Source organism: Strongylocentrotus purpuratus, unplaced genomic scaffold (genome assembly GCF_000002235.5).
Source record: "Strongylocentrotus purpuratus isolate Spur 01 unplaced genomic scaffold, Spur_5.0 spur5_scaffold_1, whole genome shotgun sequence".
Classification (NCBI taxonomy): Eukaryota; Metazoa; Echinodermata; class Echinoidea; order Camarodonta; family Strongylocentrotidae; genus Strongylocentrotus; species Strongylocentrotus purpuratus.
This window is the reverse complement of record NW_022145594.1, coordinates 49462474-49534562: the sequence shown is the minus strand read 5'-3', so window position 1 is coordinate 49534562 and position 72089 is coordinate 49462474. Positions and strand designations below refer to the sequence as shown.

General features: G+C 37.2%; 3 protein-coding genes across 4 annotated transcripts; 2 read left to right on the top strand and 1 right to left on the bottom strand.

The window, feature by feature from the left end:
* Positions 1–20614: 20614 nt before the first annotated feature.
* Positions 20615–25619, top strand: LOC105437020. The gene is made up of 2 exons (XM_011663160.2): positions 20615–20834; positions 23059–25619. The coding sequence occupies exons 1-2, from the start codon at positions 20686–20688 to the stop codon at positions 23732–23734; spliced, it is 825 nt and encodes a 274-aa protein (XP_011661462.2). The 5' UTR covers positions 20615–20685; the 3' UTR covers positions 23735–25619.
* Positions 25620–40807: 15188 nt separating this feature from the next.
* LOC115921513 lies at positions 40808–43309 on the bottom strand. Its single transcript, XM_030979009.1, has 4 exons — positions 43224–43309; positions 42532–42683; positions 41588–41662; positions 40808–41010 (listed from the first exon to the last, which is right to left on the bottom strand). The coding sequence occupies exons 1-4, from the start codon at positions 43292–43294 to the stop codon at positions 40985–40987; spliced, it is 324 nt and encodes a 107-aa protein (XP_030834869.1). The 5' UTR covers positions 43295–43309; the 3' UTR covers positions 40808–40984.
* Positions 43310–45814: 2505 nt separating this feature from the next.
* LOC591370 (protein UBASH3A homolog) lies at positions 45815–71062 on the top strand. Of its 2 annotated transcripts, XM_030978421.1 has the most exons (12): positions 45815–45972; positions 52829–52882; positions 54554–54740; positions 56711–56909; positions 57527–57696; positions 58421–58629; positions 59600–59771; positions 60858–60996; positions 61730–61852; positions 63664–63756; positions 64830–65078; positions 66039–71062. In XM_030978421.1, exons 1-12 carry the CDS (start codon positions 45854–45856, stop codon positions 66275–66277), a joined length of 1953 nt encoding a protein of 650 aa, XP_030834281.1. In that variant the 5' UTR covers positions 45815–45853; the 3' UTR covers positions 66278–71062. The 2 variants fall into 2 exon arrangements, with proteins under 2 accessions (XP_030834281.1, XP_030834282.1); XM_030978422.1 differs by lacking the exon at positions 52829–52882.
* The last annotated feature ends 1027 nt before the right edge of the window (positions 71063–72089 follow it).

Genomic DNA, 72089 nt, shown 5'->3' with positions numbered 1-72089 from the left:
GTTCAATTTGATGCGTCATTTGTGGACAACTCTCTATGCCTTTTGTACTTCAAATTTCATGTTTTTCCTTCTTTCTTGTGATTGAGATAATCTACTCCCCTGAAAGCAAGGTATAGAATGCAAATTGCTATTCTACTTCACATGTTATGAAGTCGGATCAAGAACACAAATAAATACGAAGAAAACGAAAGATATGAATGTGCGAAACTTGCATTCACTATATTTCCGGGATCTTCCAATTGGCTAAATCGGTTTGTCGGACAAAGTATGAGTACCGCCCCCGGGATGAATGTACCTGGGAGAAATATATAAAGTATTTCGTTCGTTCGTACGAAGAATATCAAGGAATATATCATCTTAATATGAAGGTCCTTATTTAGCCAACTGATTGTCTCATCATCGAGCTCTCGAAGTCTAGAAGCACCGTGAGGGGATTTGTAGATAGGACAAGCATCGATGACGTGATCCAAAGTTTGGATCTCTCCACATGCACAGTTTGGCGATGGATCAGCTTCAATTTTATCCATTTATGCAGGAAATATTGTGTACGGCCAACTTCAGTTATGATATGATTGAGGTTGACCCAGGCTTCTCTTGAGAGGTCACTGTCACTACATAAAGTACAGAGCCATCTATACACAGAGTTTGGCCAACCCGGTTCAAGTTGGACACAATATGGCGACTACTGCTTTGTTGGGCAAGGCGCAAGCCCAAAACAAAAGAATATACGCCATGCTGTGACCCAGTGAAACCATGTTGGCCAAACTTTGTATTATTTCTTAATATTTCGGGATTCATTTCAAACTGTCGCCATTATGTATTGCCCTTCAATGATGGTCAGGGCCGTGTACTCGAAGGATCTGAATATTTAATACATCGAAAGTAGTGCTCTAAAATACGCAATATACATCCTAAATTATTCATAGTGATTGATGCCAGCATGCCCTGACGTGCTATGCACCGAGCTATTGATTCCTGCCATGTTGTTTAGCGCATAATAGGAAGGCTTTAAAGACACACTGTGCTGTAATATTGGGGCCGATAAATATTTCAGGTAATGTAACATAATGAGCCCAAAATTTGAAGCAAGATGATCAATGCTGTTGAGTGTGGCTGAATTTTTAAGCACTTTATCATGTTAATTAGAAATCGAATTAGTCAGCTTTTAAAGGTAACCCGACCACAAAAATGCAAATTGTAACATCCCCTAGTACCCTGTGCTACCATGACAATGATGCATCAAAGTAGACTACCCTGTCAAATATATTCTGTTCAGGTTTAGTCAATATTGAATTAAACAGACACATTTTCACCATGCTTATTGATGAGGGTCTAAAGCACATAATTGTTTTTAAATGCTATTTGTGACCTTTTTTTATACTATTTATTGACCTGGGAAGCTGAGAGCGGAGATATTCGTTTACATTTGAGTCTATCCAGAAAGACCTGACATCAAGCATAATTTATCACAAACTAAAACATTTGAAATATTATGTCGACGTATCCTACCCTCTGTGCAGAAAGAAAATTAATGAAATGCAGACAGCAATCCTTTACGGCAAATTTTAGTACACGTGATGTAATGTAAGATAAGACAAACACACGAATTTCTTTTTAATTGGGGATAGTGTTGCGTTTGTCTACTAGTCTAAAAGTACACACTACCCATTACATAGCACGTGGCAGTTTTAATTGGTATCGGATTGGCTCTTATTAGCAACTTTTAAAAAGCCACATTTCCTCCTTTGTCTGTGTTTCTCTTACTTGGAATCTTAATCCCTCGCTTTGCTAAACGATTTCTCCTCTAAAGCATGTCTGTTATAACTATTCCAACCTCTGTCTCATTTTTCTATCTCTCTCTCTCCCTCTCCTTATATCACACGCCCACAAACATAGACACACACACACACATACACTTCCTCTGTTTTATTTTGTTTTGTATTTCATTTACATTTGATGTCATATTAACAAGTCAGATACATTTCATGTTCTCTTTGTTTTCTTTTGTTTTGTGTGTGTGTGTGTGTGTGTGCACTGGCGGATCCAGGGAGGGGGGCCCGGGGGCCCGGCCCCCTCCCCTTGGGAAAAAACGTGTAAAATCATGTGATTTTTAGCTTTTTGGGGGGATGGGCCTCCCCCCCCCCCCCCCCCTCTGGCGATGAAGGGGGGGGGGTGCAAAATTGTCTCTCTCTCTCTCTCTCTCTCTCTCACAAATCCACACACTCACACGCACTCTCTGTAACCTGTTAAAATACCCGACAGAGGGCTTTGACTTTAGATCCATTCAAGAGGGCAATACTGAGAGTGCGTGCGTGTGTGCGTGCGTGTGTGCGCGAGTGCGTGTGCGCGGGTGTGTGTGTGTGTGGTGGTGTGTGTAAGTGTGTGTTTGTGTGCCTAACCAGAGGTATGTTTAGTGCTTTTCCTTTATATTGATCCACTTCGCTCAATATTACACCCTGAGGTGTCATAAAAAAACTCGACCCCACTCTCCTCATATTTTTTTTATTGCTTCATTTCTTATCGTTTTGAGCACTTTCAAAATCACTAGGCAACCACCAGATGTGACGTAAACCTTCTTTGTGTTTGGTCTCTCTCATTGTTCGTACGGCCAGGAGTATTTCCAAAGCCTGGCTATCTCTTGGACGGACAATAATAATGGTTGCAAATAGAAAATTATGCCGATTTCCTCGAGATTCCGCCGAAGCCTAGAAATCTGCTTTTTGTATGTAGGTCGAACACTAAACGGGCAATAACAGGTAGAATTAATGAAAAATAGTGCTACAGGGGATTCGCCTAGCAATCTTATTGCAGGTCAATCTCTCAAAGAAAATGCCAAACAAAGATAAATTTTGCCGAGAAATTAAATTTCTATAACGTCCTTGTCTGTTTGGAATAAGAAAATTTTAGTCACCGAAACAAAATTCGAAAGTGACAATGGACATTGAAAAATAGTTTGTTGTGAAAAAAGATACTTGAAGCATAGAAAGGTGCTTTTGTGAGGACTGTGAGATGTATGCCTGACCTAGATAAAGTACAAATCTTAATCGAAAGTAGTTTCTTATGGAAAATGCCGTTTATAAGTCACATTATCAAGCTATTTTGACAACCTTCCATCCGTTTCAATATAATTTGAGAATATGCCTGATCGTGAAAACAGTATCCACCTTTTTAATTTCGTTCTGACTTACAGGTTAAGCTATATGATATGTGAAATTACTATGTATGCTGAAGAAAAGACAGTTGAACATCATTTATATAAAAGAAAAGTAATTAAATCAAATCTAGCGACAGATCTTAATTATTAGTTAGGTGTTTTATAACGTTCTACTTTCTCAGAAGGAAAAAGAACTGAAACCAAAAGGGGAAGGAAAGATAGAATAAATGTTTGTTCTGTTTCTCAATGGTTATCATTATTGTTTTTCATGTTTTCAAATACTTCACAGATTGATATAATATTGAGCTAGTCTTTGGAGTCGAGCGCCTACAAATCGAAAATAGCATTCTGAGTACGTCATCTGCATGTATTCAACCATTTTAACAGAAATCTACTGATTTTAACGAGACGCTAGAAACTCGTTACACGAGTACCAAATGCTTTCTTTCGCACGCTATGCAAACATAGATTTAGATTTATGATAATTTATGAGCGAATGAGGGAATGTTGTTGTTTCACGGTCTCGTGTGAAAAATGCATCAAAAATATGCTTATAACATATATGCATAGATACTGCTGTTGCTGCTGCTGCTACTAATTTTACTATTATTGCTACTTATACTACTACTACTACTACTACTACTAATACTATGCTACTACTACTACTACTACTACTACTATGCTACTACTACTACTACTACTACTACTATGCTACTACTACTACTACTACTACTAATACTATGCTACTACTACTACTACTATTACTATTACTATTACTAATACTACTACTACTAATTCTACTATTATTGCTACTTCTACTACTACTACTACTACTACTACTACTACTATGCTACTACTACTACTACTATTACTATTACTATTACTAATACTACTACTACTAATTCTACTATTATTGCTACTTCTACTACTACTAATACTTCTACTACTGTTACTGCTACTACTAATACTACTACTATTATTACTACTACTTCTACTACCATACTACTATCAATAATGATAATACTTCTACAATTCCTAGTTTACTTATACTACTCCTACAACTAATACAATTATTTTTTTATCTTTTCCTTTTTATCCTTCACCTAGAAATAGTTTATCGAGCTAATTAAAACTATCCATTTCAATTTATATTATTGGCATTGCATTTGTTCGAAATGCATATAATACCATGGTATTAAATTGCTATTTTCGAATTCCTTAACAACAAATATATATAATGATTCAAGCACGACCAATCGTCAAATGACAAGTTCATTTCATTATCCACTGCATTATCATACAATAGCATTCAGAGCTGGAAAATATAACAGAACATTTGATTAACCTAATGAAAAATATGCATCGTTTCTTTCATAATGCTTTCCTCTTCATATGAAGAATTAATCATAAAAACGACATATTGATAGCTGCAATAATAGTATTATTAGTGTTACGAGCACTTTGTAGAATGATATTAAATTGCTATCACATTTAGACATTTGAAGTAGTGTCATATATATATATCATACTTAGTCGTAAAACCTCGTGCCCAGGAATATTACTGACAGAATAAGAAATATATGATGTGGGATATAATTTAATGGTCTTCAATTAATTGGTCTCCTTCGGGAATATGTATCCACTATAACGCGTATGCCGGTACTATATATCATAATTTAGACATTTTTCTTAGTATCATTGCTTTTTTAGAAAGAAAAAAAAATATCAGCCCAAAGAGGGAGTAAAAAAATATAAAAAAAGACTTCCGACCGACCGACCCGTGTCTTGGCACTTATAGGGCAATACAACATCTTTTTTTTTTAGGCATTAGATATAGACAAATTAAAATAGTTTTGTTGTTATTGGGGGGGGGGGGTGTTTATTTGTGTTTGCCTTCAAGTTAAAGTAAAAGAAAGTCATTTAACTTAGAGAAAACTAATGATTCCGATGACGGGGATAGTAAACTGCCACCTATCAGAAAGAAAAAGAAAATCATGTACATTATCAGTATACACATGTACATAATTACGTGGTAATCACAAACATGGCTTTAACAAATATAACTGCGCATTTTTCAAGCTCGGCTGTGCAGTGTAGCTCTCTCTCGTATGAATGCATGCAACATGAGTGAGTTATAGATTTCACAAATAGGACGATACTTCATGATATAGGACGCGGGTCACACTGTTATAATATCAGTTGACATTTCTAATGAAAAGAATGTCAACATGACCCAGGGCCACGGCCATTATAAGGCATGAAAGACGGTCAAGCCCAAGGCGACAAGATAGTTGAATAAAGTGTCCTACCTTCTCATCATAACTGAAATAATTATATTGACGGGTATAGAGGGCGGGGCTTGTGAGTCGCCTTAGTGATACGGCCAGTCTTCGTCTTTCCTTTTTATTATTTACATAATACATTGTGAGCGATCACGTGCATTAAATTGATATGACGATTTCTGTCAGGATATCTCCTGTTTTAATGATGGTTTTATTGTACCATATCTGTTTTGTAGATGCGACGTCCATGATGAAATATGACAATGTTTCAATGAAATGTATGAAATGAACATGACTGAAATATATATGGAACGTAATATATAAAACATATGAAATATATAAAGTATGCGATCACGTGCATTAAATTGATATGACGATTTCTGTCAGGATATCTCCTGTTTTAATGATGGTTTTATTGTACTATATATGTTTTGTAGATGTGACGTCCATGATGAAATATGACAATGTTTCAATGAAATGTATGAAATGAATATGATTGAAATATATATGGAGTAGTAGTAGTAGTAATAGTAGTAGTAGTAGTTGTTGTTGTTATTATAGTAGTTGTATTATTATTTATAAGTAGTAGTAGTAGTAGTAGTAGTAGTAGTAGTGGTACTATCATTATCATTATCGTCCTCATTATTAAAAACGTCCATGACGATTCACGAAGAGTCTCTATTTGTAGACTATAATGCTCAAATATAATCAAAGTGATGGCATTAGATAATCAAGCTGCATTTGATGCGCTATATATTAAAGATATACGATAGAATAGCATCGGCTAACATGCGAGAGGGACTGATCCACGAATAGTACCTGTCTTTAACTCAATTAGTCCAACCAAGCCAAGATTGATCAAATATGAACAGCATGGAATTGACATTGGATTGGTGTGTTACCATGGTAACTAATTCCCATAGCAACGGCAAAGCGATGAGGGATATATCCCTCAATAGATGTGACTTAGAATAGAGATCTCCCGGGTGAATATTATTTAAGAATAGATGAGATAGATTGTGATGCGATCGCATGAGAGAGAGAGAGAGAGGAGGGGGAGAGAGAGAGAGAGGGAGAGAGAAAGAGAGAGAGAAAGAGAAAGGAGGGGGAGAGAGAGTGAACAGAGAGATAGAGAGGGAGAGAGAGAGAGAGAGAGAGAGTGAAAAGTGTGATAGAGAGAAAAAGAGAGAAAGAGAAAGGAAGGAGAGAGAGAAAGAGAGTGAAAGAGATAGAGAGGGGAAGAGAGATAGAAAGACAAGAGAAAGAAGGGGGAAAAAGAGGGAGAGAGGTCCAGGGAACGGCGACACAAATGAAGAGATAAAGAGAAGGAAAGTATAGAAAAGGAGATTCTCCTAAAATAGAAAGAAAGGAAATTGTCATTGAGGATTAGGTAAACAATTATATAGATAATCGAAAAGAAAAGAAATGTGTGTATGATATACATTTTGAGAATTCATGGCAGAAACCGAAAATTCGTGAAGAGAAATGAAGGAAAAGGTCCTCACGGAAAGTCCGAAGGTTAGCTGAGGCTCTAATTTCTTGATACATTATACAACATCATTAGCAACCTATACCGAAGCACAAATCACGTGATCGTCGTGAAGACGACGAGCAAAATGGTTTATCGGCTCGCATTTCAGTGAAACATTCTGCTTTGGGGGAAACATGGTGAAAAACTGACCCTGAGGTAAACAACAAAATTAGAAGAATGACAAGGGAGAGGAAAATGGAGAAAGTGAAATCTCAAAGAGAAGAAGGAATTGAGACAGGCAGACCCCCCCCCCCTTCCCAATTTGTAAAGAGATCACTTTCCGTACAGAGCATCATTCATGTCTTACAACCAAAATAAATGTTCACCGTTTCCCCCTATACGGAGGTTGTTTCTGATCGAAAAGTGTCGTATATTTCGAAACGATTTCGTAACAATGGATCATTAAATTTAATGCCCGTATTTTGATCATTAGAGACGTTTATCCACGATTGAGGTAGGCCTTTGTTATATTTATACTTTTTAATGAGGTATAATTCTATTTATAAAATAATTATCGTCGCTTTGTTTCGTTAAAACATGGCGAAAGTTAGATTTTTTTAATTGTGTGAGATGGGGGGGGGGGGGGGGGGCGCACCGTACGAACTCAAATTATCCAAACAAGGACCAAGCTTTTATTTCCTACGGGTAAAATTGTAACCATCTTTAATATCAAATGCCATGATATTACGTTTACCAAATAGATTGAAAATAACGATTAAAATTTTGTCAGCTGGTCTAAAGGCTTTTTTTTGCCTACTCCCCCCCCCCCCCCCATCCCTTTCAAAAAATCATTGGAATATCACTCGTTTAAAGTAAAGTAGTAGTCTTAATAATAGTAAACGTTGAAATTGGATAAATGTTTACAATGGTTTCCCGCCCGGAAACTAGAGTTTGATGTTTATAAAAACAGTCGATATTTCGTAAATTTTAGATTCTAATAATTATAGCAATGTTCGCCCTTGAGGCCCCTTGAGGGCAGCATGTAAATACGCAATCAAAACCTGATATATCTTGTATCTGTGAAAGCTTTTAAGTATTGTTCTGGTGTATCCATTCATTAGAAACGTATACGTATAAGCCTTAAATCTCCCTGTCTGTACGTGGCCAGACGCACATGGACGTAACTCCTATTGCCTCATTTATCGTATGATCTTACATGCTCACGTCATTGTTGTCTTGGAAAAAAAATATAGAGGTTGACTTAAATTAATAAATAATAACTTTAATTCTTAACTTGCTTTCTTATTTACTAACTAACAGATGTACCCTCTCTAACCTACTATCGATACATCAATATAAGGCAATACCAATAGCCTTGTGGATCCCCTATAGAAGATAGCGAACATGACATTGACGTATTCAGTGATCCAAACATGGTTTCTATGGGACACGGAATAGGGTATTTAAATTTCCCTTGAGTTGATTTTCCCAAAAAAAGTTGCAAACTTGCAATCATGTCGTACTTACTCATTTACTTACTTATCTACTAACTTACCTATCTCTCTCTCTCTCTCTCTCTCTCTCTCTCTCTTTTTCTCTCTCTCTATCTTTCCTTCTTTCTTAATTCCACATCGTTGTAATTAAATACAATCGTTCTTCTGTATATAGACTCCACATGGTTGAAAAGGAGTAAATTATTGATAATACTTAAAGTGTGAATTGCTTGTTGAATTGATTACAACAATTGCAAAATCCTTTTTTTACAGCAACAACCACAAAAAGAGCTTTATTCTTAAACATTTTAGATTGAATATGATATGGTTTGATTTACCCACCCCCCCCCCCCCACCGCAAAAAGGAGGGTTTTTTTTTATTATCTAAAGATAAACCTTGAATCCTCAGCTCTTTCATTTTGCAATATTATTGTATTCGGTTCAATTCAGCAACACCTTCAAGAAATTCCATGCAAATTTTGGCCTACCACAATCTGTACATCTTTCTATTAATTTCATGCTTTCGCATGGAAGCCCCCCAAAATATAAGCTCAGTAGTTATTGTTCCTGTTGTTGTCGTTGCTGCTGTTGTTTGGTGTTGTTGTTGATTAGCGTGAGTCAGTCATCATAGTGTTAGTGGCAATCCGTAGTGACAGTGGACAGCCTTATGAATGACTTTTTCTCCACTGGTTAATGCGACCAGTTAGCACTGATAAGACATCAGAGATACTCTCAGTGTCGGTCAGGTTTATTGTGACGCGATGGCTTCCTAATTCACGTGTAATAGACTACCCTATCATTGCCAACTGCCCGACACACCATACGTCACTTCAAGAAAGCACACGATGAACGAAGACTTTCTACAACGTTAACGCTCTTTGGAACGTGATAAGAAAACGTTGCTGGGCTATCCAAACGTTTAAATGCTCTTCGGCACGCGATAAGAACGTACTTTCTGGGCTATCCAAACATTTAAACGCTCTTCGGAAGGTGATAAGAACGTTTTCGCTGGCCTATCCGAACGTTTAAACGCTCTTCGGAACGTGATAAGAACGTTTTAGCTGGCCTATCCGAACGTTTAAACGCTCTTCGGAACGTGATAAGAACGTTTTAGCTGGCCTATCCGAACGTTTAAACGCTCTTCAGAACGTGATAAAAACGTTTTAGCTGGCCTATCCGAACGTTTCGGCAGTCTTTAGAAATTTTGAATAATTCAACAGAAATTTGGATTGTCAGGACTCCCCAAAGAACGTTCTACAAACGTTGAATCGCTCTTCGGAACGTGGTAAGAATGTTTTAGCTGGCTTATCCAAATGTTTCAGCAGTCTTAGGACACTTCGAAAACGTCAACAGGACTTTGGATTGTCAAGACTCCCCAAAGGACGTTCTTCAAACATTGAAACGCTCTTGGAACGTTCTGCGAAAGTCATAACAACGCTGTATTTGCTGGGCTCCCCAGACGTTTAAACGGTCTTAAACGGTCTTTAAACGGTGTGTTTATGAACGACATATGAGCGCTGTGTGTTTGCTGGGCTGTAGATTGAGGGTGTGGGTATGTGTCTTACAAAGGCAACCTTCCCCTACAAAAAAGAGAGAGGGAAAAAGAGAAGAAGGGATATTCTTGAAATTGGCATATCTGTTTTTTTGTCTTTTACTTCTTAAAATGTAATGTTTTAAAATATGTATAGGGGACCTATTATGTGTGAGAGGGGAGAAAAGGCAAGGAGAGATAGATAGAGAGTGAGTAAGAGAAAGAAAAAGAGAGGGAGAGAGAGAGAGAGAGTAAGAAGGAGACCGATATTTAAACCAAAAGTAGATCAGGATATTTATAAGCAGTTGACCGGAAACCGCTGAAATCATGATGTGCGTTTTGTAATAAAATAGAGAAATCCAAGTCATAAATCATCATTAAAAATATCACGATGGAATGACGAATCCATACCTCATTAAGAAAATGATTTCGTTGCCTATTAAAGGTAGCATATTAATCTCTTGAGGTGATGTCTTTCTTCCTGTTCCCCTAATTATCAAGATTTGTTGAGAGATAAAATGACACGCAGATTGATGATTTTTTTGTTGTTGAATATATCGGAAGGGCAAAGGAAATTACATCGTCTTTTTCTACAAAACATCCTGTAATAAACTTTGAGCATGTATATTACATAATAATCGTGCATTTGATTTTCTTTCTTTCAAATACAATAATATAATAATAATAATAATAATAATAATCTTTTAGTCCACTCCAAATTTTATTAAACCGAAACGGAAATTCTTTTTGCCCAATTGATCGTGAGCCCGGCAGCCACTGAGCAGCGCCAGATCGACGTTGCTCTGTTCCTTATTGTTGAACGCCAAACAAGGTAGCAGCAACTCCCATCTTTTAACGTCTTTTGGCATGACGCGGCCGGGGTTCGAACCCACGACCTCCCGGTTGTGAGGCGGACGCTCTACTGATTGAGCTAACAATGCAGATGATTTTTTTTTAAACGTTTCAGAAGACATAATTACAAAAAAACACTCCCTGTCGGAGCTGCAATCAAACCAAATCATAATGGAATCCATTGCAAAGTAGAATTGAATATGTTTTTAATAATTTTTACTTCTGTCCATGAAATGATTGTGGGCTTAAGCTTTGTTCTTGATGTACAAATTATATATCTTCGTAGAGTCTACTAATCCATCTGAAAAGGCATATAGATTTACCAATAATTAGTGCCACTCCGAAAAAAGGATCCCTAATTTGCCCCCCCCCCCCCCCCAACAAAATGCATATATTTCCAATCCCGTACATTTAGAGAGTCGAAATTCATTTCGTAAGGGTGAATTTTCTCAAGGAATTACATTCAACAACTGAATTAAAGATTCGCCTTGTAAATTTGATGTGGTGTTTTTTTTTTAAAGGGTGCTACTTGAATTAGGAAATGTGTTGAATACTTTTAGATGTAAGCTTTAATATGGCACATTCTCAAGAAACATAAATCGGGAAAAATCAATCTTTACATACTTTGAAAAAAATATGGACTTTGGTAAGGATGTGAATGATTAAGTTGTTAACTGAACATCGTCCGACTCATTCACTTCGTTTTACTAGTTCTCTTCCTCTCGCTCACACTTGTTTGTCTCACCCCCCCCCCCCTCCCCGCCCCCCGTTACTAAACGAAGCAATATTCTATCTATCTATCTATCTATCAGGCTATAGTTCATCCAGACGTTGGACAAAGCCCTCCTCATAACATTTCCATTCTCTTCTGTCTCTAGCTGTCCTAGTCCAAACGGCCAAAGCAATATTATTGTATTCTAAATAGTACATCCATATGTACATCCATATGACCAGCATAGCGTTCGATTACTAAAAAAGAAATCATTCTTAGTTTAGGTTGCCAATCTGGATCTTGATCTACGATAAAGCCTCGAGAAGCTTGAAACGGTATCTATTTATAAATGTTCACTATTATTATTATTATTATTATTTAACATAGATTATAGGTTTAAACATTTGTATTTCTAAAGACGACAGTTTACGCTATTTACGTATATCACACGGTCTATATTCATGGCAGCCTTGATTTATATTATCATGGAATATCCTCTATAAAACAGTTATATAGTTGCTCCTCGATTAAATTATTTATATTTCTAGAAATCTTCAACTTCGAAGAGCAGTCTCAATACCTCTCTTTTATAATTAGTACCTAGACAATCACGCGTTTCTACTACAGCACAGCATTGATTTGCATTATCATGTTTATTAAGCAAATGAAAGGGAATTTACAAATGGCGTAAATACGTCATGAACTTGCAATGCCCAAGGCCCTGTTTCTTAAAACTTCTAATCAATTACAAATTTTAAATGTCTATGAAAACTTTGCTCTCAGCCAATCAAATACCACCATTTCAGTAGTTTTTGCAAGTTGTTATTCATAACGAGCTTTTTTTTTTTAAACATGGCCAAGATTCTCCCACTGAAAGAGTTACGGTCAACTGCACTTTTTTATTTTATTTTTTTGCTTCTTCTTTTTTTCTTACTGAGTCTTATCTTATCATTTGTGAGCCTCAGTCATATTTCATGTAGGCGTATTTTAATACAAAACCGTCTTTTATCCAAATTTGATTTGCCTTACCATGTTTATTGAGCAAATGGACGGAAATTTATAAATGGCGCAAATTTGTCATTAATTTGCAACGTCCAGATCCTCCCACTAGCAATTATAACTGTTAAAGGTCAGACGGCATCTATCTGATCTTTTGTATTTCTTTTATTTCTTACGGACTCTTATTTTTTCTCTTGTAAGCCTCGGACATGTTTCCATGTAATTCAGTCTAATAGGTTAACGTGCTATTTCTGGATGTTGCAAACAAGGAAACCTTGAATGATATAAATTATGAAAACACCTTGGAAGTATGCACACGCTGGCTGAGATAATGGGACTGTGATTTGAAACGTACTAATTAAAATTGAAGGAGGCGGTGGCAACCACATCATAGCAATTTGGAAATGATATCGATTCGAATAAGACATTAGTAAACCTCTGAGACCGGAAAGAGCATTTACAAGGAAATATGTGAGGGAAGAAAGAAAAAAGTTGCTTTTAAAATCCGGGGGAAATGAAAGAAAGAGAGGGAGAGAAAGAGAAAGAGAGAATACCGCAAAAAAGACAGAGAGGGTGTGTTAAAACTATATATTTTTAAAGAAATGTTTATTATGTGCCTTGTTGCAAATAATATCATCCCCTATTAGTATTATGAATAATTGTATTTCAGTTGTCAGAAAGAAAATTCCATACATAACTAGTTGTTAGAGAGGACAAGGCATAATGTTTGTCCTACCTAGCAACAACTAAACACCTTTATAAACAATGTCACAATACATGATGCATTACCCTAGAATGCACAAAAAAAATACAAGGATTTTGCATAAAATGGACATACAATACTACAATAAAATAATGTAAGTGGATGCTGAGTAGGCCTTTTCAGCCGTTAATCTCTAATAGTATGTGCACATATTGTGTAATGTTTCGATTATTGTACTTCTTTTTATACAAAAATAAATTCAAGTCATGTACAACATATTTCATAAGATGGTCAGACAGACGATTTCAGGAAATACCTCAACCCGTTTTATTTCCGACTGTACGATCATTGCGGTTTTCCCGCCATTTTCCAAGGCGCCAATAAACCACTTCTCGCTGATTGAGCACACGACGGCCAAGAGGAGTGCTACATCACATGAAATGCCACAAACAGATTGAATTATATTCAATTATACCCGGAATTGAGAGGTATTTCTCTGATGGGGTTGACCTACATACAATTTCATAATTACACCGGGTAGACATATTAGATGGAATATATAGGGCAGACGCAATGTGGCTAAATTCAAATGATACTCCGGGTAGTTACATTGATGTAACTGGATACCAACGCTATGATAATGTTTTGTATTTTATTACGCTTATATGCATTATGTCTGTATGGTATGGTCATCTCTTTCTCTCTTTCTCCCTCTCTTTTTCTCTCTATCTCTCTCTCTCTCTCTCTCTCTCTCTCTCTTTCCTTATCTCTCTCCCCCCTCTCTCTCTCTCTCTATCTATCTATCTTTTCCCTCTCCTCTCTTTCTCTCTCTCTCTCTTTCCCCTCCTATCTTTCGCTCTCTCGCCCCCCCCCCTCTCTCTCTCTCTCTCTCTGACTCTATGTCTCTCTGCCTGTATCTCTCTTTCTCTCCTTTTCCCTCTTCTCTTCTCTTCTCTTCATTTTACCCTCTCCTCTCTCACGTGTATGCGGCCTACATGTTTCTGTTTATTTCTCCGACTATGTGCTAATCTTTTTTCTTACTTGGTTCTCTCTCTCTCTTTCTCTCTCTCTCTCTCTCTCTCTCTCCCTCTCTCTCACACATCTCACACACACACACTCTCACTCACTCTCTCTCTCTCTCTCAAATTATGCGAGTAACATGGTTGATAATGTGTCGGTTGACATTACGAAGCATGCAAACATTTATATATTAAGAGATTTAATTTGATATAAAAAGCTGTTTAAAAAAAATCAAGTTAATCACATCAAGTTAATCACATTAGAAACAAAACATCTCTTTATTCAGGTCAAGTTCAAATCTAGTAATGAAATTACTATTCATGAACAACAAATTAATTGAAGGTCATTTGGAAACTATTTTGATCAACGAACTTATAAATAAATGACGAAATGCTAAAAAGTTATAAATACTTTTAAGATTTAATTTGATAATGGAAGATATACTGACGATTAAATTTTGATTGCAGGATCGAAAGAGCTCGTCCAAATGCTCAAATAAAATGTTATTACAAAATTTAACAACAGTGTTATACCTAGATTGCACACAAACAAACAAGTTCGTTGAAATGAGAAAAAAATAATATCAAGAGTAGTTCCTACTACTTCTATTCTTTTAACTACTACTACTACTACTATTACTACTACAACTACTTCTACTACTGCTACTTCTACTACTGCTACTTCTACTATCACTACTACTACTACTACTACTACTACTACTACTACTACTAATACTACTACTACTATTACTACTACTACTACTGCTACTTTTACTACTGCTACTACTAGTACTAATACTACTACTACTTCTACTACTACTACTACTACTACTACTACTACTGCTACTACTAATATACTACTATTAATTTTATTGCTACTTATACGAATACTTTAACTACAACTTATTATTACTACTGATAATGATAATGATAATAGTGATATTGTTTTACAGTAATGGTGATGATGATATTGATAACATGAATTCACAGTGTTTACATTTTCGTAGCTTGACTTACATTTCGTTTGGTTTACCTTGATCACTTTGATAGCTCGAGTATGAACACCCTTTTCCTGTATTTGAATACCATATTCTTCATAGAATCTGAAAATGTCACCTATAAAAGGTTAGCCATGTATTACAGGATAAAAATAATCATATGTGGTTTGTATTTTTCCATCTTATAATCATACCCTTCACGATTCATCTATCTGATTAAGATTAAACGAACACATTAATGTTGTATCCACAGTGACGCGGAGACGTCAGAATAGGGAGCGCTGTACTTTTCTACTCCATATTTGCAGCTCTGTCTATCGTTGTTAGTAACCAACTAAATTAATAAATACACGAACTTTCTTGATTTGCATAGAGAATGCAGATGAAGAGATAACAATGGGTTTTTCGTCGACTATATGGCCCCTTTTTAAGTCACATTTAGTGGAGGTATTCTTATCTGTTTTTTAAGACTCATAAGCTAACACTCTTCCTATGTTGATCTGTATAAACTGTTCTTTACTTTTAAGATTTTTATTTTGATGCAGGTCACTTTATAATAAATTTATGTTGATTTTTGTACTCGGGGTAGTGTTTTTGATATCAAGTTCGAATATTGCGACTTTCAAACAATAGTTTTCATGAAATGCATTATTTATTACTTTTTTCTCATATCTTGGATATTTTGTTACCAAGTCAATATATATAATGCGATATGAATTGAGAGAATATGTGAGTGTGTGTGTGTGTGTGTGTGTATGTATGTGCGTGCGTGTGAGTGTGTGGGCGCGTAAGGGTGTTTTGGTGTAGGTGTGTGTGATGTGATCGTAGACACATTAGGGTGTTTTGGTGTGGGTATGTGTGTTTTTAAGTACACGCGCGCGTGTGTGCGTGTGTGTGAGCACATGAGAATGCTTGGTGTGGGTGTGCGTGTGTGTGTGTGTGTGTGTGTGTGTGTTCTACATAATTCTGTTCGACCATCGACCGTATTTATGAGTAAGCCTACCTACAGTATTTACAGAGTGGGTTGTCAATCAATAAGGGTGTGGCCGACCACTTCCACTTCAACGGTAGATTATTGTGGTCATATTAATTTACTGGTATCGTGAAACGGGGTTATTACATTATAAAGTGGTATCATTACCCTCGTATATTGGTTTAATATAATTCTATTCGGGGTGTGGTCCTCACTCAAAGCAGATCAATTAAGTAGAATGACGAGGCCACCGACGAAAAAAGGCAATCGTGGACATATTCCTGGGAACCGTTTCACAAAGCCTTTTTTTCAATGACACAAATCAGTGGCAAATCTGCTGATAACCATGCAATCAGAAGTAAGGATTTCACTAGCGAATAACAAAAACTGTTATTTGTCACTGATGACAAGTTTTATAATGAAAATGATGATGTGAAACATGAAAGAAGATTTTTGTTCAGTCTTGTGGTTTTTGTTGTTTTATTTGTTTGTTGATTCGTTACGAATTTTGACCGAACTATCAAGTTGATTCTTTTCTACTTTAAATTCGTGAAATGTACTTTATAGTTCTATGGTGTATTCCTTTCTTTTGCCAATCTCCTTTCTTTATCTTAACTTCACGATCGCAGAGACTTGCATAAAGTCCACCCAAAGGCAATAACAGCACCCTGTTTCTTGATAACGTGACATTTAAAAACTTACACCCACAAGTATTCAACAAAGGCCTCTATTCAACCAGTCCACCTTTCATCTTTGAGTTACGAAAAACACAAAAACCATCATTGGGCTATGAATAATTTAGTATTGTAAAGATCGAATTGTCCTTAGCTGACGCACAATGTTATTGATTGATTATTGCATCGTGTTCGTTTTATAAAGTTCCTCACCCTTTAAAAATATATATACTTCCCTGCACATTGAATTAAAATGACGTGGTTGAAATTAATCTCTCTCTCTCTGAAATGTCTAATTAAGCTAATTTGCTGGTTCATTTTTTATGAGAGTGTTAAATCCCCCCCCCCCCCGTAGCGACAAATTATGTATTGTTTTTATAACCTATGGCAAATGCTTTCCCAAAAATGTACCTGAGGCAATTGTGATAGCTTTGCCCATTACCTTTCTGAAATATGCAATGATTACAGAAATTAAGGTTACCCGAGCAAGGCTCTAAAGGCAATATAAAATGTACATCACCCGTGAGTTCACATTTTTAAAGTAGGATGTAGGATAGTCTTCTTTTTTTGCAGATAGGGAAGGGCTTTTCCATGATAATTAAGTATTTATATATTGATTAGCAGTTCAATTATTTATGGCTTAGTTGACGTTGGTTGTCATGGAAATGCTTTATTGTTTTCACACTAGCAAATTTATTATTGGGAATAAGGGTGTGGTCGTTTGTGGATTAACTATTGGCTTATTGCAGTTGCAAGCGATCATAACCCACGTAAAGGTGTCAACGTTTATCAGAAAAACAAACTCTACTTTGGGTGTGACTTCGATGTTACGAAGAATCAATAAAGATACAGAAAACTTATGACATGTAAAAGGCAGTATCTTGTAGCCTAATTGTGATCATCATCTTCAAGCAAAGAGGGCACTAGTCTTGTAAGATGAATGAAACCCGACCGAGTATGACCCTTATAAAGCATTTGTTGTTAACGTTTTAGCCCTCCATAGGCTATATTATCGAGTCAAACAAAACATTTTACAATTCAATGATATTAAGTCTTTCTTTAACTCACACTTTTTTTTAAATCGTGCACATTTCTCTCCTTGTTGTTTATACAAACAAATGTTGAAGTGACTGCCATTTACTTTTTAAAATGTTATACATACCAGATATTGAATGAATATATCTCTCGTCTTCATAATATTGAATAATTGTCTTCTTCAAAGAACTCAAATTTGAAAAATAATTATTAAGCTTTGGTACGAATAGTTGATGCTTAATCAAAGTCACCATGCAATTTAAAAGCATCGTTTCTATTGCCTTCAAAATCAAAAATTACATTTTCTAAATTAAACTCTATCTGTACTCGAGAACCTTCATGTATCCATTTCACTGTTTTATTCCAGATTGATGCACTGATTTCACAATTATAAAAGAAATGTTAAGTTGCCGTGCTTTACCCGCATGTCTCTATCCTTCTCTCGTTCTTTTTCTTTTCATTTTTTTTCTCGATACTGATCACCAAAACGAAGGTCTATCTCGTGCCTATTAGGGCATATCATCGTCCTTTACATTACCCTAGCATTACCTCACTAATAATCCATTAGACCGATGAGATATTAAAGCACTCGCAATTAATTACGATGTCAATTAAGGCTCATGTCTTTCACCATCCTAAGCGAGAGTTTTACGACTGACTTGCAGAGTAGTTATGAATATTTCATGGGAGTATTATAGATGGCTGCCGTCTGCCTTACCCGTCCATGCTCTAAGGTCTAGTGTGCGAGTAATCATATATTGTACTTGCCGCGAATTGCGAGAATATATTTATAATATGCGTTTAAATGACATGTACGGTAGTGGCAGAAACATTACGTGTTATTGGAAACATTCAACATTAGAGTAATGCAAGAAATCTCGGGAGAAATCATGTTTTGTATTGTATTGTATTTATTAAACTTCATTGATGTACATCAATAATCTGTTTATGTTATAAACATATAAATCAATTTACAATGTAATGTAACAAATCAATATTCTGTTTGTAAATATATATACCGTATAAACCAATTTACAATGCAGTGTTTATAGCAAAACAGAAGGAAATTATATTCAGCAGAAACACTCTTTTTTTCTTTTTGTAATAACATGACATAATACATATAGTAATATAATGTATCATGTAAAAGAGAAAGAACAAAATAGAGAATCAAAAAAATCCCGTCAGAATCTTTAAAATGATGAATAAATACTACCTCATTGTTGGTACATCACTTTATCAATACTTAAGTAAAAAAAGAAACAGAGGTATATTAATGACAAAGGCATATATACAAAGAAATGAAGAACAAAAAAATAACTCACACTAACAAGGTAATTTATTATTTGTTTTACAAACCGCAATCGTATATTATTAGCATGTCAGCCAGAAGGGGTATTGAGATATGTATGCGTACACAACTTTGGAAGTAGTCCAGATTCAGTCCGTTCGTTCTTTTTATCCCCCACACACAGCGCGGTCTCTCCACTGATCGCGCAATCCCCAAATTTCCGTCCACACGAACCAGATTTAGAGGAATGGCTAGGTCTACTTTCAACGTTGAGGGTGTGTTATTTTATCAGCTGATTGGGTGCGCTAAACGAAAACGGTACAGAGGACTACTTTGGAAGCAGAGTTCATACTGTAGTGTCTTTCGGGGGATTCCCCCAGTAGCCCTACCCCCTACCCCCCCCCCCCCCCCTCCCTTACCCAATCCCTTCCTGTATCATATCTCAACGGATTCGTCTAGATGGCGCCGATCGGATCAGACTAGCACCACGTATCGCCTTACGTTACCGGTTTCCAATTATTTAAACAGACAATAACCTCAAGCTCTTTAGGACAAGGTAATTTGGTCCTAAATTGAAATGCGTGCAGAATAGGCAGTTTGCTTTTTCCGTGACCTATCCGTATCTGAAAGCATTAGGTCAATTTCCTTATGAGATCGTTATCGTGTGATGATGATGATGATGAATGATGATTGAATCTTCTTCGGCCTTTACAACTAAAAGGAAACGTGCTCAATCCGCCAAAATATGACATTACCTGCAATGGCATTTGTTTGTTAGTGTGTGTCTTCTTTCTTTGCTATTGGAAGTAGTGGTTTTAGAGTAAATACAATTATTGTTTTATTGTATTCAATGCAAGATATTAATGGATGCGAAATTTAAATATTTATAATCTATCTTTATGAAGTAGAGAAACAACAAAATATGTAACTAAAATTTATGATTGGTTTAATTTATATTGCATCGTAGTACGATTAAAGCAACGCAGGTTTAAATTTTAAACATTGCGACGCTTCTTGTTTTATGTGTCGTACAATAACAGCAATTAACAAATATCAGTGTCTGTGATATGGTGTAATATTGAAGCCTTTAAAAAAATGCGCCTAAAAATAATCATGAACTACCTCAAAAAAGTAAAAAAATCTTTGAGTGGCCGGTTTAACCATACTTATTTCCCCCAATAGACGGTAGTGTTATATAAAAAACCGTTAGGAAAAAAAATGAAATTTCGAATTTCAATCATACATATCTTGATACTCAGACAGGCGATCGGATTGTAAAAGTCATGGGGTTCCTGACTGACCTTAAGGTTTATAATTACGAGTGCAGCACGAGCTAAATCCAGGATTTTGTTTCTGAGGCAATATTACCGAGTACTAATATTACTTTTATCTCCCATTTTCCCCTTTTTCAACCTTGATTACAGGGTCAAGAAATACCGGTTCAAATACCTACAACCTGATCGTGACGATACAGAGCGACTCATCAATCCTGATCGTCATGCCTTGCCTTGTAGGAATGTCTCTTCTTCTCCTCTTGGTGGCAGGCTATAGAAGATGTCAGGAACATCGGAAGAAGGATATTCTTCTACCTCTTTCAACCCGCCACATGGCGCTACATGGGCCAAATGAAACTGCTGCATTTAGAAGGTCAGTATTGAAGAGAATATCATAATGTACCACCAGAATACGAATTTACCATTACTTTAATAAGCTACACCGTAACTACGACCTAGCTACGACCTAACCTACGACCTAACTACGTCTTGAATACGACCAGACTACGAATTTACTATGACACAATGTACGAGTTTTTTTTTTTTTTTTTTTTTTTTTTTCTTCCCCCTTCTGTTTAACTTGCATTTGTATTTCTTTTGTATTATATTTATTTTGTTTAAATTTGTATTTTTTTTTCTTTCTTTACATTTACTTATTTTATATTATGTATTTGTTATTGTTTAATTTTTGTGTTTTATCTGTTTATGCATATGTATTTTAATGTACCATGTACGGACATGCTGAAACAGCTATGCTAAGCTGAAAGCATGTTTTTTAATCACCGTATTTAAATAAATAAACAACAAAAAACAACAAGTTCCTGAGAAACATGAGAAAAATTGGGAAAAACAAGATAATGTGATAGGGGAGATTGGGGAGGAGAAAAAAGGAAAGGAAACGTCGAGAAAATATGATAGGCCACCTTCGCACACCCTTTACACCCTGCACTAACAGGTGGACTGGACCATTCGCATTTCACTTTATTGTGGTCAAGACATTAAAATATTCATTTCTCATCATAGTATCGGTAATCGTGCGGTAGGTCGGTTTATGCAAAAAAAGAATGGGTTTTTTTTACATTAAGATAAAGAGATTTAATTGGCTTTTGTAGACTTAATGGAGGCAATCAGCGTGGCATCATCTCTTAAACGGTTGCTAAGAGGATGATTGACATCTATGAACAAGAGGAAAGACAGTTATCAAGGCATATTTCAAACAAATTTAATGTCAAACTATTTTAGAGGATCAAAGATGTCTGAAATCGCTTCTTTCTTTTTGATTTGTTGAAGTTGTAGCTGTTGTTGTTTTATACATGTACAATACTTTCATATTGTGGAACTTGATGGAGATCATATCATATCTGGGAGTGTCGTGGTCGAGTGGTTTAAGGCGCTTGACTGTAGATGCGAAGGTCGAGGGTTCGAATCCCGACACGGCACTAATATCCTTTGGCAAGATATTTACCTGCATTTGCTACTCTCCACCCAGGTGTTAAATGGGTACCCAGTAGGATGCGAACGTTCATGTAGTTGGACGAGCAAGTGTGCGCTTGTAAAATGGCGACTGGCTGGAATGCTCCCCAGGGAGTGGAAAATATGCACACATTGTGTGCGGGTAAGCCTGAATCCGATGACCGAGGTAATAATATATCTGTAAAGCGCATCGTTGGATCCGTGTATTGAGCGCTATATAAAAAAAAACGGATTATTATTATTATTATCTTTAGAGTAATAAATTCTCTCGGTTGCATTCATCATTATAACAACATCAAGGTCATGTTTATTTCTTTGCCGTTCCGTCTTACAAAGAAAATGACAAATAATCCTTCGAAAATTGGGAGATTTTCCGTTCTCAGACGTATTAACGCTCTGTAATTCGATTTCTAAATGAGATACATTAGCATTTCTCTGAGACTTTTAAATGGAAACTGAACATCAATTTTCAGAGCTTTTCAACATTGTTTTCTCATTAAAGGAGAATTAACCTTCATTAAAGAAAAATGAGTTGCCTCAGTATAATCTGAATAATCATTGAACAAATTAGTGAAAATTTGAAAAAAAACGTAGCGAAGAAATAAAGCTATATTTTTTTTTGTCTCTCCCAATCCTATTCAAATTGTGATCACATATTTGAGAAAACCCCATTAGGAAAGCTGTCATTATGTTTGATGTCATCGAGAAATCCTCCATTCTATAAATAAAAAAGAAGACTTTTACGTATTCTCTCTTTCTCTCTCTCTCTTTCGCAACCTCACTCTCTCTCTGTATATCTTTCCCACTCCCCCCCCCCCTCTCTCGTATTAACAAAACCGATTTCCTTACATCATACATTGTCGTTATAATTATATGTTTACACATCCCCCCCCCCCCCTCTCTCTCTCTTTCACACCCTCACTCTCTCTCTGTATTTCTTTCCATCTTTCTCTCTCTCTCTCTTATCAACAAAACCGATTTTCTTACATTAAACATTGTCGTAATAATGATATGTTTACACATCCCTCTCCCCCCCCCCCCCCCCAATGAAATAAGAAGTTGTTTCAATATTTACCTGTGTCATGATAAGAATTTTGCATTTACTTTTTCTTCTTGCCTTGCAGATCGCGTAAATCTATCTTGGAAAACAACGGCAAGTCTCCCGACTTTCATGACAACGTCTCTTTGACCCCAAAGGTCATAGTTCACAGCAATGGAGGTCATTCACCTTACGTCCAGCAGCACAGGTTCAATGACCCACTTTACGACGATAATGGGTTATCGATTGGCAGAGACAATCGCGATTTCAACAAAGCTTTGATAACAGACGGTAAAGAGACATCACAAATCAGGGTTTTCGTTCATCCTCATCGAATGACGCCATCACCTAGAAAACCGTCATCATCGACGTCGATAGGTGATAGCGATCACGATGTGTCTTACGGCGAAATCAATCCCGTATTCCAAGCTGACGATGATCTTGACGGGGATGGAGATGGCGAGCTCGATGGGATTTTTCTCGTTGAAAATGGAGAAAGTACTCAAAAACGGCTCTTCGTTAATCAAGAAAGTGTCCAAAGTGACGTCACAAGCGATGGAGGTATGACGTCAGCACTCGCTGAACACTCGTGCAGATGGATTCACATAGTGCCTGCGACTCGTGCAAAGAGTATGAGGTCGAAGAGGGCGACAACGGACAAGCCCTTGCCGTTACAAAGTTGTGACAAAATGATCTATAGCAATATCATGTGTGTCAGTCGTCTTAACAAATGCAACTTTTTTAGCGGAACAATTACCTGACAAACCACTGCATTGTCCGTCAATTATCTTCGAACATTCTTTCTGTTCTATTTGACTATTTATTTTTCTTGTCCAACGTGCTATAAACTGGACACTGAACAATAGAGCACACGACAGGTTTTAGGATGTATTGGGATTTATTAAATACAGCGATGTAGCATGAATTCCGGGTTAAATCTTACGATCTCGCTATTGTGAATTAGATACGATATCTTAATCCACACATTGTCAAAGGAAAACAAAGAGAGAGTGACAGACACGATCGCAAGACTCAATGTCAATTTCGATACTGCTTTGTGTTGTCTAAGTAATTCATATTCAGAATACGTTATATGTCATCACAATGTTTGCATATATGTTAAAGGCAGGGTATTTTTACCGACATCGCTACCAGGATGAATGTGTACATAGAGCGATTTCCGGGTCCTGCACCCTAGCAACATCACACGAGCGTCATCATTAGGTGCTGCATTGTGGGACATTGCTGTCGACACATCGGGACATTGGTAGCAGCAGATGGCAGTATACGTTAATCTGAATTAGAGCCATCTATACACAGAGTTTGGCCAACCCGGTTCGAGTTGGACACAATATGGCGACTACTGCTTTGTTGGGCAAACACAAAAAAAAGAACATAGGCTACACCACGTTGTGACCCAATGAAACAAAGTTGACCAAACTCTGTGTATAGATTGCTCTGATCTGAGTTTGTGTCAGTAGAATACACTACCTTTAAAACACTCATGAAAATGAATTTGACTGACTTTTACTTATTGAAATTCTTTGCGATCAGGTATCTAATAATCGCATTCTTGTTGTGTTATTGATATTTTGCGGAGGCCTTCACTTTGCAACCTATTATGCAATCAAGCATGACAATGAACAGTGATATATATTTAAAAAAATGATAGTAATTTTATCGAGCGCTGTAAGTAAGGATGACATGACTTTATTTTTAAAATCGCAGATCCTGTGTTGGCCGATATTGTAGTTTATGGCATTGGTCTCAATTGTATCATTATCTTATGCAAAGTAATGCATCTGTTAGTCGTTTAGCTGAATTGAAATATTTTCTGATATAATTATATAATAGAATACAACCTCACTATGGTAGGGCTTAGATCCTTTGCGCATATTGGTGCTATTTAACAAGTCAATATAAGAGAATATTTTTAGAACAATTTGGTAATGTTACATTATAACCTTGGTCGTGTGTTTTTATGCCTAACAAATGTTATTTTCAAGATTATTGCTGCAAGATATAATGTAGTACTTTGATATTGAACAGCCTATTTTTTGTTTTAACCGCACAAAATAGTTATGGTAGTGAAGGCATATAGGCCTAATACAATGTCTGTTGCACTGTATGATAACTGCCAGTCTACCTTTTATCAATTACGTAAGTCGATTGTAGCCATTTTATATAATTGTTTAATCATCTGCGCAGGCTCATCCCATGTTTAGATAAGCCTGATCGGTTGAAACTGTTGAAACTATAAAAGCTCATATCAAAATAATTATAAAAATACAGTGGCCTTGTATGTTCCACTAAGTATAGTATCAACAGTTTTGAAAAGTTCATTAATTGGATTGCCATGGTTACCGTCTAATTTATAATGCATAAGCTGTACGATATCATATAGTAGAAATAGCAGCTACTGACGCAGTCTAGACTTCATGAAAGTCACCTTGTCGATGTGTTTTGTAAGTGTCAAAATAGAGTCTATTTCTTCTGGACCGTGTGAAATGATGTGTCTTTCTTCATGATCGTTTTTGTACTAGCTGAGTTCCCTGTTTATCTCATTCACTGTGATTCTCATTATTATCAAACAATGTATTTATATTGCATAATAAATAAATATATATATATTACATGACAAAGTAACTTGGCTTGGAATGGAGTTTTTATTGAACACCTTATCATTTGATTTGTCAAAACTAGGAGTTAAAACGGTTTGGTGTCGGTCTCGTTGGCGCAACTGAGTTATTAGGGTTTTAATCGACTAAATTCAATAATATATATTTTTTAATGAATAGAAATAAGTAATTGAGCATCTAATAATAAAAATATTCTATTATGGAATCAACATGTTAAAACATCAAATTTTATCGATTTTATTTCATTAAATAAAATTATGATCGCAGAGAATCTTGAGAACCCAACCTTCGGCAAATTCATTATCCCTGTGCATCACCTTTCCAATCTATCACGATTGTGAACATAGCATTGACGTGCTACGTAATCCGCATATGATTTCGAATGTCAATATAATAGGGTCTTGAAATTGCCCTTGAATTGATTGCTTGAAAGTCTTTGCGATCGTGTTTACTGAATCCCAAATTATTTTGGCTGTCTGAAGGAGACAGATAGTATTTCTTTCCTTTATCACTACAAGATAAATTCCCTTTATAAAAAGGGACAACTAGATCGAATGAAATTGCCAATGAGAGATCATATAGCAAACACATGACGAGTGTATTAATAGACTATTTTCATAATGTAATAAGATTCAATCATGCATGCGTTTTCTTTTTCCGTTTTTGTTTTTGTTTTCTAGCGCCTCTTTACGAATTACGAATAGACCGATTTTCTAACACATTCAAATGAATGGTCGTTCTCTTCTCTTAGGGCCTCTTGACGAGTTATAATAATAATAATAATAATAATAGATTTATATAGCGCATCTTTTATACAAAATATACTCGAAATGTCGGGCAAGCCTCAGTGTCAAGAACAACCTTTGTTTTTCAAAGTATGCATAAAATGTAAGAATGTGAGTAAACATGGAGTTGGGATTCCTTGGTATGACAAGCCATCATTTTTTTCCTACGTAGCAACAACTAATGTATGCAGTTTTACTATTGACTATATATACTGAAATACAATTATTCATAACAGTTGAATAGAATGATTTGTAACATGGCACTTAACAAAGATTTATGCAACAAATTTGATTGCATTACGAAAATGATATGTTAGGAAAAGGCCGTATCAAAGACTTATAACACAAGAAGGTAAGATTTTATATAAAAAAAGAAGAAGAAGCGGGTAAGTATTGATCAAAACGGATGATTTGTAAAGGGCTTTTCATAGCGAATGAAAACCATTTACACATGAACAAAGGTTATACAGTAGGCTTGCGGGTGCACCATGTGTGAGAGAGAGAGAGAGAGAGAGGTTGAGGAGTCCTGAAAAGGACTCTGACTCGGTAATCTTTCTTGGGGATGTGTAGTCCTGAAAAGGACTGTTTGTTATCTTTCTTAGCTTATAGTTCCAAGGAGAACTATAGCGCTTGGAGAGGATGAGTTGCTCGAAGTTTCGAACAGGTTGACTATCCGTCGTCAGGAGTGGAGAATAGCTGGCGTGCGTGAGCTTAAGTAACCGGGGTGCGGACGTCGGGGAAAAATAGGTGACCGTGTCAGCTTGAGTCATCGGGGAGTGGGCATGGATGGTCGGCTGGTACGTCTGACTGTCCGTCTTGGCTGGAGTCTCCGGGTTGCGGACTTAGGAGAGTTTCCAATCCATGAGCGTTGTAGTATGTTGTCGTTTCTCCTTAGAACTATAAGCTAAGAAAGATAACAAACAGTCTTTTTCAGGACTACACATCCCTAAGAAAGATTACCGAGTCAGAGTCCTTTTGAGGACTCCTCAACCCTCTCTCTCTCACACACAAACAAGCAAGCCTACTGTATATCTACATCACAATGCAAGCCGACACTTACAAGCAGCATCTGAACAAGGGTTGTTCTTGACAACCCGAAACCTTGCCCGAGTTTTGCCCGACAACGCGTTTTATATACAGAGGGGTAATTGGGTAAACCTCAGCTGGTTCTTTAGGAATATTATAATTTTCATCATTTCTTACCATTCAAAAAAGAGTTGAAGTTTACTCTGCAGATAAATAAAAATATCCACACACAATTTTTTTTTCCTGCATTTTTCCAAACACAATTACTTAATAACAAAGAACATATACACGTAAGGTATGATACAAAATATACAGTCAGTAATAACTTCATGTCAACGTGTTAATTATATATACATATAATAACGAAACTTACTATTTCTATAACATATTATTATAAATTTAAAGTATTATCCGAACTATCTGTTGAAAAAGTACAGGCGACCGCAATCATAAGCGATGCTTGACTAGGATGGCGGCCTCAACGGGAAAATATTCAGGTGAAATTTATAATGAAAATGTGTTTGATAACCGCATTCAATCGAAACAGCTTATACATTATTCACAGCATAATTTAATCTGTTACGAGGACATTGCCTTCAGAAGAGACATGTTTTATTCATGTATCTAAATATACCATTTTCAAAATGTATTGGAATTTATACTCGACGTTGACCTAGCGATTATTATTTTTATGTTTTATACTCGGTTAATTAAATCAATCAAGCAAATTTACAATGATTAAAACGGAAAGAAGTTGACTCAATCTTCCTGATTAGCACAATAATAAATTCAACCTACCTTTATAAAGTCCCATGCTTGACGCATCCACTACTAACTCACAAATAGTTAACGCCTGTTTTTAAATGTAAACGGGAGGCTGCATATTACACTAACGCACTTAATCCTTGTTACTCCACTCCAGCATTTATTAGGCTAGTGACACTATTTTGTTTTACCTTAGCTGCGCTATAAGACAATGAAAAACATGCTTTCTAACTTTGATTTTATTAGTTCCAGTCATTAAGTGGCTGTTACACTAAGTACTGCTTTTGTCTTTGCACCGTATGAGCTTTTTAAGACAATGAAAAACGTGATTTCTAACTTTCTTATCAGTCCCATTCATTACATGGCTGTAACTCTAATTACTATGTTTGTCTTTGCACCTTATGAGCTTCATAAGACAATGAAAAATGTGATTTCTAACTTTCTTATTAGTCCCATTCATGAAATGGCTGTTACTCTAATTACTATGTTTGTCTTTGCACCGTATGAGCTTCATAAGACAATTACAAACACGGTTTCTAACTTTCTTATCAGTGACTCAGTCTTAAGTGGCTGTTACTCTAGTTACTATGTTTGTCTTTGCACCGTATGAGCTTCTTAAGACAATGAAAAACGTGGTTTCTAACTTTCTTGTCAGTACCGATATAAAGAAATGTATTCCACCATGTGCTAGCCATCATAATCAACTTCACTGCAGTCACATAGTCCCTGACGTCGATTCCCATGAAGTTCAGGATATCGTAGACAATAAGCGGGACCCATAAGACGTAGAACGTAGCAGAGATGATAGCGATGGTTCGCAGGGCCTTGCGATCGCTTCGTTTGACGTGGTAACGAGATGCCGCATGATTCGAATTGTCGGTATTCTTTCTTTGAGGAGGGATGATGCTGGATGAGGGGTGGAGGGGAATCCCGGAGAAGGGTCTTTGGGAAGGCTGGGAGATGGTCGAGGGGTAAGCGGATTGGGCGTGGTCTCGTCATGTGAGAGATGGAAACAAGTGGCGTTTGGGTGATTGAGAAAAGGTCGAGTTTCTAAAGAAATAGTGAAAGAGGGTGGATTATGTGGTGGCGGAGGAGAAGAGGGGCAAGAGATGGGATGAGGGTGGGAAGGTGGATTAGGAGAAAGAGCAGGATGTGCAGGAGGAGAGGGACTCGGAGAAACAAGAGGACTAGGGGAGGATGAAATGAAAGGAAAGGATGATGAAGAAGGAACTTTGGAGGATGCAGAAGAACAAATTAGAGAAGGAGAAGGAGGGGGAGGAGGAGAAGAAGTAGAAGAAAAAGAAGAAGTATGAGGAGGTGAAGAAGCACGCGAAGAAGAAAAAGAAAAGGAGGAGGAGGATTTAGTAGTAGTGGTATCAATGGAAGGAAACTGGGGTTTCGATGGCATTGGTGATGACGAACGTAGAGGGCGTGGGACAATCTGTCGTTTGGTTAGATTGATCGATATCTGCAGCATCCTAATATTAAGAGCTGTTGTCATAACGATGATCGGTGTAAGAATGAAGATTTCAATGAGAAGCCAGCTCCTACCAGCATGATGAAGGTTAACATCTTCTCCATGACAAACAGCTGCCCTATACAACGAGGGGAAGAAAAAAACTCAAAACTCAAAATCGAAAATCAAAAATCAAAATCAAAAATCAAAATCCATTCAAGAATACAAGTAGGCAGGGGCGTACGCAGGGGGGGGGGGGGGGTTTTGGGGGTTCAAACCCCCCCTTTGGTATTTTTATGTGTGTAACCCCCCTAAAAAAAACCAAAACCCTCCCCTTTGGTTTTTTTTTTTTTTTTTTTTTTTTTTAATTATTAAAAAAAAAAAAAAAATTATACCCACGGTTAACCTAAAAAAGGTGACCTTACCCCCCCCCCCCCCAACGAAGAAAAATGTCAAATTTTGAAATTTCGAGACCAAAAAAAGAAAAAAAAGTGTCCGCTTGCCCCCCCCCCCCCCCCCCCCCCCCCCACTAAGCGACTTTTCGGCCGGCGCGATTTTCAAATTTTCGGGAGGAAAACCCCCCCCTTGAAAAAATCCTGCGTACGCCCCTGCAAGTAGGTATGTATTGACACCTCTTAAAGGCCATCTTTACTAGTTCGGTTAGGAGGGAAAGGACCACCCAGAGTGCTCACTGACCGGTGGCTATCTCATCAACCCCCCCCCCTTTTGTAATTTTCTTTTCTTTTTTTTTTAATTAAAAAAAAAAAAAAAATTATCCCCCCCCCCCCCCAACAGAGCAAAATGTCAATTTTTCAAATTTCGAGACCGAAAAAAGTGTCCTCTTACCCCCCCCCCCCCGCTTATTTAGCGGTTGACTGAGTCGTTGCGATTTTTTTTGGGACGCCCCTCCCCCCCCCCCCCCCCAAAAAAAAAATGTCCTCTTACCCCCCCCCCCCCCCCCCCCCCCCCCCTTTGAAAAAATCCTGCGTACGTGCCTGGTGGGGCTTAACTAAAATTCAGGTGGAATATGAATTTGGGGGGACTACTTGTTTCTACATTGTCGTTTTTAACAGCTGTGTTCTTGTATTAAAGGTGTGTTTATCTGGATTAACATGAAGCTTAGACAAATAATCGTACTCAAGTTGTCTAATTGGCTTTCGATTTAATTTTTTATTCAATCTGGCAACGGTAGGTAACTTAACCGCTCAGCTAAAGGAGCCGAAGAAAGTCATTGGGGGGGGGGGGGCTAAAACAATCCCCAAAAATTGTATGGAATCCTGGAAATTCTCACTGTAAAAGCAGCATTAAAAATGAAATATTAGTCTGATGGAATAATGCAGATAAGTTCAGTTCAGGTTAGATTATATACTCCGATATCGGTTTGCAGTGATGGTTAGGGAACAGGTTTCACTGCACCAGTGGGTGTGGGTGTGGGTGGCATTGGGGAAGAATGACCGTATACAGAAAGAAGTTAATTTATCAAAGCCAAGCATTCTTACCTGTATTTCGCATAAGGTGATTGAGGAAACGAAGCGAAAAACAAGGAATACCCAATCGCAATTATGACCACTACAACAATAGCAATCTTAACCCGCAAGGGCGTGACGTAGAGATGATACCTCAAGGGCCTGGAGATCATCAGGTACTTGTTGAGGTTCACGCAAACAATGATCAGTAGGGCCAGGACTAGAGGGGCGGTGAAGAAAGACTGGATCCCTCTGCAGATGACGTCATAGAGCTGTTCAGGTTTAGTGAATGACGTGGCGGAGTCGAGATAGATGAAGGAATACATGAACGGGTAGACGACTCCGATGACGAGGTTGATGAGGGTGAGAGCTTTGAAGAACAGCCGGGTAATGTCGTCGAGGTTGATGTCCTTACAGCGGAGAGCGTAGAGGGCAATGACGTTGGAGACGATTGCGAGAACGATCTGGGTATAGCAGATAACGATCACCATCACACCGATGGACATTGGGGTTTCCTTGTCATCGGACACTTTCAAGTTCTCTTCAAGCGAGGATTTCATTGTCGGTATCGACGTCATGATTGTTGTTGAGGCACAGTTATCGGGTTTCCAGTCAGAAGTGGCTTATATTCTGATCACTTCTATAGTAGGTCTCCGTCGGTTAGTATAGACCATGAATGGAACACCTCAGGAAAGCGTAGATGATGTTCAGCCGCTGTTACAGCAGCTAATGATGTGGCTGGTGAGTCCAATGCGACGACTTAAATAACTTCAGGACAATAATTATTCCCTTCACTCTTACATTTGATTTACAGGCAACAATTGCACCGTCACTGTTTGGTTTGCAGGCACAGTGATTGCGTTTTCAGTCAGAATTCTCTGATTCTTCTAATACCTCCAAATAGTTTCAGAACAAATCTCGGTCATCCGCCAAACAGAATATTTTGCAATCTCAGGTAAACCACAACAATGTTAAAGAAACTTCACATAATTATAAACCAAGCAGACCTTCAATAGCTCCAAGACATCGTCAGATAAACTTAACCTTTTGACTACTGAATGATCACATTCTCCTTGGGTTCGATGCAGTAAACACCCGCTTCCAGTAGGTAATGGGTTAATATTCTGATCAAGTTGTATTTTCATTCACGATTGAACATTCTCTGTCTGCTTCTTACAGTCCCAGTTAATGCTTAAAAAGAAAATAGCGCTAAAGGAAATCCAACCATTACATACTCTGATGACTAAATAATTGGCGAATCGTCTAATCGGGACCAGGTTGAATCCTCAAGCAAAACTCTGTGCTTCTCAAGAGATTCTACAATTTAACTTCAATTAGTTGCTGGGAGATTTCATATGACGTATATTCCTAAATCAAAGCTCTTGAAGTAATTCGAGTGATTTGCAGTGTCCCAGATACGGTAAACAATGTTATTTTGGAATTAATCACGACCAAGCGCTTTCAAGAGTAATTGGTGATAGGTTGCTGTCAGAAGAGTCAACTGTGATAGTTGATTTTGTTATTAGGCCTACATGATACACCAAACTGTGGGACGTGTCAGTCAATACAAAATGGAGCAAATAAACGAGAAATATTAATATTGATTTCAGTTCAAAAGCTTGAGGGTAATTGGTCACCCATCAAATTAAACCCAATCTAAAAACAATACTAGTACCCCGTACAACCAGGTACGGTTTATGTAATAAATCAATATGCGTTATGAGTTGGGCTGTGATGCGTATTTTGACACCTCAATAATAACAAGCTTGTCTAAAAGTGAGTCCTCTATTTACCAAAGACTTAATTGTTGTAGATCATGCTCTTGATGAATTTTCCTTGATGAGAAATGAGAACTCGGCTATAACTACAGCAACAGAGTGCCATCGTCACATTGTCGTTATTATAGTTATTCTCCTCTTATTTTCAAAAGATTGGGTATTTTTTGAAATATTTGTTCACGATTGTAGGCATTAATATCACAATTATTCATTAAACGTAATCAAACAACTGTATGTGTACAGGCTGGATATTTTTGCAATATTCATTCTGTCTTTGATATCGTTTTTCTTCTCTTATTTTCAAAGGATTTTTTTTTTTTAAAATATCTGTCTTGCGATTGTAGGCATTAATATCATAATTCTTCATAAGCGAAATCAAATAGTTGTATATGTACAGGGTCAGTGGCGTACGCCGGATTTTTTCAAGGGGTAGGGGGGTTTAAAATCGGGCCAAAAATTTCGCAACGACTCAGCCAGCCGCTTAATAAGGGGGGGGGGGGGGGGGGGGGGGGGGGTAAGAGGACATTTTTTTTTTTTTGGGGGGGGGGTCCCGAAATTTGAAATTTTGATCCATCGATATTCCGTTCCGTTGGGGGGGGGGGTAAGGTGATCTTTTTTAGGTCATCATACGGATTTTTTTTGATTTTTTTTTTAATTTTTATTAAAAAAAAAAAAAAAAAACACTCATGAGAGGGTCTTTTTCCCAAGAAACATACACAAAACAAGGGGGTTAACCCCAAATCCCCCCCCCCCCCCACCCCTGCGTACGCGCATGTACAGGGTGGATTCATCTGCAAAAGAGGAAGTCATAATACCCTGTCGAAAAACGACTCGCGCCATCTCAAAGTCGCAATCAAAATCAGATTAATTTGACGTAAAATCATTAAGGATAATGCAATTGGTGTAGCCGTTTATTTGCCTAAATAGCTCTCAATGATCATTACAAAATGAACTGTCAAATGAAACGTGATTTACTTCTTTTTCAGACCTTATTTTCAGGGGCGGATTCATGATCATGTGAACAATAGAGGGGGAGGGGCTAATGTCCTAAAAACAAAACGATGGCGCTCATAAATTGGTTTCGTTGTTGCCTAGGGTTCTTAAACGTATTCCTTCACTGAAGTATGACGGGGAAAAATCAAAACTGTTGCAATGTTGCATTATGTGTGCATAAAGATGTGTCGAATAATGGTTGACATTGTGAAAGAAACTCAATAATAACTATGCCGGGAAAAGTTATAAACTGAGGGCTCATGTATACTGCAAGATTTCACAGAATGATTTCTTACGGGAAGGGGGTGGTGCTTGTTTTAATCATGGTTTGTCTCTTGTGCAGACCTACACAGCTGAAGTTCCATGAATCCAGTGCCATATTATGAGGAACCTCTCTCCAAATAAAAAAAAAGCAGGAAACTGGCTTTCAACAATACATGTTGATTGTTTTCATTTCACTTCATTGCTTTAATTTATTTGAACTTGGTAACTCTTTCAGCCTAAACGGCCGTTTTTCACAAAATATAAAAAAGATAAACATATGCAACATCAACGAATCAAATAAAAAAAGAAAAAGAAAAAAGGAATCATAATTGGCATGAGTAACTATGAAGAATTAAGAAAAAATGTATTATTATAATGTACAAAAAATAAATTACAAAAATTAAGAACCAAAAGAAGATAATTAGCAGAGAGTTTCATTGTAAACCGAGAGTCTGATTGACTCTCTTCAAAAGGGTCAGCCCCTCCCCCCGGCTTCATGAATTTACCTTGGGATTTCCGTTTAAAAAGAGCAATAATGTGACTTATATGTTGGGTTGGAATATTAGGGTCTGCTGTTGGTTGGGTACTCCATGTTTCTTAAAATGAACTATACAGGGTGAGTCAGAAAGAATGTCCCACTTGTTAAAAGTTGTATTGTTTGAAGTATGAATATTTAATTAGGGGTTTAATGATATGTCTTGATAGAGTTATCCTCCCAGTAAATTTAAGTACCATTTTCATTTGAATCCCTTCACGCATGACTGAACATCAGACAATCTTTACAAGACTGCCAGATTTCACTTGCGCCAACTTACTGGGTGATGAATAAAACAGTGCATTGAACAAAGACAGGCAGACAGACACACACACACACACGCGAACACACACACACACACACACACACACAAACACAGACAACACACGCGGTTACAAATGTCTCAGAATTTTTTTTTTTTTTTCTTTTCTGATTAAGCATTGATTTTTATCAAGATCCCTGAATGTTTAAGTGGCATTTCCCTGACAATCTTTCCCTTTAGTACACATTCACTACCACCATATCATCATCATTGTCATCATCTTAATCTTAATCATAATCATCATCATCTTCATCATCATCGTCATCATGAAGGCGAAGGATCGTCACTGACCACCTACATCAGCTCTTTGGCAATAGACTGATTTCGCTCAATGAGGAAGTTGAGTGGCCCCCGAGATCACCAGATCTCACTCCTCTCGACTTCTTCTTGTGGGGGCACTTGAAGGCAAGAATCTTCAGCAGCCCACTTGTGAACATCGAGGAGCTTCGGAGGAGAATCGTGGACGAGACAGACGTGGTACGCCAAGATGGGGACATGATCCGGCGAGCTTTTCAAGGAATGCTTCACCGTGCACAACTGTGCATCAGGAGGAATGGCGGCCATGTCGAGGATTGAGTACGGAGAATGGAAAACTTCGGGGAAAGAGATTCATTGTTGTACCATAATAAAATACCTCAAAAAATACCAAAATTGTTTGTGTTTTTTATTAACAGACGTTTGCGGTATTTGTGTGTGAGTGTGTGCCTATGTGCGTGTGCGTGTGAGTGCAAGTGCGTGTGTTTGTGTGTGTGTGCTTGTGTGTTTGTTCGTATGCGTGTGTGTATGTGTGTGTGCGTGTGTGTGTGTGTGTCTGTCTGCCTGTCTTTGTTCAATGCACTGTTTTATTCATCACCCAGTAAGTTTGCGCAAGTGAAATCTGGCAGTCTTGTAAAGATTGTCTGATGTTCTGTCATGCGTGAACGGATTCAAATGAAAATGGTACCTAAATATACTCGGTAAATTAAATCAATCAAGAAATTTTACAATGATTAAAACGGAAAGAAGTTGACTCAATCTTCCGGATTAGCACAATAATAAATTCAACCTACCTTTCTATAGGGCCTTTAAAAAAAAAGGATTTTGTATTGCCCTTTGCGACCGACCCCAAAAAAAAGATTATTTTTTTTTAAAACCATTTTTTAGAAAAAAAATGTACTAAAGCATTCAAAATTGAGAATATCAGCCCAAAGAGGGATTTAAAAAGGAAGAAAAAAAAAATTCCGACCGGCTGACCCATGTTTGGCACCTAGAGGGCAATAATACATTTTCTTTTCTTAGGCCTAGTCTCATGCATGACGCATCCACTACTAACTCACAACTAATTACTGTTTTTGTCTTTGCACCGTACAAGCTTCATAAGACAATGAAAAACGTGATTTCTAACTTTCTTGTCAGTACCGATATAAAGAAAAGTATTCCACCATGTACTAGCCATTAGAATCAACTTGACTAAAGTCACATAATCTTTGACGTTGATTCCTATGAAGTTCAGGATATCGTAGACAATGAGAGGCACCCATATGACGTAGAACGTAGCAGAGATGATGGCGATGGTTCGCAGGGCCTTGCGATCGCTTCGTTTGACGTGGTAACGAGATGCCGCATGATTCGAATGGTGGGTGTTCTTTCTTTGGGGAGGGGATGATGCAGGATGAGGGGTGGAGGGGAATCCCGGAGAAGGGTCTTTGGGAAGGTTGGGAGATGGTCGAGGGGTAAGCGGATTGGGCGTGGTCTCGTTTAAGGTATGGGAACAAGTGGCGTTTGGGTGATTGAGAAAAGGTCGAGTTTCTAAAGAATTGGTGAAAGAGGGTGGATTATGTGGTGGTGGAGGAGGAGAAGAGGGGCAAGAGATGGGAGGAGGGTGGGAAGGTGGATTAGGAGAAAGAGCAGGATGTGCAGGAGGAGAGGGACTCGGAGGAAGAAGAGGACTAAGGGAGGATGAAATAAAAGGAAAGGATGATGAAGAAGGAACTTGGGAGGATGCAGAAGAACCAATTAGAGAAGGAGAAGGAGGGGGAGGAGGAGAAGAAGTAGAAGAAAAAGAAGAAGAATGAGGAGGTGAAGAAGAAAAGAAGGAGGATGATTTAGTAGTAGTGGTATCAATGGAAGGAAACTGGAGTTTCGATGGTATTGGTGATGACGAACGTAGAGGGCGTGGGACAACCTGTCGTTTGGTCAGATTGCGTGATATCCGTAGCATCCGAATATTAAGAGCTGTTGTCATAACGATGATTGGTGTGAGAATGAAGATTTCAATGAGAAGCCAGCTCCTACCAGCATGATGAAGGTTAACATCTTCTCTATGACAAACAGCTGCCCTATACAACGAAACAAAAACAAAATCAAAATCCTTTCCAGATTACAAGTAGTTATGTTTTGACACCACTTTAATAGGCCTAACTGAAATTCAGGATGAATTTAAATTTGGGGGACTTCTTATTTCTACATTGTTGTAATTTATGTTCTTTTATTAAAGGTGTGTACATCTGGATTAACATGGAGCTTAGAAAAATAATCATACTCGAGATTGTATAATGGGGTTGCGATTTATTTTTTTATTTAATCTGGCCACGGTAGGTAAATTTATCTCTTGGAATAAGGGAGCCGATGAAAACACTCAAAACAAAATTTTTAAAAAAGAACTGCTTTGGATTCTGGAAATTCTCTCTTAGATTATATACTCCGATATTGAATTGTACACATGATTAGGGTGTGGCTGGCCTGGGGGAAGAATGACCGTATAAAGAAAGAAGTTGCTTTATCAAAGCCAAGCATTCTTACCTATATTTCGCATAAGGTGATCGAGGAAACGAAGCAAAAAGCAAGGAATATCCAATCGCAATGATTACCACTACAACAATAGCGATCTTAGCCCGCAACGGCGTGACGTAGAGATGATATCTCAAGGGCCTGGAGATCATCAAGTACTTGTTGAGGTTCACACAAACAATGATCAGTAGGGCCAGGACTAGAGGGGCGATAAAGAAGGACTGGATTCCTCTGCAGATGACGTCAGTGAGCTGTTCAGGTCGAGAGAACGACGTGGCGTAGTCGAGATAGACAAATGAATACATGAACGGATAGACGACTCCGATGACGAGGTTGATGATGGTAAGAGCTTTGAAGAACAGCTGGGTGATGTCGTCAAGGCTGATGTCCTTACAGCGGAAAGCGTAGAGGGCAATGACGTTGGAGACGATTGCGAGAACGATCTGGGTATAGCAGAGAAAGATCACCGTCACCCCGATGGACAATGGAGTTTTATCGCGGTCGGACAATTCCAAGTTCTCTTCAAGCGAAAATGTCATTGTCGGTATCGACGTCATGATTATTGTTGAGGCACAGTTATCGACTTTTCAGTCAGGGTTGACCGCTGATGACTTCAATGGTAGGTCTCCGTCGGTTAGTATAGACCATGAATGGAACACCTCAGGAAAGTGTAAATGGTGTTTTGCTGCCGTTACAACAGCTCCTGCTGTCCTGCAGTGGCTGGTGAGTCTAATGCGCCTACTTAAATAATCTCAGGACAATAATTATTCCCCGTCACTCGTACATTATCTTGATTTGCAGGAAATGTATACGTTTCAAGGCAGAGTTGTCTCAATGATTCCGGAGGTTCAAAACAATTGCACTGTCACTGGTTGGTTTGCAGGCACACTGATTGCGTTTTCAGTCAGAATTCTCTGATTCTTCTAATACCTCCAAATAGTTTCAGAACAAATCTCGGTCATCCGCCAAACAGAATATTTTGCAATCTCAAGTAAACCACAACAATGTTAAAGAAACTTCACATAATTATAAACCAAGCAGACCTTGTAAAGCTCTATCTAACATCGTCAGATAAACCCATTGGCTACTCAGTTATCACATTCTCCAAACGTTTCATACATTAAACACCTGCTTCCAGTAAGTAAAAGGTTAATATTCTGATCAAGTTGTATTTTCATTCACGATTGAACATTCTCTGTCTGCTTCTTACAGTCCCAGTTAATGCTTAAACAGAAAATAGCGCTAAAGGAAATCCAACCATTACATACTCTGATGACTAAATGATTGGCGAATCGTCCAATCGGGACCAGGTTGAATCCTCAAGCAAAACTCTGTGCTTCTCAAGAGATTCTACAATTTAACTTCAATTAGTTGCTGGGAGATTTCATGTGACGTATATTCCTAAATCAAAGCTCTTGAAGTAATTCGAGTGGTTTGCAGTGTCCCAGATACGGTAAACAATGTTATTTTGGAATTAATCACGACCAAGCGCTTTCAAGAGTAATTGGTGATAGGTTGTTGTCAGAAGAGTCAACTGTGATAGTTGATTTTGTTATTAGGCCTACATGATACACCAAACTGTGGGACGTGTCAGTCAATACAAAATGGAGCAAATATACGAGAAATATTAATATTGATTTCAGTTCAAAAGCTTGAGGGTAATTGGTCACCCATCAAATTAAACCTAATCTAAAAACAATACTAGTACCCCGTACAACCAGGTACGGTTTATGTAATAAATCAATATGCGTTATGAGTTGGGCTGTGATGAGTATTTTGACACCTCAATAATAACAAGCTTGTCTAAAAGTGAGTCCTCTATTTACCAAAGACTTAATTGTTGTAGATCATGCTCTTGATGAATTTTCCTTGATGAGAAATGAGAACTCGGCTATAACTACAGCAACAGAGTGCCATCGTCACATTGTCGTTATTATAGTTATTCTCCTCTTATTTTCAAAAGATTGGGTATTTTTTGAAATATTTGTTCACGATTGTAGGCATTAATATCACAATTATTCATTAAACGTAATCAAACAACTGTATGTGTACATGCAGGGTGGATATATTTGCAATATTCATTCTGTCTTTGATATCGTTTTTCTTCTCTTATTTTCAAAGGATTGTGTATTTTTTTTTTAAATATCTGTCTTGCGATTGTAGGCATTAACCAATTCTCAATTAAACGGAATCAAATGATTGTATTTTCTACAGGGTGGATACATTTGCAGAATAGGAAGTCATAATACCCTGTCAAAAATTGATTCGAGCCAGCTCAAAGTCGCAATCAACATCAAATTAATTTGACGTAAACTCGATGAGGATAATGCAATTGGTGTAGCCGTTTATTTGCCCAATTAGCTCTCAATGACCATTACAAATGAACTGTCAAATGAAACGTGATTTTCTTCTACTTTTTTCAGACCTTATTTTCAGTGGCAGATTCAGAATCATGTGAACAGTAGATGGGGGAGAGGGGGCTAATGTCCTAAAAACAAAACGATGACGCTAATAAATTGGTTTAGTTGTTGCCTTTTCACCGATTCCCTAACAAGCAAATAGTTGTATGTTCAGGTTTGTTGGTGTTTAGAACTACTACCGGTGGCAAAACGAAAGGGGTAAACAAAATGTAGTGCCCTATTTAGAGCCCCCTTGCTACTCCCTTTGGATTAGCAATATGTTTTGCTCACACAGAATTGATTTTTGTAATAAATCTCTTCAATGACGTCAATGATCCAATGACTAACTGAATAGCTGATCACTATTCAAGAGTGTTCTCTCTTTCTCTCTCTCTCTCTTTCTCTCTCTCTTTCTCTCTCTCTTTGTTTCTCTCATCATCATCATCATCATCCTCATCATTATCATTATCCTCAACAATTTCTCACTTTCCTTTCTCTCTCTCTCTCTCTCTCTCTCTCTCTCTCGCTCTCTCTCTCTCTTTCTCTCACTCTCACTCAGTTCCATCTTGTTAGTCCTCGATCCCCAAAAGTATTTAAGAACTCTGTAAATGTATTATGACACATCTCAAGACTTCACTTTTTGTTTCAAAATTGGAAGTATTTATTCTTTACTACAGGCATTGAAACGGAACAAAACTCGAAATGCAGACGGTACTAGACGGCTGTCACGATATAGCTGGCCTTTCGTATCGATTCATGTATCGGTCGGTCGGTATAGGGTATGTGTTACCATGGAAACCATAGTTTGGTAGGTTTAGATGTTCTCACCACCAGCGGCGCCTAAAAAGGGACAAAATACAAAAATAATGAAATAAGCATAATTGAATTGAGTGACTGATTTGAATAAGTACGAACCGCGCCTGGTCATTTAATTCATTTCTGACATTTATTCAAACATAATTAAAAAAAAGAATATTCGTTCAAACTATGGGAATATTAAATTAAAACCTTTTTTTAACTTGATTTTTTTTTTAAATAAATAATGCATTTAATACTGATACCCTTCATCTTAATTGAGGGTCATTATTGACTGCAGCTGATGATGCCTCCGTGCAGCTTCTATATAAACATTACCTAATTAAATTTTATAATTAATAGCTTTACTATTTTTATCTCAAATTAAGCGTTGATATTACTAATCAAAAATAAATTCATGTGAGACATTAAGGAAAAACTGACACCAAACAACCATATTTGATAAAAGGAAAGACATAGAGAAGAATTTGGGAGGGATCGAGTTCGATCAGGAAAGATAAATGAATAAAAGATAAAGAGAGCAAAATGAAAAGGGGGGAGGTAAAGTGATGGGACAGGGGGAGAGGATGGGGAGGTTTAATCCCGCTTTTTTTTTTCTTACCAGCGCAGAAAGCGAACTTTCCATTACGGCGAGAGCACCAGCAGGTCTGGTCGGCGCTGAACTGGGTTTCACAAACTGGAGAAGACAAACAAAATCGACAATAATTTGTTAGTATATCTGTAACTTAGATATTGGTATTTCGATAAATTTAAAGACCATGTCTAGATTTAATAGCAAAATTAATGAATGCCATGTAATTCAGTGTGTTGATTTGAAGAATGTTTCAAGCTTTCGTCAGAAGATCAAAGCATTTATGACTAATCTTAGTGACCCTGCCCACAAGCAATTTTCTTTTAAGGGTATCCCGTCATTTCATATTGTGATTTTAATGCTGTATTTTGCACTTGAGTTACATTGTTTAAAAATGGAAAATAATTGAATTGAATTGAATTGAAGTATTGCAGAGAGCTGAATATCAACTGACATTACATGTGCATTTTCACTTTATATTTGGTTGGTCTACTCTGAGCTTTCTCATAGGGCTATTAGGATCAGATAAACAAAAATCTTAAATGTCGTTAGTAATAATTTACAGGACATAATAGCTTGAATTCGCCCCCATGCTGGTATACCAACACTGGGTAAATCAGACCGCATTATGACTATAATTAACCCTTGGACTACTGAAACGTTTAATTCACATAGGCTTACTACAGGAGCCATCCGTTTCACAAAGCATTTTTCCAATGACAAATGACACAAATCAGTGACAAATCTGCTTATAACCAATCAGAAGCGAGGATTTCACTAGTTTATAACAAAAGCTGTCATTGATTTGTCACTGATGACAAGTTTTGTGAAATGGAACCCAGGAGCCATCCGTTTCCAGGAGTCAACGGTTTATGTCAATCGATCGGAAGCGGTTCGAGAGGGGAAGCTTGAATGAAAGAAACCCCAAGTCCCCCCCCCCCCCACTACCATGCCATCGAATTAAAGAGACTTACCCTTGTATTTCCTCATGCTTTGTCCCCTCTTCTCAGACAGATGAAGCTGCTCCATGTCGAAATCCATCCCCTCCTCAGCAAACTCCATTGCCATAGCAACGACGAGGAGAGCCATGAAAGCGATCAGTACCTTGGACGCCATTTTGATTCGGCTGGAGAGAAGACAAAAAAGTAAAGAAAGATCTTGTTTTCTTTTTCTTTTCTTTCTTGTTTCGTCTTTTGGTGCAACTGGTGAAAGCTTGCATTAGTGATTCGGCAATCTAATCATGCTAATGGCCTGTTATTATTGTTGTTATTGTTATTGCTGTTATTTTGAGTACTGTTATTACTATTTTACGGACTTGATGAAAAACAGCATTGCGGCTGAAGGCTCGTTTTTCTTTTTACACCGTATCGAAATAAATAAAACGAAGCAAATCAATAAACTAGACTGTCGCACATTGACAAAACCCATTTTTAGACACTAATTGGCATCACGTCGATGTACTCGCTATTGGGTGTCTTATTTATGAAACACAGATTATCTGCGTGTAACGGCCCCGAAGGCGTTCTTCGTATAAACTCAGCATTTTATATACCAGCCTACAGAATCGTTTTTCAAGGCTTCACTCACTATTATCAAGAGAGTATGAATATCTGTCTATACGAAGACCAGAAATGGTTATTAAAAAAAAAAAAAAAAAAATACTCACGTGTTTGTTGGATGGATGAGATGGTAGTGAGATGAATGTTGCTGGTGATCAGAAGACTGGTGACATCTCATTCAAGAATCCACCCTTTTATAGAACCTCTTCCCGTGGTAACAATCTGATAAAGATATCATCATCATAATCATCATCATCATCATTATCATGGCCCACGCGTCATTTCTATAGATGAGGCTGAAAATGCGTTTATAACGGGGTAAAATGCAAATTACAACTAAAATGCTATTTTTTGTTTCAAAGTGAAGCCAGAGAGATGTAGTGAGAAAAAATGTTATCACCCAGGTTTAGGAGTCAGGATACAATACGGATCAGTGAGTTTTTGACAATTTATAAACAGGTACACTTCTTAGGCCTTCTATGTTAACAGCTAGTGCTTAAGAAATTATGACGTTTTGTAAAATAACGCGAAAAGTGTGTCAAACGGTAGTTTAAATTCAAGTAGAAATATGTTTCCTGTATAATTTACGTCACTAAATACAGTTATTCCAATAGCAAGATGTGGGCATCCCGTGTATGAGGAGGGGTTTGAAAATTGCCCCATTCCTTTCGATGTATAATGTCGTCCATTATAATTATTTGGGAATTTTGTTAGTTACCTCTTTTATAGATTGCTACAATATTATTTATGCTTCTTAGGTAATGCTTATATTTTCTTCTCAGAACTTTATTCATCAATCTCAATGACACTTTTCATTGATCAATAACGTTTTGAGAAAATATGAACTTTGTGTATTCAAAAATAAATCATATTGTCTCATTCATTTCGTGGAAAGAGGTAAAAGGAAAACAATTAAAGGCAACATTTTAAATCAAGAGCATGTGCAATCTTTCGTACATAATTATATCACATGAAATAAGTTATGTAAGTGACGGTGTGTAAAGACGCGATCATAAATAAAAACTGAAAGAAGAGCGAATTTCGTTCATTATTCGTGATATTATAATCATAATTACGTATGTTTACTAAACGATGCATATTATCTGTGTTGCTCCATTTCCATATTCATCGATGCATTCCGATTTAAAAGAGGTTGAGCGACCGTGGCACGCATACAGGACTTGATCGTTAGTTAATGAGTTGATCTACCTGAATGTTAAAGGCATCGTTTAACAATGTTAAATCTGAGATGCACGGCCCTGCGTGTTACCAGTATCTGTGACATGGTGTAATATTAAAGCCCTACAAAAAAAATGCGATTCAAAATGATCAAGAAGTGCCTCAAAAAAAAAAATCTTTGAGTGACTGGTTTTTAAAATACTCGTTTTTCCCAATAGACTGTAGGGTTATGAAAACCGTTAGGCAAACGCATAATTGGATTTCGATTATCAATCATAAATATCTTTATAATCAGACATGCGATCGGCTTGGAACAGTCCTGGGGTTCCTACTTAGGTTTATGTTTATAATTATCATTGCAGCATGATCTAAATCAAGGATTTTTAAAAGGATCTAAGACAAAGTTACCGGATCTTGAATGAGTTGATCTACCTGAATGTTAACAGTAGATGCTTCATCGTACACACACACTAACGTGCCTAGAGAACTGTTCATCCCCCCTCCTCCTCCAGACAAATTTACCGACAAAAAATAAACGTCCGACTCTAATCATCGAATTGCTGTTAGAATGTCATAAATGGAGATATTTCTTCAAAAATAGATTTTCTGGACACCCATAATTATACTTAATGAATTTCATTAATGTGTTGTATAGCGTGTGTATTTGTGTTTGTGGGGAGTTGGGGGGGGGGGGGGGGGGGGGCGCGAGCGCCGATATTTCTTCTTATCCGCATCGTTGACTTTTTTCAAGTAGGCGTTATAAAGTAGGAAAATAGTTATAATACTAAATTTTTGGGTAGAAATTTAAAAGTTTTCAATGAGGATGCCTTTGACTGGATTGAAGTTATCAAAAAGAATTCTATTAATATGAATTATATAACAAGAAATAAAATTGCAGGAGACAAATGTTTTTTTGTTTGTTTTTCTTTAAACATTTGATTTATGGAGCCGCTTTGTGGTCTTATTGAAATTTCTCTCTCCTTTCTTTGTTCAACTCAATTATCTCTCTTCCTCTCTTATTCCCGTAATCATTGTCACCCATTCAGTGTTTCTGTCATTTTAATCCCCATCTCTCTCTCTCTCTCTCTCTCTCTCTCTCTCTCTCTCTCTCTCTCTCTCTCTCTCTCTCTCTCTCTCTCTCTCATTCTCGCTATCTATTCTTCCCCATCTCACTTTCTATCACCGTCCGTATAATTAAATACTTATTTTGAAGAAAAATAGTTCATGATTTGAAAATCAAACGTAACCTAGCTTGATGGAAATATTAATTGTTTTTTCCTTGTCGATGGGAGTCGTTTTAAAAATGCTTGTTTTAAATCACTTGATAGTTTCTGGTTATTACATATTTTCGATGACAGATATTGATGGAATAATAGTCCAGTAATAATCGATTTTCTGTTGATGTACAAATCTTCATAAAATCGGAAATATAATCAATCAATCAAGAAGAAAAATACCATGCGCAAGTTTGTTTGTTTTTATTTAGCGCCCTCACGTGTCGGAAACTGTCATAATAAATCATTTCTAGTGCGAACGAGACGACCAAAAGTGAAACAAAATGTCAGTGGGATCTTCGTCAGAAGTTCATAGACGAACCATGCGGAAAACAAGCATGATTCGGCAGAGTATTACACCTATGGATCTGCTTATGTCCATGGGCTTCCCGAAACATCGAGTGTAAGTAACACTTTTCTTGACTTGTATTTCAGTTCGGGTGAAGAAATTGAGCAAGTACGGGAGCATTACTCCGTTGGGCGGACAGCTGTTATCTCCGACCCCGTTTCTTCAGGGTTCGTAAACCCGGAAGTACCGTTGTGCTGTTCGATCATGCGCGGCCGACTAGCACGATTATCTTGATGATCTTGTTGTGGGTTGTAATTGATGTAGTTTAGCAGTATAGACATATCGACATCTATAGGCATGAATAGCTTTTCCAATGCCTTTTTATTTGCGAAGATCTTACTTACTGTTCTGAAAATGTAACGTTAGCTCTATTCCATACACGGTTCATTGTCTGAAGAGGTACAATAACATGTATACGCGCATTCATTTCAGGCATAAATGATGTGAAATAGATCTACATAAGTTTAAAAGAAATTGAATGAAATAAAAACAGAAAAAAGATATTGTAGCACACCTGTCTCTAGTAAGCTCTCTATTGATTATTATGGAAGAAAACATTTAAGATACTTGTAGCTTTCTTGATACAGTTTTTAACCATCATTTGTTTCAAAAGTTTTAACTGTGATAAATGGGGTGTGCTTTTTTATGATAAGTCTTTTTCATACATTTTTAATACCCACATTGTACTAGATAATTAGTCGAAATAGAGGGTGACTCTGTGATGCATGTTGTATCTTGAAATACCTTAGAAAGATGAGAGTGACTGCAGAGTGAGATGATCATTGGATAAGTGGAGGACCGAGTTGAGAAGATTGGAAAGAGAACTTAAGGTTTTAAGAAATTTGCAAGAAATGCAAGAAATTGGTCAGCAAGTCACTCAGCATGAATTATATACACTTCTCTAGTCTCTACCACTTGTATTCAATGCCTCCTTCGTCCTTTTTTCTTTCTTCTCCTTAATCCTCTGCTTCTTCTTCTAATTCTAATTCTAATTTTAATTCTTCTTCTTCTTCTTCTTCTTCTTCTTCTTCTTCTTCTTCTTCTTCTTCTTCTTCTTCTTCTTCTTCTTCTTCTCCTCCTCCTCCTCCTCCTTTTTCTTCTTCTTCTTCTTTTTCTTCTTCTTCTTCTTCTTCTTTTCTTCTTCTTCTTCTTCTTCTTCTTCTTCTTCTTCTTCTTCTTCTTCTTTCTATTCCTCCTCCTCCTCCTCCTCCTCTTCCTCTTCCTCTTCGTCTTTGTCTTCTTCTTCTTCCTCTTCTTCTTCTTCTTCTTCTTCTTCTTCTTTCTTCTTCTTCTTCTTCTTCTTCTTCCTCCTCCTCTTCCTCTTCCTCTTCCCTTCCCCTTCCCCTTCCCCTTCCCCTTCCCCTTCCCCTTCCTTCTTCTTCTTCTTCTTCTTCTTCTTCTTCTTCTTCTTCTTCTTCTTCTTCGTTCTCTTCTTTTTCTCCTTCATCTCTTATCGAAGTGAGTATCAGTTGGTTGTGAATCACTCTGTACACACCAGGAATATTCCCAACAGTATGCTGTAAAAAGAAAAATAGAACATTCATTCTTTTATTCTTTTATATTCTGTTCCTATTGCCCCCCCCCCCCCCCCCCCGCCCCCTGTTACAGTCTACATCAATTGTACCTGTTATCATAATTTATGTTAGTTGTGATACTGAACTAATGAGGAAATTAAACAATTTAATCTATGTTACACATGATGAAAGATGCTGTATCACTCTGTACAAAAAGGTGTCCTACAAATGTAACTAGATCAACTTATATCAATTCATTGACTAACCGTTGCAATAGAATATTGTAAACTTTACATTCAATGTAGACCAATGACCACATAGTTGTACTGACTAATTAATTATATCATTAACATTTTTTATTCTCAATTTTCTTTATAGATAACTGATTTTCTTATAAAACTGAAGATATGGCGTATACATTATATTCAATACTGAATGAACGCCATTAAACTATTACCAACAACAACAACAACCACATAATTTTAGGTTTTAGCCTGATTCTCTGAACTTATAAGGGAAAATATATTCAAAGCTTCCAGTTTACAAATTACATAGTAAGCTTGAAGTCTACCGTATCTCTAGCCTCCATGCTTAATTGATAAAATAGGGGCTGAAGTTTGTTTACCCTCGAGTTTCTGGAAAGAAGCAAGAGTCCTTTTGAACGGGGAAAAAGATCCTCCATTCAAAATATCTTGTATCACAGTTCCCTACACAGCCCTGCAGATTGCCCTCACTGTGGAGGCTCTCTAACCAAAATGTTCTGCTACCAATTCAAATAATCACCCTCAAAAACAAAATAGAAAGTTAGCCTTTACCCTAGTATCCTGAGCCATAAGCTCGTTTATTTATCATTATTTTTATTTCTATTTTCTACCAGGATAATCTGTCTGTCTTCCAGTGTAGCGTGTATGAATGTGACGTTGATATCTATTTTTTCTATAGAACAACTACCAGAGCAATAACTCCGTTTATTTTAGTCCAGCAGGCCAGTTCCCATGATCTAAAATCTATTTGAATTTTATTTTGTTATGAATTTGACATAGATCTTCAAATGATTGATGTATTTGAAAGTAACAGCAGTTCATGGGGGAGAGGGAGAAGATGGGCCAAGATATGGAAGAGACAAAAGCAGTTGGATGAAAGATCTAGAGGTAGAATCAGAGAGAGAGAGGGAGAGAGAGAGGGAGAGAGAGAGGGAGAGGGAGAGAGAGATACATGTAGCTATTACTAGGTCCATCCTGTTTTAAACTCTGACCCACTTCTTTGCCTCGGTTATCATTATTTTTTGCGCAGTTACATGTAGTTCATTAACCTATGTTATTTGATCATATATTTTTTTACATAACTTTTCATCATGATAATCATAATAGCCTGGTTATAGAGGGCTAAAAGAGCCAAAATCATGGTGATATTTATGCTAAATAAACTATCTACTGTGAAAACATTTGCCAGTCATTTTTGTGACTGTAAATTAATTGAATCGCAGTTGACACAGCACAGACTTGCATTTGTGAAAGTTATTGGTTTAATAGTATGTCGATAGAAGAAAAGGCAAAAACGGAATTAAGGAAGGCACAGTTAGCCAAAATAATGGTAAATATTATGTTAACAAACCGTGACATAAAGGAAAACCCCTAAAAATGAAAAACCAGTGTAAACGAGCTTGTGTGTATGTAGATAGCTCAAGGAGGAAGGAAGACGGAAAGGAAATAGAGGGGGTGGATTGGATAATAGATTATCCATACTCTATATCAGATAATCAAAACTTCCAGTCATTAATCAGGTATACCCATCTACTTTCTGTTTTTATTGTCATTCAAACTTTTCATGAGTTTCGGAATGTGCCTGGGTAATTTCCAGACAGTACTTAGCATACTGAATACATTAAGAAGTGGAAAAATACACTCAAATCTGTGTACATTACTTGTACAAGGCTGCATATTTTTACTGTATAATCCTTGCAATGTACAGATGTATGATGCTACAAAGTTTACTACATAATAAAAAGTTGACATACATTCTAATAAATGAAGGATGATTTCTTAAAGGGATCTGGTAACTTTGTCTTAGATCCTTTAACAAAATCCTTGATTTAGCTCATGCTGCAATGGTAATTATAAACCTTTAGATCAGTCAGGAACCCCATGACTTTTACAAGCCGATCCTCTGTCTGATTATCAAGATATTTATGACTGAAAATCAAAATCAAATTTTGCCTTTGCCAAACGGTTTTCATAACACTACCGTTCTGGTCATGCGATTGCATTGTGAAAGAAACGTTGTGGAATTGATCAGAAAAGGTTGATCATCTAGCATATAAGTATTGGTGTGTACTGCAAGGTTCTGGAATCATCGAAATTAAAAGAAATTTGGCCTATTCTTGGTCAAGTCACAAACACTGTACACAGAAATATTTATATGGGACTAAACAATAAACTATTATATCTATCCGGACTGCATTGATGTAATAATTTACCAAATAAATCAATTAGTAGGCGGTTTCCCGGCAAAAGTTGTATCATCACGTATTAGTCAAAACATATTCTTTCACATGATTGGTAATAAGAGCTTCCATTTCATTTTTTGAAAGGTGGCATTTCCAAAACTGGTCTTTACCTTTAACTGTTCACAGACTTCCCTTTAGTTTCTCAACTGACTAGTTTCAGTTTAAAAACATACTTAATAATGACAATTGATGGTTGTTTTCAGTGTCTCTCTAGTTTTCTACCCATTATATATTTTTCAATCAAGTGCTCCAATTTCCCAGGTCCTACTTCCAGCCTATACAGATACCCCATGTTTTGACTATATACCAAAGTATACTAGGTTTATGCATGTTAAAGGTAAAGACCAGTTTTGGAAACGCCCCCCTCTCAAAAAATGAAATGGAAGCTCTTATTACCAATCATGTGAAAGAATATGTTTGACTAATACGTGATGATACAAATTTTGACGAGATACCGCCTACTAATTGATATATTTGGAAAATTATTATATCTATTTGGACCTGATAGATATTGCGCACGTGTCACGTAGTCCCATATACATCTTTCTGTGTACAGTGCTTGTAACTTTACCAAGACTGTGCCAAATTTCTTATCATTTTGATGATTCCAGAACCTTCAGTATACACCAATACATATATGCTAGATGATCAACCTTTTCTGATCAATTCCACAACGTTTCTTTAACAATGCAATCGCATGACCAGAACTGATCTTTAGCTTTAAGCTTTATCTTTAACTGTTCACTTTAGTTTCTCAACAGACTATGATGGATATGGAATACATACAGGTAATAGTTTCAGTTTGAAAACATACTTACATGTATTAAGATAATTGATGGTTCTTTTCACTTCTAGTTTCTCTTTGGTTTTCTACCCATTATTATTCAATCAAGTGCTCCAATTTCCCAGGTCCTACTTCCAGTCCATGCAGAATTTACAGATGCCCCATGTTTTGACTATATACAAAAGTATACTAGGTTTATGCATCCGGTGTTAGATGCAGATTGTTATGAATTGAAGGTGACTGAGTAGAAGAAGGAAGGGAAAGAAAAATGATGAGAAGAAGGAGAATATTATTCAGAAGATTGTTATGAATTGAAGGTGGTAAAAGAGTACAAGTAAGAACAAAAAAAAATCATGTGCAAATTGAAGAAACGTATAATACTCTCATATATGAAAACTGATGTATTTTAGAATGATGTAAGGTTAATTCCATTTGAATGTAAAATGACAAAATATAGATAAAGAGGGCATCTAATGCTTTTTCATCTTTAAAGAGATAAATTCAATTCAAATTGAAACATTAAGTTGTGAGTACGTGATACAACTAGTGCCTTAGGATAGGTTAATTCCATTTGAAAATGACAAAATATAGATAAAGAGGGAAAATAATGTTTTTTCATCTTCAAAATGATAAAATCAATTCAAATTGAAACATTACGTTGTGAGTACATGTATGTGATGCAATTAGTGACTTAGGGCTAGAGTACACACCGTACATGTTCATTTAGAATGACTAGATTGGATCATTTATTATGATGGCAGTTGGTTGGTAAGAGCGGCATTAGAAGAGGCATTTTTTCATATTTACTCACATCCTGTAAGTACTAAGCCCCCCCTGCCAATCATGACTTCATTTCACATGCTGACAAGTCAAGCTTTACAGATCATCAAGAAAGTGAAAAACTAATCAACTTTTGCTCCATTAATGAGGCTGTTTTTAATCTTTTATTGAATTGTTTATATATTTTTTTTAATTACCATTCCTGACTAATAGAGGTTCTGTGGGCTTGCATTTTTCATACATGTTTGTGCATATAACTAGCATGTGAGCAGGCATGCGTGTCAGATAATGAATTCAGAACATTCAAAACAATAGGCTATTTTTGCTCTTCTAATTGGCAATGAATTTTCATATGTATTTCTGACATTTCAGCTGTTTAGAAATAAAAGTAAACAAAATGGATTTAAAAAAATTAAACATTAATTAAATAAATACAAAAAATAATGAAATACCCATTGGACTAAAACCCTTCACATTGTCTTCACAATTTTCATCAACAACAAAATAATACAATTTAAATTTTACCAAATTTTGCCAATTTAAGATTTTGAAAGGTGCATATTTTCTGTTTAAATAGTCATTTCCTGTATCTGAGTTTGTGTGCCAATTATCTTGGTACTCATCATGGTTAATAATCCAGGTTTAGTTCTGTTTGATTGAGTATGACTGGTCCATGACTAATTGCTTTAGAGTTGATGTGGCGCAGTGAAATGAAATATTGAATAGAAAGGGGGCGAGGAGCATGATTTGTAATGTACAGACGAGATGGGTAAAAAAAAGGGGGGAATGATATTGAGTATGATGGGGGGGGGGGGGGGGGGTGAAAAGGAAGGTTGTTGTATTTCAAGGGTAAGAGGGATTATGTTTTGTTGCTGATAACTGTAGAGTAATTGATTTGCAGTTTTTTAGCTTTGAAATGTTGACATTGAACACATGAACACAATTCCAACAGATATATTCTAAAGCAATTATCTTATTATAATATTGTCTACTTACAATGTGCATAGTATAAAGCACAATTAATGTGCATGTTTGAGAATAGGGGTATGTTGTAGTTGTATCTATGGATGTATTTACAAACACAATATTTTTATATTGATGTCTGTCTCAATTGACTCCACACAGTAGCATAGGCCTGGTACATGTTTTGCTATCTCCAGTATATGCACAGGAAACTGCTGCAGCAGATCTAAACCATGACATACATGCACTTAATGAGAATGAAATACACTTAACCTTATTATGTCAAAAGGAAATGTACTAAATTGCTTTGGTTTCAGTTCAATTTATTTTCTCTCATTTTTTATTTCCTTTTATTTTTAACAGTGAAAAAGCAGCAGCAGCAACAGGGCATCAAGACATTCAACTTGCTTCTGATTGGTTAGTATTAAAAACATTGGTGCATTAAACATTATAGCTTGCTTCTGATTGGTTGGTATTAAAAACATTGGTGCATTAAACATTATAGCTTGCTTCTGATTGGTTAGTATTAAAAACATTGGTGCATTAAACATTATAGCTTGCTTCTGATTGGTTAGTATTAAAAACATTGGTGCATTAAACATTATAGCTTGCTTCTGATTGGTTAGTATTAAAAACATTGGTGCATTAAACATTATAGCTTGCTTCTGATTGGTTGGTATTATAAACATTGATGCATTAAACATTATAGCTTGCTTCTGATTGGTTGGTATTATAAACATTGATGCATTAAACATGATAGCATATTTCTTATTGGTTGGTATTGATATGATTATGAATAAAGCCCCTTTCACACCGGATCTGCGTAGAATTGTGTAGTGTGGCAAACCGGCGTACGATGGCATATGGTACGTACCCTGTGCATAGACACTGCGTACCTACGGCGTATGCAATTGGCGTACCTACGCATACGACTGCGTATGACAGGCGTAGGGTTGCGTACGTTTACGTAGGCCTGGCGTAAAGGGTACGTAGGTGTGCAGGTAGGATCTAGGGCGCCTTTATACACTTTTACTGCTTTGTCGGACTGGCGTAGGGTAGGTACTATTGCGTAGGCATGGCGTACAGTAGACTTGCGTAGGAAATGTGTACTTTCTGCATCTAGTGTCTACACTGAAAGTACGCGAAAAAAAATTAAACACGTTAAATTTTTGGCGTCCATCTCGCATACCCGTTTGCATCCCTCAGCGTACAGTTATCTAGGCCAGTGTAGGGCAGCGTATACTCGGCACGCAACACTACCGAAGTCTGTGTATGGCCCGTGTGAAAGGGGCTTCAGACATGATAGCTTGCTTGTGATTGGTTGGTATTGCTGTGATTATGAATTGGACATGATAGCTTGCTTCCATAGTAAGCAATAATGTTACTCTTTTTATGCTACATGATTAAGCTCCCTGTGCCAAATGTAATTTCTTTCTTCTCTTTTCTCTCTTCCTTTCTATTGTCCTATCCTTAAGAAAGTAATATCATTTGTACAGTTTGTAAAGTAATTATGTATCTATAGGGAAGCATTGTTAACGAGCCATTTAGTTTTTATGATACCCCACTTCCCTTTTTCCCATGATTGTATCTACATTTATGAATATATTTTCAATGTTTTTTAAAGAGATATACGTGTAGTTAAATTAATTAAATGAAATGAAAGCATTGTATTGATCAAATTGCCAATGTTATCTCAGGTAAAGATCACTTTTGGAAATGCCCCCCTCTCAAAAAATGAAATGGAAGCTCTTATTACTAATCATGTGAAAGAATATGTTTTGACTAATATATGTGATACAAATTTTGCAGAGAAACTGCTTACTAATTTATTGGTAAATTATTATATCTAGTGGACCTGATAGATATCGTGCACGTGTCGCACACGTTTCGCGTAGTCTCATATACATCTTTCTGTGTACAGTGCTTGTAACTTTACCAAGACTGGGCTAAATTTCTTATCATTTTGATGATTCCATAATCTTGCAGTACACACCAATACCTACCGGTATATGCTAGATGATCGATTCCACAGCGTATCTTTCACAATTCAATCGCATGACCATAACTGGTCTTTATCTTTAACTCTAGGTTACTGAACCATTTAGATGACCTGACCTTGGATGAGTCCATACCAAGAGAATACATCGTCTACGCCTGTGCCGTAGGTCCCCTAGGAGAACAGCTGGATGAGTTCTGGAACAAGTCCCTCTCCCTCTGCGGTCGTAACGGAGCACACAGCCTCCTACCTCATGTCACTCTCTGTTCCTTTATCACAGTAAGTCTCAATAAACCTTGTTTTAAAGCCCCACTGCACTACTTATAGCTACTTGCACCCTCTATACAACAAACAATGCATAATCGGTGACCATTGGTCCCCCATGATCCTCTATTTCTTATGTTAATTGAGAGCTGAGTGACCTTGCAGGGTGGTCTAATCCCTCCTGTTCACTAGTCAGATGACCTTTAAAGTGTACCAATCACCCTAAAGTATTTATTTTAAAAATATATAGGAATTGCTAGGTGTTTCTTTTCATCAGTTCTGGGGGTTGTTTCATAAGTTGAACTTAACTCTTAAGTTGGACTTAAAAATTATAGAGAGCTATTTGTAGTCTTGAAATAAAATATATTCAAAAGCGAAAATTCAAGTATTTTAGACTTTTTATAAATTCCTCATCGAGAACATGAAATCTCCTTGATAATAGAAAATATGAATGATTTGAATCAACAGTTGATGCCTTTTAAAATAACTTTTACAAAATATTTTCAAAATATTTTCAAAATATTTTCAAAGATGCTAACAGCTGTCCATTATTGTTAAGTCCAACTTAGAGAGAAGTCCAACTTAGGATCTTTGTGAAACACCCCCATGGTTTGACAATAGTTCAGTAAGCCCTTTATAGCCATCATAAACTACCATGCATCTGTAGACTTTTGAAAAGTGTTTTGATATGAAATGTAATATTGTATATTAAAAGCTCTCTTGACGATCATATTCCATTGTATTCCATAGTCATGAGATGTGCCATTGTCATTAAATTAGATTGAAGTGGGCATTCGGAAACCAACTGTCTAAATAAAAACTGAATTATTTCCTCAACCTATAGCATACATGTACATTGTTATTTGACAAAGAAAATATGTCTTTCCTGATTTCATATTTTATTACCGGGATGTATTCATAAGTTCCTCATATCACTAGGGATTATTTGCATACTAAAAACATTTTCAAGTAATTTGAAGCAAGAAATGTGTTCATAGCGTGCATGCTTTGTTGTCTCAAAAATGTTTACTCTTATTTGTCTAGCATTGATAGGGGTATCCAGAATTTTTGCCTATATTTTCATGACAAGCACACACTAAAAATGAAAGAGACAAACAAGAAACATTTTTCAGGTGCCTTTTTGACCAAAATGATTTTTAAATGGTTATTTTGGGTTATTTGGGGTTGTGTACGAAAGTAATTTACTTACTCCCAACTGACCATAAAGACTCATTTTGCTAGTGTTGTCTTTACAATATTGTGGTCTGTGGAGACTACCAATCTTAACAAAACTGACTGTACTTACCAGCACATCAAAATTTAATGGGAGACCATAAATACTTCTACATGTGTATACCCAGAGGTTGTGTCTATACAGTTGATATAAAACAACAATTTGAGGAAGGTTACAAGCAATAATTTCATAAATCTTCTAAGACTTATGTTTGACAATATTATAAAGGATGGTTAGTGTTATGTGATGAATATTTTCTGTTAAAGGCCCTCTGTGCTACTTGTAGCTACTTGCTCCCTCTATATAGAAAACCATGCCTAATCGGTGACCATTGGTCCCCCATGATCCTCTATTTCTTATGTTAATTGAGAGCTGAGTTGATGAGATAACCACCTGTCAGTGACCTTGCTGGTGGTTTCATCCCTCCTAACCAAACTAGTACATATGGTCTTTAAATCAGAAGTCACAAGAGGAATCTCTGTGTTTGTTAGATGTCCAGACACAGAACCCCCAATCATACATGTATAATCTTTGCTTTTTGCAGTGCCCAGACAGTAAATGTACAGCGTTGACCGAAGCCGTCCAAGAAGTGATAGATCGATGGCAGACCAAAGCTCCAGAGGTCTTAACGCTGGACTTCTATTCCTCTACAAACTTTATTGGTCTGTTGCTGCCAGTGTTGTCATTACATATTTCAGTATGTAGAAGCTGACTGAAGATTTCTATGTTATATTATCTTTATCTTTTGTAGTGCCCAGACAGTAAATGTACAGCGTTGACCGATGCCTTCCAAGAGGTCATTGACCGGTGGCAGACCAAAGCTCCAGAGGTCTTAACACTGGACTTCTATTCCTCTACAAACTTCATTGGTCTGTTCTTAGAGGATGAGCATGCAGAGTATCTCAGGAAGGTCATGGCTGATTTCAGTGTGGAGGCTGCAAGTAGAGCAGGTAAGGCTTAAAGGCATCGTTTAACAATGTTAAATCTGAGATGCACGGCCCTACGTGTTATCAGTGTCGGGAAGGTTACAATCGGGCTATTCTAACCTTCCCTTGAGCGTATAAAAACAACTATTTCTCTCAAAGCAGTCATTAATACTATAATATTGAAGCCCAAAAAAAATTGTGCTTCAAAATGATCTTTGAGTGACCGGTTTTACCATACTCATTTTCCCCAATAGACTGTAGTGTTATGAAAACCAAATAGGAAAACAAATAGTTTAAATTTGGTTTCCAATCATAAAAATCTTGATAATCAGACAGACGATCGGCTTGTAAAAGTCGTGGGGTTCCTGACTTACCTATAGGTAAGCTGTAAGTTTGTAAGAAATAGAAAATACTAATTTGATCAGAAAATGAAGTAAGACAATTTTGGTTTTTGCATTAAGTTTTATCATTCTGGTGATTTATACAAATTGAAAAAGATGAAATTCGGCACTCTGTAAATTAGTAGTTGCCTTCTAAACTTAGCATGAAATAAGAAAAGCTTTCAAGAATGCATTGACCCGATGTAGATTGTTTGTAAATCTAGTGGCACATAATTCCCTGACCTTTGACCTATTGCTCAGGTGTGAAAGTGGAGCCCCATAAGAAGCAGCTTCACCTGACCTTAGCCTACCAGTTCAACCCAACCCATCAAGAACCACTAGTGAACCTTTCCAAGGAGGTCGGCATCCAGTCAGCGGCTCGTTGGGAATTCAGGCTCTATTCCAGAGACCCTCGGGCTGCTTCTACAGAGGTAAGTAAATCTTGACCATCCAATACACTTTGACCTTTGAACTTTAAATCTTTGTGAATGTATCCAAGGGGGTCGGCATCCAGTCAGCGGCTCGTTGGGAGTTCAGGCTCTATTCCAGAGACCCTCGGGCTGCTTCTACAGAGGTTAGTAACCCTTGACCATCCAATACACTTTGACCTTTGAACTCCTGACCATCAAGAACCACTAGTGAACCTCTCCAAGGAGGTCGGTATACAGTCAGTGGTTCGTTGGGAGTTCAGGCTCTATTCCAGAGACCCTCGGGCTGCTTCTACAGAGGTTAGTAACCCTTGACCATCCAATACACTTTGACCTTTGAACTTTGACCATCAAGAACCACTAGTGAACCTCTCCAAGGAGGTCGGTATACAGTCAGTGGTTCGTTGGGAGTTCAAGCTCTATTCCAGAGACCCTCGGGCTGCTTCTACAGAGGTTAGTAACCCTTTTACCTTCAAATCTTTGTGAATGTTTGATAACTCCTATTAATGAGTGTTGCCAATTTGACCTTGGTTCTAAGGGTTCATTCCAGGCACACCCAAGGATTGCAAAGGTTCTCTTAACTCTCTCACCAGAGAGTAGTATATTAGAAATTGAACCGTATGTAAGTGAATTTTGCACATTCCATTAAAGAAATTGCATACGTGTGAAATATCGATTTCGGGCTGTCTTAAAATGTTGCCAATTTTACTTGAATCATCCTCTCCAGGTTCTAAGGGTTCTGTACGGCCACACACCCAGGGTACCAGACGAGCTGGAGCTGATTCCTGATGACTTTGTCTACATGTCTGCTACTGAGCTAGATAAGAACAGTGACGGTTGGTTCAAGGGAACGTCTCATAAGACGGGGTGTGAGGGAATGTTTCCAGGTAACTACACAGAGAAAGCTCCGGAGTCAGATACATGGACGATACACAGGTAATAAGATCCTTAATTCCTTAAATTGGCAATAAAAGAAATAGAAGATTTAGGAGAGAGTGTACAGGTACACTACATCTTTGTAATTTATATACATTTTAACAATTCATTCCCTCAAAACAGGAAGGAAAAGTGATTTTAATTCAACATAATGATTGAATGAACTTATTAAAAGTCTAAAAAATAATTTGGTTTTTTTTTGAAGCTCTTGAATCTTTAGATCTATAATTGCTCCCTCTGTCTTTTAGGGGTGAACATGAGTTGACTTGGCACTTCTACTTTCACTGTCCATGCCTCACAAGGCTATATTGACTGTTTACCTGTTGACTTCTAAATTGTCTCATTTCCATAGGCTTAAAGCCCCACTGCACTGCCAGTAGCTACTGGCACCCTCTATATAGCAAACAATGACTAGGCGGTGCCTGTTGGTCCCCCATGATCCCTTTTTTCTTATGTTAATTAAGAGCTGATTTGATGAGATAACCACCTGTCTGTGACCTTGCAGGGAGGTCTAGTCCCCCCTTGCCAAACTAGTACAGATGGGCTTTAATACAAGAGCAACCAGGTTCCCATAGGCAATGAGTCTTGTGGTCGAGTGGTTTAAGGCGCTTGACTGGAGATGCGAAGGTCGAGGGTTCGAATCCCGACACGGCACTAATATCCTTTGGCAAGATATTTACCTGCACTTGCTACTCTCCTCCCAGGTGTTAAATGGGTACCCGGTAGGTTGCGAAAGTTCATGTGATTGGACGAGCATGTGTGCGCTTGTAAAATGGCGACTGGCTTGAATGCTCCCCAGGGAATGAAAAATGTGTGTACATTGTGTGCGGGTAAGCTTGAATCTGATGACCGGGGTAAAGCGCTTAGGCACATCGCTGGATCGATGTATTGAGCGCTATATAAACACGGAATATTATTATTATTATTGAGTTAACATTATGATATGATGTGATTTGATTGTTTTCCTCAGGGTTTTACCGATTACCAGACCAAGAACAGCTAGCAACGACGCCAAGAAAGTTAGTCTGGATCGTAAAGTTCCTAGTCCTCCCATCCCCATCGGATCCGACCTGGAACACTCTGGCAATTACAAGTCAGCAGAGGGCCTCCTTCAAAATCCACAGGAACATGGCTATGAGAATGTGAGTGTTAATAATAATGATAATAATACGAAAAATTTATATAGCGCTTGTGACATAAAAGTTTCATAGCGCTGTACACAAATCAAGATTACTTCAAGAAAAATCAATATTACTAATGGAATTAACATTACTTAACTTACCAAACTAATAAAATATTACTAACATAACTGAACGAATGATCATTAAATAATAAAATTCTAACATGTTAGAATGTCATGGTCCATTCAAGGAAGGTTTTACAACCTTTGTTACAGAGAAACTAGTGATATTGAGAGAAGGTGTACCAAACATGAGAATATATTTTGCTCTGTATGATAAGGGTGCCATATACTGAAATCAGAACAAGAGCTTCAAATATTACTTCCATAGAGAGATATTGCAAAATGTCAATTCACTTATTTTTGTGTTTCTTATAATATTGTAACTTTTGATTTGTGATGTTAATACAGGGAGTAGCCTTGACAGGTCAATGGCCTTTGCTACTACCTCACATCCACTCCATCACAGTGGACACATCTTTTATCATTTGTATCATTTGTCTATATTATGTTATCTGTTCTTCTTAGAAAAATTATTTCTACATACATTGTATTTTCAAGAGATGTGAAATAAATGAATTTGAGTTCGAATAAACATTAAAGCAACTTACTGTACGAGTAGACTAGTCAATCCACATGTACATCTTACACAGACTAGGGCACACAAGTACGACTTGGATACCGTGTCATGGTCAAGTGGATATGTCACCGGACTGTGGATCACAAGGCCCGCGGTTCAAATCCCGCCCAGCACTAATGTCCTTTAGCAAGACATTAATTCTACATTTGCCACATGCGACCCAGGTGAAATAAATGGGTACCTGGTAAGATTATTCCTTGAAATGCACTGTGCGTTGACAATGGCTGCCGGAGCTAAAGCTAGAGTAAAAATTTCCAAAGCTCTTTGGAAGCGCATAGGGCTGTTTTAATGTGATATGCGCTATACTAGAATGGAATGGTATTTATTATATTAGGGTGACATGAAATGTTATTTTTTCCATACTCTTTGACTGTTAATGGAATCATTTTCCTGATGTTTTTGACACAGCTTTTGAAGCTGAAGAAGATGAACGATGCACCTGTTACGACCAAGAAGCAACCCAGAAGATTGTTCATCATCAGGCATGGGGAGAGGGTGGATGTTACGTTCGGTGAACAGTGGCTCATACATTGCTTCGATCAGCAAGGTATGTATCTCTCTCTCTCTCTCTCTCTCTCTCTCTAAGTGCTATATCGATTGACTTTGGTGATCATGCTGTTCCACAACCCTTGGCTCCTAGCCTTCTGTATTAGCACCACTTCCAGTTCTTTCACTCCTCTCTCTTCCAACAATTTCTGCAGACTGTCCAACCAAAGTATCCTCCTTCTTCCCCTAGTGCTCCTTCCCACAATTTTCTGTGTCAAAGCAAGATTCTCTAGGCCTTCTTTACGTGTAATGTGACCCATGAATTTCAACTGCCTAATCAACATCTCACTTATCATTTTCCTTTGCACTCCAGCTCTTCTAAGAATTTCCTCATTGGGGTACTAACTTTGTCAGTTCAAGGGATTTTCATCATTCGTTATGAAATTCACCTAATTTGATCTATCATTTTTGCCATCTGTATTACACTATGTTTTTATGCACAGCAGCTTTAAAGTTTATGATACAAATTGGAGCACCAAACAGGCAGATATATTGATTTGGTTTCAAATCGTCAAAAAATAACAAGATACCCACATATCCAAGCTGCTTTGGAAGTATTGTAGTTATTTTTTTAATATCAAGTATAAAAAAAAAAGAAATTTGCACCATGCTATAATTTGTATATTAATTTTTTTTCCATCTTTTAATTGCTATGCCATCATATATGGGTTTAATTCATTGAATTTATTAGATAGTGAATTTGAATGCAATTGATTTTCAATATTTCTTTCCAGGCAAATATCAAAGGAAAAACCTGAACATGCCAAAGAGAGTGCCTCAGAGGCCTGGAGGGGGTCAAGATTTCAAGAAAGATTCCCCTATTACAGAAATAGGAGTGTACCAGGCAAGAATGACAGGTAAAGTAACATGTACACATTGAAATGGTTCAGGGAGGATTGTGCCATTATATAAATAGGGGTATGAGGGTGTGAGGGAGGGATCGGTACGTAGAGAAATGGGAGTGCACCAACCAAAAAAGATGGGTAAAGTCACATGTGCACTTGTTTGATATCAGTAAGAATAATGCTATTTTATGGGGGTATCTCACTGAGCGGCAAATGCTTATGAACATTGCGAATTTGGATTCGCCGACTTTCCTGACAAATCAGTGTTCGCCTCTGCCATGTTTAGCGACAATTAGCATCATTTGAGCAACATTGTTTGAAAAGGCAGTTGGCGATAATTAGCGACTCTAAGCAAATGTTAGCGACAGTTTTTTCGAAGATTAGCAATTATTTGCCAATTCTTTGCCACTATTTGTGAATGTTTGGGACTTTTTGCTAACTCCCGGTACTCAATGGGATGATTTTATATAGGAACCATATGATAACGTGGTCGCTAGCATTGGCGAATTAGAAAGAATGTCAGCTGTCTTACAACCGCTTGCAAAGGCTTACAACTGTTTGGCAAAGGCTTCCAACTGTTTACAGAAAAATATATTCGCAAAGAAAACTGTTCCTGAACTTTCTTGCAACCTTTTACAAACCTTTTTGCAACCTTTAAAGAACCCTGGTGAAAATCCAATTCGCTATGTTTGCAATCATTCGCCGCTCAGTGAGATTCCCCCTTTATGAATTACTGTCATTTGACTGTATATATGGCATCATCTGTGTCTAGTATGGCGGAAAAGCAAACTGAATCACTGTAACCCTCGGGTCTCTCCTTCCAGTATAATTGATTGGGATGTACAGGCGTTGATTAACTAGGCGTTGTGGCATGAGCCTGTAATCCAGCTTACAGTGGAAGTTACAAATTGATTCAGCCTAGGACGCAGGCATCAAACTGAGTCACGTCTTTCGGATGGTGACGTTTAAAGGTCTGTCCCCAGACCTAATTAATCATATCTGATTGATAGATGTCTGTAAAAACCCAATACATACACACACAGTCGTGGACCATTGGGGGTTTCCCCCTTTTCTTATTCAAATAGGGCAGTGGGTTCTCATCATGCTTAGTAGGTGACTCTGCTGCACGTTGGGCCTCCATTTAACATCCTATCCTCAGGACAGAGTGTACTGTGTCCATGAAACGGGAGAGGCACTGTAAAACACAAGGCAGGCTTCAGTCGTCCAACTTGTCAGGATTCAAACCCATGATAGGCTGGTGCTCTACCAACAGGGCCGTGTTGCATAAAACTTACCATTGACAGTAACTTTGCCATCAATAGCAACTACCATGGTAACAGGGCTCAACAGTCAATCAAAATCAAGGTTTCCATGGTAGTTGCAAAGTTACCATCAATGGTAAGTTTTATACAACACGGCCCTGAGCTAAGTCACCTCTGCTGGGCCAACTTGCCAAACGTTTATCACCAACTGGTCAGTCGGATATCTCGCTATCATCTATGTACCCTTTTCACTTAGTTCTGGCTTCACATAAGCCAATATATCCAGTTTCTCTATACAGTCAAACCTGTCTATAGCGAAAAGTGGCCTTTGTAGACAGGTTCCTTTAGTACATGATTCAATGAGAAAACATTTTCAAGGGAAACAACAAAAGTGGTCTTTGTAGACAGGTTCCTTTAGTACATGATTCAATGAGAAAACATTTTGAAGGGAAACAACAAATATGGCCTTTGTAAACAGGTGGTCACTAAAGCAGGTTTGGCTGTATATTTACTGTGTGTTAAAATGATTTTGAATGTGTTTATTGTGATTTCATTGAACAGGTGAAGCACTAAAGGCAGCTGGAATTAAGATCTCTTACTGCTATGCATCACCCTCCCTTCGATGTTCACAGACGGCTCATGCTGTATTACAAGGTTAGTTCTCTATGTCTCTCTTTCCTTTTCTCTGTCTGTCTCTCCCCCTCCTCCTTCCCCTTTCTGTTTCTGTCTGTCTCTCTATTCTATCTATCTTTCTATCTATCTATCTATGTAAATGTATCTCTTATCTCTCCCTCCTTCCCTCCCCCTCTCTCTTTTTCTCTGTCTGTGTCCGTCTCTCTCTTTGTCTCTCTCTCTTGCTCTCTCCCTCTCTCTCTCTCTCTCTCTCTTTATCTGTCTATGTAAATGTATCTCTTATCTCTCCCTCCTTCCTTCCCCCTCTCTCTTTTCTCTGTCTGTGTCCGTCTCTATCTTTGTCTCTCTCTCTCTCTCTCTCTCCCCCTCTATCTTGTTCTCTGTCTCTCTCTCTCTCATTTTCTCTCTCTCTCTCTCTCTCTCTCTCTCTCTCTTTCATAGTCTTGGTTTGAACTCATCTCTTTAAACAGTGTTCTAGTCAAGGTCCTAATCCTCAAGACCAAGTCATGGATAGACCCTAAGGCACCTTAAGGCTCAGGCCAAGCATCAAGGCACTACAAATCGTCTTTAGAGGCTGATAGTAGCTGGTTTTCATGGGAAATTTCACACCATTCTGGTGTTTGCCCAATCTTGTGTCAGCAAATTATGATGCAATACACATTGACACTGATTACTATATGACTTCAAAGCTAATCTTGAGCTCTGGTATGGGCATTGTATGTCAAGAGAACGTGACTATAATTCATTCTGGATTGTTTATCCTGCAGTAGATTGATTGTTTGAAACAGTAAAATAAAAAGAACCTCACAAAGAGTTCCTTGAAATTATCTTCAATAAAAACCACAACTCTCATTTGCACATAGTGACCCATGTTAAGCACATGGTGTCAGGCCTATTTACCTTGATTTCCTTATCTTTCTAAGCTCATTATTTACTCAGGCCCTATATATTTTCTACCAAAATCATTGGGACAAGTGTCACTTATTTATTATCTTAAAAATTCAGTGCAGGTTTTGTTGTATTTTTTGAGAATTTATTTTCTATCATGACCAGAACTCAAGCTTATCTTGAACACATTTTTTCTTCAATCTTAGGATTAGAAGCACCTGACGCTGTGAAGATCTGTGTCGACACTGCCCTCTTTGAGTGGTTAGCGTGGTGTAAGGGTGGTCTACCGAAGTGGCTCTCACCGGCTGAACTCGCGACCTTTGGCCTGAACATTGACCTGAGTTACAAGGAGAAGTTGACCCCAAGTGACCTCAACCAGAAAGAGAATTGTCAGGCGTACTATAAGAGAAGTGAGAACTTTGTCCGAGAGGTCCTCAAGGAATGCTCCGATGATGGTGAGCTAACAAATTTATTTTGAAATTAATTCTAGTTCCTTTCCTGGGAAGCTAAAGGGGAAATACATATTTACAGCATTGTTTATATGCTACTTATAAGTATCGGCTTGCATGGTAATGTAGATATACAGTAGGCTTGCGTTTGCACCATTGCTCACATGGTGCAACCGCAAGCTGTCTGTATAGCATTGTTTATGTTTTCATTGATTTTACCTTTCTTTCTTTTATATCAATTCTTTCGTTTTTTGTATGGAGTAGTTTTGATTGTTCTATTTTACTTTTGACTCTTTTGGTCACCTATTGCTAAAGCAGTGGCTTATACCATAACATGAATTGAAGACTGTGATTGAGCACACATAACTTCATTCCCTGTTGATGTACTAGAAATGTGCCTTGATACTATGTATTTTATTCTCAATTACATAATCCTGGCCAAACTAGTACAGATGGGCTTTAATATTCAAACTTTACGGACATGAATTGTGTAGGCAGGAACAACGAAGGCTAAGCTAATGTGCTTAAATTAGCAAGTGTGCGCTTGTAAAAAAATGACGCCTGGCTGGAATGCTCCCCAGGGAGTGGAGAATGTGCATACATTGTGTGCGGGTAAACCTGAATCCGATGACCGGGGTAATAATATGATTGCAGGGCCCTCAGAGAGAACAGCATGAATACTGATGAGGCTACCCTAGGTAAACAAGACATACAGTCAAACCTGTCTATAGCGACCACCCAAGGGAAACACAAAAAGTGGTCTTTGTAGACAAGTGGTCTTTGTAGACAAGTTCCTTTAGTACATGTTTCAATGAGAAACCATTCTCGAGGGAAACAAGAAATATGCTTGTTGTAGACAGGTGGTCTTTGTAGACAGGTGGCCATTAAAGCAGGTTTGACTGTATTATCATTATTATTATAGGCTTAGAACAAGTCCTTTATACAAATTTTTTGTTATCTTTGCAGGAGATATTTTATTGGTTGGTCATGCAAGCACGCTAGACAGCAGCTCCCGATGCCTTCAGGGTCTGTCCGCACGGCCGGCCATGGAGTTCTCACGTATCGTCCAGAAGGTTCCTTACTGTGGGATCATCATGCTGGAGGAATACGCAGAGTTCAGTATATGGGACCTGGTTGCACCGATCATACCAACGCTAACGCATGCACCAAACGGACGATTTGATTGGAGGATCATGCAGTCGTAGGGGACCACATGTCAGCAGCAAACATTTTGATTGGTTTAAGTTGAAGTAGAATATGGCCTTAATGTTTATAGCTAGGTACATGAATATTTATTGTATATAAATGAGATAGCATTCCTACACTGTATGTGAAGTTTTCTTTACATGCATAATGTACACATTTACACAATAACCGACCAATGCATCATTTACAGTGTAGATAGAGAGAATTGTAATTATGAAAGTAATATCCATGAAATAAATACCATCAAAATATGATATTTTTCTAAGATCAAACTTTTTTGCTAGAAGGTACACAAGACAACAAAAACGTGGTGGGCCAAAATTTCAATGGCCTGACAAAATAAAAGAGATTACTGCACAGTTCATCGCTATGCCCAGGATAGAGGTGGTTTGAATGTCATCATGAATATGGTCACAAAGGGTCAGTCATGACTCGTAGGACGAAGACGACGAAACAAGACAAGAATGGAAGTCAAAGGATATTTATATTTTCTGTACATATTAATCTTTTAATAACACTCACATAAGGTTGTACACAATATATGTAATTTCTATGATGAATATAATTGGCACATATATACGCAATCTCATCTTGATATCTGCCCATTGTTGGCGCAGACCTGTACTATTTTATGCTGCATAAAAATGAAACATCTCACAAAATTGATTAATCAGCTTGTTAGGGATCTGTAGTGTTATGATTTGAGGGTCCTTTCTTTTTAGGAGCCCTAGAATAGAATAAAATAGAATATATCATTTATTGTCTTCTTCCAAAACAAAAGAAGCAACTTTCCATCCAGGTGAAACATATTACATAAATTACAATTATACAAAATTTATAATATAAATACATTTATAGCAAAATATCAAATATCTATGGTAATATGCTACTCCATAATTTATTTGGAGGAGTGCTTTCAGGAAGAAGGCACTTTGGAGATGAATGGAAATTAAAGATATTTTTGTACACGACAAATAGCAGAGTTTTCAATGACTACGTCACAATCCACTGACAAAATTGCCAATTTGAGATTTCCACAGTTTTAGTGATCTCATGCTTCAAACACTTAAAACTCTCAAATACCCGATCTGATTTATTTCAAACTTTCACCTTTCTAATTCTCTGAATTTCTATCTCATACTAATGAACGTATTAGGTTGGATTGACCTCTAATATAATCCCACAATATTGATTTTCGATTTTTGTTAAAATAAGCCAGTTATATGATGTTCACTCCTGCAAAAATTGCTACACAAAATTTCCTACACTTCAACCCTGGATCCAAGACTAATCCTACAGCGTTCCCGTACCCTATCTCAAAATCAAATTGCACTGCTAACCACAACCCTATACTTTTAATATAAAAAAGCGCCAAAGTAGCACTGCTTGGCCCCAAAGAGTTTCTAGTTTGTTCCTTGTCTTTCCTTTGTCTGTTTGTCTTTCTTATTTTTCTTATCTTTTTTAACAATACCTGTACCTGGTACTATGACACTCAACCAAACTCTCTTATTCTTTCTATTTTTCTTGTGTGCTTCTGAATAGAATTGTCCAGATAGATGGCACTATATAATTAATGCCTATTGTTATTATTATTTCTGTTTGTTTCTTTGTCTTTCTCTATCTTGTTGCATTTCTGTTTGCCTCTTTATATTTCTCTCTTTCTCTCTTTCCATTGATTGATATAGTGTACATCTTCAGTAAGTGGGTCATTTTTAGTTACTTAGTATGTTTTATTTTCACGAAGGCATCAAACTACTTCATATTTTTGTGTACACGTGTAAAGTTTTGTGGCATCAAAATTGTTTATGCAAGCTGCTGGTTTTACACAATGTAAACTATGTTCGATATTGTTTTTGCTGTGTTTATAGGGCTATATTAAAGCATGCGCTTATATAAGTAAGGCCAGTGTTTTGGCAATATACATACATGTACACAACTACCTACCTACCTATCCACCTTTAACCATTGTCTAATGGTCACTCAAGTTTTGAAATGCTGTCAGAAATGAATGCAACAAATTTATAGAAACACAGCGTATTTTTGTTTTAAAAAATACATGTATATGAAATGACCATTGTAAAGTAACAATTATATATATACTATATTGTGTTTGTGTGATCGTAACATATGAGAGCTTCCACTACAGTTTTCTCATGCTTTGTAATAGGCGCTGATGCTGTTCAGGGCAATTCTTAAGTACTCTATACATGACATTAAAGGTGTTTTGGTCTAGTGGATAAGTCACCCGTCTGCAGATCACAAGGTACAGGGTTCAAATCCCAGCCTGTCACTAACGTCCGTCGGCAAGACGTTAATCTACATTTGCCACTCTCCACCCAGGTGTTAAATGGGTACCCAGTAGGATGCGAAAGTCAATGAAGTTTGCTCAGCATATTGTGAGCGTCTGTAAAATGATGCCTGGCTGGAATGCTCCTCAAGGAGTGGACAATGTGCATACAATACATTGTGTGTGGGTAAGCCTGCATCCGATGACCGGGGTAATATATCTGTAAAGCGCTCAGAGACAACGTTAGTGTATTAAGCGCTATTTTTAGTAACATTCGGAACAAAAGTGCTTGGACTTGCCTTTCTGTTTAGAGACAGAAGGGAGTTTGACTCTGTTAAAGTATATGAGTTAGTGCCCTTCTGAATCTCAAACACTTTATCTACATTTTGTGAAAGTGCTCAACTCTTTTATCTGCAAGAAAATGATATCCTGCACGTCCACCTTGTTTTAGATTATAGGTATGTTGTACATCACCATTGTATATGTGACAAAAGTTAAATGTGATTGTTTGATTAGTCAACCAAAGAAGATAATAATAACCCTTTCAGGACAAGATTAATTTCTAGTGCTAAATTGATCACATATTGTTCTTCAAATTGGCAACCATACTTATTTTCTTGAATTGCTTCATTGCTGAAAAACAATGTAATGTCTCTGAAAACAAGATACATGGGCAAGAATGTTGTCCAGAGGTTGAAAATACGGCCAAATTGACCATAAAACAATGGTTTCGAATCTCTCAACGTGTTGCCAATCTAAGGATTTTGAAGCGATTTCCCTTTTTTAAATTCATGTCACAAAACAATGATGGACTGCAGTGTGCAGAAATGTGTGTGTTTTTTTTCTCATGCTTCTGGCCCTATATAGAATCAGCCCAACCACAAAATATGTTGTTGTTGCGAAAGGGTTTAATTAAAGAGACAATTGATTTTGTAGATGAACTTAATACAGATACTTAAAACATTTAGCTCTGCAACTAGATGTAAATAAAATGTGCCTTCTCTACATGAAAGGCATCCACAGCACGTTTGGATTTTGAGTTTATGACGTGTCTCTCGGACTAAAAAAAAAAAAACATGTTTGAAATATTGTTGTTATAATTCTTGGAATGTACTCTACATGTGTGATATAACCATACAAAAATATACATAGATTTATTTTTATACTTGAAGTATATTCAAAAGATTTCATTTGCTGTTTTGCACTAAGTGTAGGCCTAGGCAAGACATTAATCTACCTTTGCCACTCTCCACCCAGGTGTTAAATGGGTACCCGGTAGGATGCGAAAGCTAATGTGGTTAGATTAGCAAGTGTGCGCTTAAATGACACCTGGTTGGAATGCTCCCCAGGGAGTGGAGAAATGTGCATACACTTTGTGCGGGAAAGCCTGAATCCGATGACCGGGGTTATAATATATCTGTAAAGTACTTAAAGACATCGTTGATGTTGATTAAGCGCTATATAAAATCGGAATATTATTATTATTTTTATATTAAGTGCTTTTCTTACCCACCTTTCATGAGAGATGTATTACACCTTATATGCAATCATATGTCTTTTTTAACTGTAGTCCCATAAGGCTTATTTTGTGTAGTTTATTATGGATGCAATGACCTACCTGAACAGGGTGATTCACATCTTGCTTTTAGGAAAATGATCAAATGGCTGTTTTATTTTACTTAACACTCTTAAAGAGAACTATTATTTTGTCTTAGACACATCTTTCTGTGTTATTTCCAAGGTTATTGCTTATTTTTGTCCCATATTTATACATTTTTAGAACATTCATAGAATAATAAAAGTGTTAAGTCCTGTGGGTTCTGGTGTGAAAGTTGTACAACGCTGATCAAAGACAATGAGGTCTTAATGCAGCGGAACCAAAAAATATATAAGATAAATTTGTATCATAGTGCATCTAGCGTTTAACATGTTAAGATAATGTGCATCATGCATCGCAAAGTAAAATATACAACTGAATTTGAATTTGAATGTTAATTTATTGATTTATCTGTCAGGGTTACAGAATCAATTTTCCATTGGTTTAAGAATACCAAAGATCATGTTACAGCAGAATTTCACATGATAAAGAAGGGTACGATGACAAATATGATATCAGATTTATAAAAAAACAGAAAGTTAAAAAACAAATATTAAGAAAAGGTTTAAGAAAGTTACAAAACCAATGTGTGTCAGAAAACTAATACAGGAAAAATCATCTCTCAGTTGTGAAGACAACAAGATATGAAATATTAATAAGTATGAATATGAAAGTAAAAGAATATAAGTTATGACCATGATTATTTTGTTTGCTTAATGTACATGTACATGTATAAAGATATATATATAATTTTAACGATTTAAGTGAATATAATTTAAAACTGAAATAATGTCAGGTTTATCGATATTTTGTGTATATTGTATTTTTCTACACTTTGTAATACTGTCAGAATATTGCAGCAAAATGCAGAGTAGATAATAAATGCTCAATGCATCAATTCTATGTTGTAATTGGTTATTTTGTGAAGTTGGAGAATACTCTCCAATAGTTATGTGACACATAATGATAAGAGGAGTGTAAGGAGCATATTTTGTATTATGCGGCTTTAAAAAGTCGGAGGCAGCTCTCCCATGGAGGAGGTGGGGCAGGAGGTTCAGTGCCCACAATAGTTTTTCAAGTACCCCCAGAGTGCCCCTTTTTACATAGAAGAAGTGCCCCATTAAACCTTGACAAGTGCTCTTTTTCCTTTTAAGAAGTGCCATTTCCCCATCTAATCTGTCCCTTTTCATCTCTGATAAATGCCCCTTTTCATACCTGATAATTATCCCTATTAAACTCAACTATGTGCCCCTTTTCCTTAAACAAAATTATTGTTGCCTCTGTTCCTTTCTAATAAGTACCCTTTTCACTTCTGATAATTGCCCTTGTAACTTTGACATATGCCCCTTTTCCATTCTCATAAATGCTTTTTTCTCACTGGCGAGTGCCCTTTTCAACTGCGAAGGGTGCCCCATTTTCACCTCTGATAATTGACCTTTTTTACTTTGATACGTGCCCCTTTTCTTTTCTAGTAAGCATCCTTTTCCCTTCTGAAGTTTTGATAAGTGCCTCCTTTTCCTTTCTCCATAACATGCGCCCCTAATTTGAAGGAGAACTAGACCCAAAGAATAAGTGTAGGTATTCTGAAAAACGAGGTGAATTCCTGCCTTTTGATTTCCAATAAATCTTACGGACGTGTACCAGAGATATATAAATGAAGATTTGTTCGCATGATGTAATGCCTTTTCTCCTTTAAAGAGACTAAAATCAATTTTGTCATCACCCCCCCCCCCCCCCCCACCCCTCGCTAATATGTATAGTTGATATAATTGTGTTGGTGCACCAGGATTTTTTTTCTTTCTCTCTCTCTCTCTCTCTCCCTTTAAAAGATGTAATTTTTCGCACTGTAGGATGATGGGAGAGAGAATTAGGATTAAGGTAGGTGGTAGGACAAGGAGAGAGAGAGGTGGTGTGGTGAAGAGAGAGA

What these genes read in the sequence shown, in the direction of transcription:
- LOC105437020 (XM_011663160.2), top strand. Translation starts at nt 20,686, where the DNA reads ATGCCTTGCCTTGTAGGAATGTCTCTTCTTCTCCTCTTGGTGGCAGGC. An exon ending in GAAACTGCTGCATTTAGAAG is followed by an intron (nt 20,835 to 23,058) that starts GTCAGTATTGAA and finishes CTTGCCTTGCAG; the next exon opens with ATCGCGTAAATCTATCTTGG.
- LOC115921513 (XM_030979009.1), bottom strand. Translation starts at nt 43,294, where the DNA reads ATGAGATGTCACCAGTCTTCTGATCACCAGCAACATTCATCTCACTAC. An exon ending in CTCATCCATCCAACAAACAC is followed by an intron (nt 42,684 to 43,223) that starts GTGAGTATTTTT and finishes TCTTCTCTCCAG; the next exon opens with CCGAATCAAAATGGCGTCCA. An exon ending in AAAGTTCGCTTTCTGCGCTG is followed by an intron (nt 41,011 to 41,587) that starts GTAAGAAAAAAA and finishes GTCCCTTTTTAG; the next exon opens with GCGCCGCTGGTGGTGAGAAC.
- LOC591370 (XM_030978421.1), top strand. Translation starts at nt 45,854, where the DNA reads ATGTCAGTGGGATCTTCGTCAGAAGTTCATAGACGAACCATGCGGAAA. An exon ending in GGCTTCCCGAAACATCGAGT is followed by an intron (nt 45,973 to 52,828) that starts GTAAGTAACACT and finishes TATTTTTAACAG; the next exon opens with TGAAAAAGCAGCAGCAGCAA. An exon ending in GGCTCATGCTGTATTACAAG is followed by an intron (nt 63,757 to 64,829) that starts GTTAGTTCTCTA and finishes CTTCAATCTTAG; the next exon opens with GATTAGAAGCACCTGACGCT.